Source organism: Leiobunum rupestre, chromosome 7 (genome assembly GCF_980474605.1).
Source record: "Leiobunum rupestre chromosome 7, qqLeiRupe1.1.hap1, whole genome shotgun sequence".
Taxonomy (NCBI): domain Eukaryota; kingdom Metazoa; phylum Arthropoda; class Arachnida; order Opiliones; family Sclerosomatidae; genus Leiobunum; species Leiobunum rupestre.
The window spans coordinates 41,077,933-41,150,021 of NC_143390.1; the positions used below are offsets into that span (position 1 = coordinate 41,077,933).

Here is a 72,089-nt window from a genome sequence, read left to right on the forward strand (position 1 = left end):
GCCGTTAAACCACTTCAGTCCGGTAAAGATTATGACCTATTAAAATATAATAAAATTGCTACTGATTTTCATTTAAACAGATTTTGAATGATCTTCCGTTATTTTATGAAAATAAGGTAATGCATTAAAACAAATTCCCGATTATTCTGATATTCACTAGTAATTAATTTTTTTAAATAAATTTGTATTATTTTTCTGTTCTGTAATTTATTATACTTTTATTTTTATTAAAAAAATATTTATAAAACGTAATAGTGATTTGGGGAAACCAAAAAATCAAATTATCATTCAATAAATGAAGTTTTTTTATTTTTTAATTATAAAGTTTGAAATTTAGTAGCAGCCAAGGAAACAAAGCGTTTGAATTTTTTTGAGAATATAATCGTTTCTATAATTATCCATCTGCAATATCTGAACGTTGTTGTTTTCAACACCAGAAACATCTGCCATTTCGCGCTCTTCAATTGCGCAGAGAATTTTTGATGAAGGACGTATTCATAGTTCGTTTTGGATAAATGTTCTCATATTTGACAATATCGGTGGAAGTATTTGCACATATTGATGGTAGTCTTTCAACCGTAAAAGAGCTTCAAAATGTAAGTCATTTTATAGATAACTATGAATAATACGATCATTAAGGTATCTTAATAATAATCAACAAGTTCAACGATTTCACGCACGAAGGAAATGAAATAAATTTTTAAATTAAAAAAAAATCATAATAGTTAATAATATTATGAAATTGTAAAAAATTCCCTCAAAACAATACTAAAAATTCATGAAAAACAAGGGATTTCGAATGTAAGGCCCCAAGACTTGAATTCGAAACCGACCGCCTTCAAAGATTGTCCATCAAAAGGCTCTCCTATTACGCCTTTGAAGCGGCTTCGTGGCATGACGAAGCCTAATTTTGAAATACGTCAGTGGCTGAATAACAACCTAGTGCTTCAAAAATTACACAGCAAAAAATTATTAAAAATATAAAACGCTTTTATAGTGGTCCTTATAACAAAATGGCTCCTACATATTAAATAGTTAAACCAAAATTCCAAATCAGTGCTTAAGCTGACAAATTAATGAGGCGTAAGCTATTACGGAGAGTTTATTACGCATTAATGTAATCTATTTTTACGTGTGGTATAATTGTCTGGGGAAGTGCGGGTATTAGTGTACTGGATCCGCTAATTAAAACAAAAAACAAATTTGTAAAATCCTGTATAAATAAGAACTGATACCGAGAGTTAAACTAAAACGCAGAAACGTATATCATATCTAAGACCATTTACACCTGGACTGTAGTAAAGATAGGCATTTCCGTTTTACTAGAGTCCCCGCTACCGAAGCGCCATCACTGGCCCTCTTATGAAACTTTCGCCCACAAAAAAGGGGCCTGGGAAAACACGTTTACTTCGTTCTTTCTCTCCGTAAAATGTTCCGTTCGCGCATCCCGCAGTTCCCGCTGCCTTCGAACCGGACTACGGAGCACGAAGCGTTCACCGCCTCGGAAAGGGGGATAAAAATAACGGGGGACTACGAGTTTGTGGACGAAATTCGCGGATTTTCTCCGCTTGGTGGTGTTTTGGCGGGGATAATTCAGAAAAAGCGAAATAGCAATTTACCTCTCCAGTCCAGGTGTAAATGGTCTTAGATCAAATATAGGCCCAAAGTTATTTAATTTGCTACCATACACAGCCAATTAAAAAATAAATAAATCATGGATAGTAGCGAGGATAATAGCTACCGATGTTATAATTAATAACTACCTCATGTAAACCGTAAACCTTGTATTGTTTGTCTTTACCAGAATAGCTTAATTAATGAATCCAATTAATACTTGTAAAGTAAACTTTGATGCCTATCTACAAGCTTTTGGTTATGTAGAGGTTCATCTTTATTTTGATAAATTAAATGTAATTGAATTTGAATTATTGGAAAAATAATAATTAAATAATTAAAAAGGAAATAAATAGAAAAACATGAGAGGAGGAACTATGGTTTCTAGATATTGTTGACGTCCCGTCACCCAAATGAAAATGAAGGTAACCAAACATTCTCAACTATGATTATAGTTGAGGGGGTGGGGGGAAACGAAATAAAATAGAAGTGGACATAACTAGAGAAATGTCGAAAGCTAGACGTTTTTGAATGACACTTATTGGAGCATTATTACTTCTGTACCGTGGTAAATTTACTCTAATGTTTAGTTTGATACAGCAGATGTTTTACGCCACTAGGTGAATGTTTTTCGCTTTCATCATTACGCGTGCTTATTATGATACTTCATCAGTGGACCGTTACCAGCGGAATACGCGGTGCTTTAAGGGCCGTCAAAATATCCCAACGGGACTCAATTTGCAAAATGAAGTATGTTTTCAACATTTTTATTCAATGAGGAAATGATAAGATTTCAAAAACTGTACTTGCAACTGTCTAAAGTAGCAGTGAATGTTGGAAATATCATCGCGGCGCAACTGTATTGAATTATCAAAACTATTTCACGGCAAAAAAACATCATTCGTAATTTCATAGATGTTGATAGGACTTTTGTTGTAAATTGCTCTTGAATTTTAAAATGTAAGTCGCTGATGTTAGTAGAAATAATTGCTCAACTCGAAATGCAAGTACAACTGATTACTTACAATTTATTTATTTTTGTTGAATGGACTCTTCAATTTGTAAGAAAATTTTTAATCTTTTTTCTAAATATTATTAATCGAAACTATCCCGAACCAAAAGATCTTTAAATGTTTTTCCCGCATACGATAACACTTATCCATGGAGATTTTCCGCGGATGAATACACCTAAAGGGGCCAGTTCGTTGCGGGACGGAAATGATTAAACTGTGTAAATTGACGCTCGGTGTATCGGCCGAGGGTTAAGGCTTAGTCGTTGCTTTCCATTTTTTTAACGCAAAAATGTATAATATTGATTGTTGTGTGCAAAATCTCCGTGTATAAATGTTTCATTATTCATTTTTATTATACTATACTTATATTATTAGGAATTTAAAGTTTAAAACTGTAATTGAATGAAAACCATGGCTTTAACGGGTCGAGTCTATCCTAACGGACAATCACCAGCCAGTGTGACGTATTTAATTCTAAAACGCAGTAGGCCTTAATTGAAAATATATATTAGTAGGCCAATAATAAATAACGTCACTATTTGATCTAGTCCCGGAGAGCTCGCTTAACTTCACTATTGGGCATGATTAATTTTAAAGGTGTCTAGTGGAAGTCTAAGTCTAAGTTTTAAATGTAAATACTAAATCAGAAGAGTACGGTTGAGAATTGCCAAATTATTTATTGAGAAGAAATATATCAATATTTTAAATTGAAGTTTTCCATAAATCTAAATTTTAAAAACATATTATCCAAAGGACACAAGAGTTATTATATACACGTCAGAAGTGATCGCCAGAAGGCAATAGTTATTTTAAAAACATACTTAAGTGTTACGAAGTCAAGAGTCCAGTAGTTCAACAATCAAATTGTTGGACGGTGAAGACGAAGTTTAAGTGCGACACAGTTGTTGAAAGATGAGGCAGAACGAGTGGATCATGCGGATCTCTTTTGATTTACATCTTTTTATTAGCTTTTTCGATCCGCGCACAATTTTAGACTAAGCCGCACATCTCTGTGTATGCAGAGCACTATTTTTTTGTGAGTTACTAACCCCAAGTGGGGCATGTGGGATCTCTCGGTGTCTTTTAGACGGAATCTTGGTTTTTAACCAAAGAGTTAGAGGAGGTTTTCTTAATCCGGGTCGCTGGTGATGTCCAGAGGATCCAATCACTTCTTGACGTCCCATTTAGTTAAGCCAATCGGCCACGATGGGTTGGACCTAGGGTTTATGGTCCAGGGGTACCAGTTATTGGTGACCCCCTTTCGGTCAAAGGTTAACTTCACAATATTTCAATAACACAGTCATAAATTATCTTAAACCCTTGGGTTAAAGATAGCGAAACTCCGAAGAGTAAAATACAATAAAAATAAGAAATATCAGAAAATATTATTTCTTAGAAGTTATACAAAACAAGCCATTACTGGCATTTTTGGCAATTCTCAATTCTCATCTTTAAAACGAAAGTATGGTAAAGAAAAGGGGTTGTAAATTAAAACTATTTTGGTATCTATGGTAAAGAAAAGGGGTTGTAAATTAAAACTATTTTGGGATGTATGCTAAAGAAAAGGGGTTGTAAATTAAAACTATTTTAGGATTTGAGAGTAGGTCCTAACAAAGACCAAAAGTGAAGCTTCGCGAGCACATACGGAACAAGGTCAAAAGTGACAATACGGGGAATAGGGGGCTATGGCCATTAGACCCTCTAAACCAATTTAAGAACGACCCTGCGAATATAGCTGGAAGAAATACTCGCAGAGCGTTTGAAGTAAAACCGTCAACCGACTAAAAGGGAAAGGACGGCCAGCGTCCATACCTGACGATTGATCGGTTTTAAACGAGCATGGGAAGAAAATGAATGTAAAAGTTACTGTATTCTATTTTGGAGAAAATTCTGTAGGTATTAAAGTTAGGAGTAGAATTATTTAAACTATAAATAAATAGGGATTATCTGTAAAGGGGAATCAAATAGGAATATTTATAAATTGGAATATTTATTGTTACACCAGATAATTTATTTAAGAACAACCTTTAACTAAAGTTCTTCTGAAATAACACAAGCCAAGGTTCCCCAAAGTGCAGTTATAGAAGGCAGCAGCCTTTCTCTGTATTAATGATAGAAGGTCAGCTCTTTACCCACCTGCAGAAATGAAGTGTTATAATTATGATTGAGAGTCCCCGCTTTTTCACCACCTGTATGAAGCGCTTACATTTCTCCGATACTATTGTACACGTTATACCGTACGAAGACCGTGTAAATTACGAGTTAAGAAATAAACAAGATTTTAATATACAAATTAGACTTAAATTTGAACCACTGATTTCCCCGGTATTATTAAAGTAGTGAATGGGGTGGTGAATGTTACAGAGCAGGAGCAGTGTGTTGCAAAAACCCTGTGTTTATCCAGATTGAACAAACAATGCTGTGGTTATGTAAAATACAATCATGTTCTTGTAAGGGTACTGTTGAGGGCATGATGTAACTGATCTGTCACCCAATGATACGTGAACTTCGCCAAAGAGACTGTGTAAAAACAAATTTTCTGGTCCAACTTTGTCCGCAGCAGTTGTTGTTTTAGAAATAGCGTCATGAATATTGGATTTTGTTAAATTCCCATCTAGTTTAACAATTTCAACTTGAACTTGAAGTAGGGTGTTTTTCAGATCAATGTACGTCTCTGAGTTTCCAGTGATATTAAAGATAATTGCTTGGTTTTCATTTTCGTTCGATGTTGGATTATATTCAACCCATTGACTTCCTATTATGCGAGTTTGAGTATAAAGTACGGGAAATAAATCAAGTTCCGAGCTAATGCTATTGTCCGAACTGGGGTGAGCTAGCAACATTGTTCAATGATAACTACGATAATATATCAGACTCTAGCTGATAATGTCTTTTCTTCTTCCTGGCTCGAACTAAACTGATGATGCGAGACGTTTTACGTTTCCTTTTACAATCATTTCCAGTCAGCTTAGTCACTGCATCAGCGGCTTAGCTTAAGGTTTCTTCCCCCGCTTCTTTCCCCCGAGATTTTAACGGGTCTTTTATGGACACACCACTCGAGACGTTGCGTCGGTAGCAATGTTAGCTCCGGTATTGAAAAATTTTCAGTAAAGGCATGACAGACCGAAATTCCGAGGCCAATATATTTCTTAGACCATATCCTTTTTGTACGGCTACTCAACGGTATACCGGAATTAATCGGCGTCGAATTTCATTTAAGTAATAGTTATTATAGTCGTTTACAGAAACGTGATCTAAATTACGCGGTGACATGTTTCTCCTTTGACTCGCTAGCCACAAATGTACAGAAGAAAGATTTTACACCTTTTTTATAGAGAATTCCATGTTTTTCGGGGTCTAAAATGAAGATTGACGTGAACCTTTCCTCCGAAATGTACAGGCTGATCCAATTCACTCATAATATTAATATCAATGGTTTGAAAATTGTTATTCGCAATAAGCATATAATGGGTCTAGAAAACTCCTTCTCATCAGTCTTTTCCTTGATTACTTATAATACGTAATAAGGCAGCATCTGAATCTCCAACCGATCGGCTTTGTATATCAGAGTATATGAACCGATAATGTAACCCAGCGCTCATATCACAGCTAAAAGGCGCTGTCATGGAAGTAACCACAGTTACATCTTTGCCTGGAATTCTCGTGAATCCTAATATAATCGCGATTTCATGCGGAATGTAAAATTGGTTCATTCCTTTAATTTCGACTATAACCCACCGAGTAGGATTGCTGTAATAAAATAATAATTATTTGACCATCATCATCGAGTGCCATTACCTCTAGTAACGTTTCGGTAGAGCCGTAACACACAGGAGGTAGAAGCAGTGTCGGCTCACATCACATAAATATTTCGATCGAAATTGTTTTTCGCATTTGGCATTTTGGCGCCCCTTGCCACCTGGCGCCTATAACGACCGCTCCACTCGCTCTACCCCAGAGCCGGCGCTGGGTGTAAGTATACTTATATCATGCATTTCATCTTCTAGATCTCTTTTAACAAAATTTTCGGGGCTCTTTTCCCGTTTCTCGTTTAAGTTCATTGTCGCCTTCTTGATTGTCTGTTTGGGTTTTTTCTTAGACTTCTTGGATATAGGTTCTTCCAAGGACACCTGAAAAGTATCTTCTACAAATGTAGTATCTTCTACTGGGTTCCAAATTCAAACTAAACATTCTTCATAAACTTTATTCCATGTACTAAGATAACTTTTTTCAGAAAGTCCAACTTCGTACGCTCCCTCGAGTTTAATTGGTTCCGGTAAATACGTCCTGACCTTGAACTTGTTTATAGTGTTGTTCTTGAAATAGCGTATAGACAAGTCCAAGGGTAACGTAATATAGAAACTCATAGTACTACGATTTCTTGCACACAATAATCAAAATCTGAACTGTAACCACGCCAACGTACGAGAAGCTCTTTCGTTCCGACGGGTTTAGTTTGCTTTCTCAAAACTTTATCTATTTTAAACAAACAGTTGTCGAGGTCTTTTCGGATTTTCTGTATTTCCTCCTTGTAGAACACACCCGAAATGAGCTCAGTCTTTAGATCCTCGAGCTTATATACTGGGGTCTCTCGGTAAGCGCTCCACTACTTTGAATATTTCCTCGGTATAATTAGCTTTGTAACCCTTTTCGAAAGTGATTTTATTCTAGCCCATACGAACCAAGTCGCGTATTTCAAAATGGAATGAGACTGGGATTGAAAAATTCACTTTCCCGTATAAATTCTGCGATACTTGCTTAGAATTTTCATTCGTTACTTCAACGGGTTTGCATTTAATAGATTTGTGGTAGTTGTTGTTATAACCGTCCAATAAATCTGGTAAAACGTTGATATATTTGTGCGTATCTTTCTCCTTAAAATATCTATACATTCGAGACTTCAATGTTCGATTGAATCGTTCAATAATATTGGATTTTACTTCAGAATGCGTTGTGAAAAACTTGATTCCTCCACGTTTTAATTCACCTTAAACTTCTTTGCATAGAAAATCTTTACCAAGATCAGTCTGTATAACCTTAGGCTGACGACCTGATTCTAAAATTGATTTGAATGACTTTATCATAGTTGATCCTTTCTTATCCATAGTAGCCCCAGCGAATGCCTATTTTCTAAATACATCGATACAACATGGGATATCGGTATCCACTATTGTGGTTTTTGATATCTTGCATGTCTGCCAGATCTAGTTGCCATTGTTCGTCTATCCCATAAACTATCGTCTTGTTTCTACGGAAATTGCTTCTCACTAGTCTGTGTAACCTCTTGTTGTTTTAAAAATTACCTCACGTCGTTTATGGTAACTTGAATACCGTTCTCCCGCAGGGGCGTAGGAACGTTTTAGAAGTTGGAGTGGGCAAAGAGAAACAGAAAGGGGTCTGGATAATGGCTTTGCATTTTTAATGGAGTGTAGCTTCTCCGAATGAATGCGCACATTTTACTTCTATGTAAATTTGCGGGAAAAGACTGAAATTTAAACACAGTTGAGGTTATATAAGCTTTATATGCTTCTAAAATGAGAATTTGAGCCTTTTGAAGATTTCAACTGACAATAACATTAGTTGCCCCTCCCAGCAAAATTCTAGGGAGGGGCACTGCCCCACTGCCTCCCCCGGGTTCCTACGCCCCTGTTCTCCCCGGCAGCCCAATAAAAACTACGAATGCCTCCTTAACTACCGGCATCCTTTACATTGAAGTAGAGTTATTCTAGCTTATCCATTTAGTTAATTTTCCGTTCGTGATACCAGTACGCGAAATCAAATAGTTCAAAAACAATAATAATAAATAAGAAGAAAAACGCCGTAATAACTTTGGGTGATTTTAAGTATGGTAACGATAAAGAGGTTAGCAACCCAGACTGAGTAGAACCGTTGCTTCCTTCCATGATGAGGTGTAATTCGCGAATGAAAGAACAGAAACCTGATATTCGATTATATTTTTTATTTCAAATTTATCCAATGCAATAATCCATTTCCATACATAGATTCGGAACTTGTGGAAAAATAATTTAAATTATCGTACACCTTATCTGGTGAATCGTTAGAAATAATAGGTACATTATCAATAAGGGTTTCAAAGGGGAATTTATTTTTCACAAATGATTTTGGTATATTTTCCTTTGTCAACAATTAATAAAAATTATCGTATCCAACAATTTCGTGTTTCGGTGTGGTTCTGAATCCTTTAACTGATTCGTGTAAAATATCCATGATATTAGATCGAACTATAGGGCGTGCTTTACAAATATGATCACCACTGGTAGATCATTCAATTTTACTATTTCTTTCAATCCACTTGTACAAAGCAATGACGGATTTAAAATGTGAATCTGGAATCGCGATAGCTATTTCGGAATACCAATCTTTCTTTCTTTTCGGTTCTTCAACGATTTGCGCCTTCTTAGTCCTTTTGTTACGTTGTAATTAATGGTTGTACAACTCCACTTTTTGTGACTAATTAACATTCTGATTATTTAAAACCGTTTTCCTATCGACGTTTTCGTCAAGTTTCGGTTATGAATTGAGTCGTTGATAAACGTCTTCGGGAACTAGGATCATCTTTCTATAGCCCGGGGAAACGGATAAATTAACCACCAAAATTTCAATTAATTATAAAAAATTCGATTAACTGTTTATTTATGGATATTATTCGCGACTATTATACGTTTTAAAATGCATCAAATAAGTTTTTATTCTTATAATTTTCGGATATGGATATAAAAGAAATGAACGGAAAATTTGTAATCCGAACGCCGAGCTCTACATCTTTCTAGCCCTTTTGGAAAGCTCTACTTATAGCCGTGCCTGCTGCACTCCCACAATTGAAAGAAGTGGTGCTAAGAGTAACATTAAAAACCCACGACGGAATTGGGTTAAAGGCTTTAAAAGTCGCTTGATGACTTAGGCCTAAGGTGGTGCCTTGGGTATTAGCCTAGCTGATTATTATTATTTATTTTTATTTTTATATCTTCCGCAAAATTTTACCATGTCGCTTCAATCCCTTCTTCTGATCATCTGACAGTTTTACATTGCCACACAGAACATTTATACATCATTCCACAATAGCTTTAATCTCGTCGTTATTAGCATATTTGATGGCGGAATTTCTCTGACACGAATTAAGCGTAGTTACATATTTTAAAAACTCCTTATGACTGTGAATTTTCTTCATTTTGGGATAAAAACGGCAACTTCTTCTCCAGGTATAAGTTCGGTCCGTAGTCTGTGATCATCTGACATAGTTTGTTTCAAATCCACCCTTAAATACCGAAAGTCTCTAGCAATTGCTAGATGAAAGGCGTCGATGACGTATTTATTGTTAGTTGGGGAAATCTGTCTAGCCAAATGAAATATCGCCGATTTGTCACGGGGCGTCTTGAAAATTATCAGATAGTGCACGTTTAAATTTAACGTTCTAATTTCCTTCCCAGGATAATACAAATTTTGCATAAGTTCAAAAACCGACGTGTTTTTATGATGGGAATTCACTTTGTAACCCTTTTCGAAAGTGATTTTATTCTTGCCCATACGAACCAAGTCGCCTATTTCAAAAGAGAATGAGACTGGGATTGAAAAATTCACTTTCCCGTATAAATTCTGCTATACTTGCTTAGAATTTTCATTCGAAACTTCAACGGGTTTGCATTTAATAGATTTGTGGTAGTTGTTATAACCTTCCAATAAATCTAGGTTTGAGTAAACGGAAGTTAATACCTAACAGATGACTTAAAACATAGTGTAACGCTTTTCTACTACTACTATAGGCCTATAGGTGCCTAGCGTTGACATATACTACCACTATGCTACTAGATTAAAATGGTTCGTAAGGACGCTAATGAATTATTAAATAAGGACAAGTTGTTTTGCCATACCCAGATTCTGATTTAATGATCAACTTCTAAAATTACTATTGACAAACATTTCGAATCGAACTACTAAATAAAAACCAAACAATACCGCTAACAAATAAAATACTACTAGATTAATTTACATGACCCCCAAAATAACTACATGCAGCATGCACTCGACCAATGCCAGACTACTAAAAATTCGCGGTTTACTATATACACTAATTGCGCCATATAAAAAGTACTGATCACTATTCTTGATTATCGTCGGTCTCGAGACTTGAAAATAAAATGAAAAAGGTAGAGGCGAGGAGAGAGTTCGTAGAGTTGAAGGCTTGAGACGTTGGAGATAAGGTGAGGCTACTACTATCGTCTACGATGTCGTGGTGGTGATCGGCAGAGGAAAACCATGGTCCGGCGATAACTGATCAATTGGCTGGAGACATCCATAGATTACGACCAGCGCGAAAACTATGTTCCTTCTATTAAGGTCATCCGGAGCGGGGTGTTTAAGATCATCCTTTCCTTTCGGTCCGGAGATACGGTTCCTCTTCTTTGATTCTTCTTCTTGTCTTCCAGTTTTGTTGTATAGGCCACGTGACTTTTTGGGTCCATCCTGGTTTTTTCGTTACCCAATCGAATTACTATGACGGGCTGTGACGTGGAGGGACACTATGATTTGACCAATCACCAAATTTCAACGTAGGGCTTTATTTCAAGCGCCCATGTGTTTCACATGTGTTTCAATTTCTTGAGATCACAAGACGCGCACACATTCGGTGACAATTACACCAAACAATAATATCGAGGCGCACTACTATAATTGTAAGCATTGGTCGAGAAAATCTGGCAAAGGTTCGAGTTCAATAATAAATACACGTGGCATGCACACTATACGCTATTCACCGTCGATTTTAAAGACGATCTTAAAACTATAAATCAGTATCAGTGCCTGGGTTGACACGAGGGCAATTTCGGGCATCTATAGAGATTCCTTTTAGCAGAGTAGTAATAATGGAAACACGTTGGATCCCTCTTTTGGCCTTTCGCTAACTACTTCCCATTCCTACAAACTATCCAACGCGACCATATGGGGATGCCGAGGTACGTAAAATAATTGTTTCCCTAAATCTAAAGGAGGGGTAACCTCGAGAGGCAGAAGAATCACCCCCAAAAAAAAATTAAATGGAAATAAAAACTGGCAAAATTTAATGAATAAAATATATACAGGGACTAATTGCGTGGCTTAGGGTAATCTGTGCTACGACGACATTTACAGTAACCGGGAGTGTACCTTTACCAGGACGTAAAGCGTACGAAATAAATTTATTTTTACACGGAGTCCCTTGACGCCGTAAATTATTTGCGGGAACGCAAATTCATATGGAAACTATTGTCGGCTGGAGGACGAACAATATTTGGTTTCACTTTCTGGAGTGATAATTGGGGCTCTGAAATAACTTGGTCACGCTCGGTGTAGAGCTTAAGTTCCCTTAAGTTAAATGTCCCCCTTAATTCCTTGCTACTATTTATCTCGCGTAGTTTGTACGTATAGGGAGATAGTTTAGGTCCTATAACAAAGGGACCTTCCCAAGCGGGAGCTAATTTTGCCGAAAATCTATTACCGGCCGACGATTGGTAGTGTGTTTTCTTTAAGACTAAATCTCCCTCCGTGAACTCAAACTGGCGCTTCTTTTTATCATAAAGAACCGCGTTCTTTCGCTGGGCTTCTACTAAATTTGCCTGGGCCTTCTTTATCGCTCTACTAATTAATACGGCTTTTGCTAGTGCGTCTATTTGCTGGCAGCCTTTCGATAACTGATTATGGTCAACATTCATTATGGGTGGTTCCCGTATTTCCCTGCCAAAATTTAGGAATGCGGGAGAAAATCCCGTAGACTCATTTTTTGAACTGCGTAAGGCCATAACGAACTGTTGCAACCCTTCGTCCCAATACTGGTGACTTTCTTTAACGTAACATTTTATCATCATTCCGAGGTTTTTATTAGGTCGTTCGGTTTGGTTACTTTGAGGACTATAGAATGATGTGAAGCGCTGTTTAATGGAAAATAGCCTACATACTTCTTTCATAAGATTGGATACGAATTGCGGCCCATTATCAATTTCTTGAGATCACAAGACGCGCACACATTCGGTGACAATTACACCAAACAATAATATCGAGGCGCACTACTATAATTGTAAGCATTGGTCGAGAAAATCTGGCAAAGGTTCGAGTTCAATAATAAATACACGTGGCATGCACACTATTCACCGTCGATTAGTTCGATTCGAAATGTTTGTCAATAGTAATTTTAGAAGTTGATCATTAAATCAGAATCTGGGTATGGCAAAACAACTTGTCCTTATTTAATAATTCATTAGCGTCTTTACGAACCATTTTAATCTAGTAGCATAGTGGTAGTATAATAGCGTCATTACTTCTACAACTGAGCGGGGCAACAGAAACAAATACCCTAATTGAGCGTATGAGAACCACTTATATCGAAATGAAAATCGATAAATTTATCAAAAATGGAAACTAGACTATAAGAAAACACTGTCCTTTTCAATGTAGAAATGACGTCTGACCCCCACTACGAAATTTTTCTTCACGAAAACGATGTTCTGGCTCATTGTTAATACAACCGGTTCCATTCCGATCTTCATTGGTTAAAGAGACAGAGAAGAATAGCCAAAAATTAAACAAATAACTTGATTAACGTCACTGACTGCTTTAATAGTTTAATGGCAATGCAAGATGGCTTTGACTCTTGTGGATCTTGTCAAATACTACATAATTATTTTGAGAATTCCAGTGGAAACTGCTATATCCGAAAGGAGTTTCAATTCTCTCAACAGAATTATAACACGTTCGCGGACAACAATGGGGGAGAAAAGACTATCAAATCTAGCCACTTTTTAGATTAAGCGTGACTATCAAACTACCTAGGAGACAAGCTTCTGCTAGCTGCCACTTCCTTGACTATTTACTCCGGTCTCTCATCGTTGTTTCGCACGTCAAAGAATTCAAAATCAACGACTATCGATTTCTTATACCTGTAATTTAAAAGTAAAATAAATTCATTGCCCCCAGAGAAAGAGGACTAAAATATTAATATTATACTTGCATAGTTATTCTCAGGTTATTCTTCTCAACTTGAAACCTGCTCGAATACGAACGGTTATCCACTCTAGGTGCTCGACATTACATACTAAGTTATTGCGCCATTGTATTTTACATCACAACAGCATTGTTCGATCAAACTGAATAAACAAATGGTTATTGCTACACCACTTTAATAATACCGGGGAAATCAGTGGTTAAAATTTAAGTTTAATTTGCATTTTAAAATGTTTTTTATTTCTTAATTGGTAATTTACACGGTCTTCGTACGGTATAACGTGTACTATAGTATCGGAGAAACGTAGGCTCTTCATACAGGTGGTGAAAAAGTGGGGACTGTCCATCAGGATGATAACTATTTAAAAGAGCTGACTTTCTATCATTAATATAGAAAAAGACTGCTGCCTTCTATAATGCTTTGATTTAAGCGGGGTACAGTCTGTACCTTTTCATATTCACAACTCACTATTGCTTTACACGTTCACCATCAATGAGGTCCTAACTTTACTAGTTCACCACCCAACGAAAAGCGGGGCCTGTCAATCAAGATTATTCTGCAGGTTAGTAAAGAGCTGACGGTAAAGAGAAAGGCTGCTGCCTTCAACAATTCACCACCAGTGGCAGACTACCTTTGCTAGTTCACCACTCTACGTTGACTACACAGTGGTGTATCATTGACAGTTCACCACTCGGGTGGCGGCTTTCCACTGCACGTTTTGGGAATGGTCACTATTCCAATTTTATTTTCATAGTTAAGATTTCGGAAAATGGTTGTTCTGGGTTCTATCGCCCAGCTATCCATCAAGGTGGCCATTTCAAAATGGCGGCGAAAGAGATATTTAAATCGGGTAAATATCCGCCGCTATGACTCGCATTGTCATCTTTTATACACAATATGAACGAGATTTGTGTTCCCTAAACAAAGTGTCTAATTTTGCTATGACATTGCATTTTTCTCAAAAACTATAATGGGTATGTTTTATTGAAATTTTATAAAGATTATCATGTTTTTCAAAATTGGTTTTTGACTGGTAATTGCTAGACGAAAACTTTCAATGAGAAAGTTGCAGAGCATACTTGAAAATGTACAAATAAAGTTAGTTTGGTCGAAATAGACCGATTTATCTTAAAGATATGAGGTCATTAAAAGTTACAAGTTCGTACTAAGGAACAATAGCTTTTTCTGGCACTGTAAGAAAACACATTTTAAGCATACCACAAATGTACTTTTTACTCAATCAAAACCAAAGAAAAGGCACAAAACAGCGAACGGAACGCTACAAGAGTAAGCTAGTTATTTAGTATTCGCTACCCGAAGAGAACACCAAGTCGTAACACCGTTCTCGGAGCTGTTCGAGATTCAAACCACCATATAGATGTCAATCTCATGTTCTGTGGAGTAGGTACTGCCTGGAAACCCGCATACCGATAACTTAGCAATGCCCACCCGCAATACGAAAATTCAATTCGAAACTACCCACTCGACCCGTCAATAAAAATACCCCACCCCAACCTGTGGCTATCCATGGTTACCTGCGAGGGCATACGAGCAAACGGTTTTACCCAATCTCGGTTTGAATGTTATCGCGGATACGAGTCTCATAGCCCTGTTTTATTTTTAGTCACGGAAAGCACAAAATAAAGGCACGTGTAATGCCCAAATAATAAAGTCTGGAAGATATTGCTCTTTTGTTAAAGGAAAAGTCCAGGTTGGGTAAAACTTGGGTCTATTTGAAAGATCATGTTTAAATATACTAAAAAATATCAGTCGCAAAATTGTACCTTTTTTAATGACGAGAAATTAATTTTTAAACGAGCGAAATTTACCGCTAAGCTAGCTGCCACAAACTATGGTGAACTGTGCGTCACGAATTTTCTTCAATTGGTACAAAGGTACCAAAAACTTTCAATGGCCTTCGGGCGTAGAACCTTGTTAATATTAATCTAGTAATTGACCCTTCTAGTCAACGTTTAAGCAAAAGGATTAATTACCTTTTCAATATGCGTCTGGCATTAAACCTCTGGTTTAGATTTGAAATAGACCTCAGGTCTCCCTTTTAATTTACTGGATTTAGAACCTTATTAAGGCCTTTGCGTCATTTCTTGTGTTGTATAAAATTACAGTTGAATTCAATATTAAATTTACCCCCATGTGGCAATTATCAATGAGTAAATAGTTCATTAACTTAGTACTTAATACGAAACACATCCCTAAACATTTATGAGTCAATTATCAGTGAATATCTCGCTAACCCCGATTGTGACAGATATGCGATTGTCCGGGACTTGTTAGTGAAATCTATGCAAATTCACATTAATTATCCTCCTCTTATCCAAAGGCATAGAAAACCCTGTTACACACGTTCAGATTGCCCCAAAAACATAAAACTTTCATATAGTCTGGAAATTACTATTCTGCCGATGCCGCTGAATATGAGTAGGTCTCAGAAACATTTATGATTGGACAGGTCGAAGCCAATCAATAATTTTAGAAACTGCTCGCCAATGCTATTGACTGAGCTTGCGGAGACCTATAATCTTCAAATTCAGGTCACACTAATTGAATAATTTAAAAAAGTTATGGGATTTTAATTGAATCCTCGAAATATTTCGGTGATTTCCACTGATTTTCTGAAGATTATCTACGATCTGTGCACTCTCGGGTTCATAAATCGAATAGTCTTAGACAGATGATTTTTCCGAGAATACATTCCGAGATACCGAACCACAAAACGAAGTTGAATCGAAAATTGTCAAATAAAAAGAAACGCTGCTACAAAGATGAAGGGTGATCGTACTGGCGTGGTGATGGTTCTTTGGAAAAATTATTTGGAAAAAAAGTGTATGGTATCGAGGTTAGTTGGGGAAAAATGAAAGGGGTGAGTGAAAAAACTACCGATGAGTTTCGTGACTCCGGTCGAAAAGCTATTGAGAAATTCTGGAAACTGTTCAGAGATCCTAAAGTATTCAACCATCATGTTGAACTAAGGGTACGCTGCTGGAACTTTAAGAAAAGATGTCTGCAGTATTATAAATACTGTGGAAAGTTACGTGTGTTCGGTTGAGAATTATCTGTTATCACGTCACAATGGCCCTCAATTTGTTGCCCTAAGGGGTATTTCTACTTTTGACGAAGTTAAAAATTTAATGACACCTTTTTTTATCAAAGATTTAAATTCGGCGATTAAAGGCTTGCCGCGAGGGAAGGCTGCTCTAGAAGATGAAATTACGAATGAGCTCATTTCGGCGCTTGGAAATCAAGCGCATGCAGCCCTCCTACACACCTTTAACGAAGTTTTAATGACGAATAATATTCTGGAGTCATGGAATAAAATGGAAGTTAAACTTTTTTATAAAGATCGTGGAAAAGACAGCTAGTTTGGACTCCTTCAGACCGATTGCCATCTTTCAATGTTTAGCTATGCATCGTGACAGACCGCCGAAATTTGTGGAAACCAGAGGAATCATAGATGAATTTCAAAATGGTTTCTAACGTGGCAGATGATGTTCCGACAATTTATTAATTTTGAATGAAATCATAGAAATAGCCAAAGTAGAAAAACGTACCATGTTCGTCTAATTTTTGGTTTTTAAGAAAGCCTATGATTCGGTTCGCCGGAAAAAATTATGAGAAACTTTGGTTTTACTTGGCGTGCCGTGAGATTTCGTTGTTCACCTTGATGCCTTAAATGAAAAAATCATGTACAGATATTCGTTTGGAAATACGAGATAAAACAGAAAATTACGGTGAATGGAGTAAAGTTGTTGATAAAGCTGTTTTGCAAAATGGGGAACCAATGTGGAAGGATGAAGTACTTAAACATGAGAGTTTGAGTCTCTTTCGTCTGAAAACCAAACCGTCGATCGAACTCGTGTATGACAACGACACCCAAAGTCACCTACTTTTCCAAGCTTGAACTGGTGCACCCCCGCCGGTGGCTCGAAAATCCAAAAATTTTGGGAGTGCCCCGGCGTGTCCGAAGTGTGGTATGATTGAAGATATCGAACACATGCGGTTTCTAGAAAAATTCCGGTTGATGGTTGCGATCTTGGTACTCTTTTGGGCTTCTCGGATTGCGGTGTGGAATGGCATCATGTAAATCAGACAAAATCAACTCTGCTGATGTGGCGTAAGAAGAATAAACATGAACTTTCTCTTTTTCGTGTGTTTCACATCTTGAAGAAAATTTTTTTTTGTCATGTTAATTAAAGTAAAATTTTGTATGATATTGTTAATATTTTATACATATATTATATTTAATCTCAGTTCGCGAATCTATTATAAAATAGTTTCCAAAAGGGATATCCTTGTAAATAGGAAAGTAATAATGTATTCATTCATTCATTTCAAGAGTTTCTCTGACTACAATCCACTTTAACAACATAAAATATACTTGAAAATGCAATGTCAATAATTTTATTACCATTGTGTGAAAGTTAAACGAAATATACTACAATCGCAAATATTATCTTACTGTATACGCGTCCGTAATATTGATTTCAACAAATTATACCTCAAACAATATCTATTTAATTTTCGATATATCAAGCAGGTGTTTCATTTATTCGGTAAACACAACGCGCACTCGTAATGTAGGAAAGTTTAAAAAATCTGTGAAATTTCAAATATTAGCAGAAAGCGTTGTTTGAACATTCGTTACGTCTACCCTTGTAGGGAATTGATAAAAATCATTCGTCCAACTGATATCTCATCAATATTTCAAATTCCAATAGAAAAGAAAATGCTATCGGCAATCACTGGACTGTTGTGGTTATACTTTGCCGGAATTCTTCGTGCTCAGGAAACGGAGGGCGATTTAACGACGTTGAAACAGCTTCAAATTGTAAGTTTCTTTTTGTTTATATTTGACGAATACTTAAAGCTTAATTGCTTCCGAGCAGAAGTGGCGTAGATTCAGACTTGGCCCCATCAGCAAGTAGATTCCATGAGCCCTTTTTTCAAATCTATCGTTTAGAAAAAACTAAGTAAGCGTTAAAGGGGCTCCAAAGTTCGGTGGCAAAATGTGTGTAAAGTCAGTAAAGTGCGAAATTTACGGTTGACTCTGCCCGTCTCTGCCATGGCCGAGTGAGGGGTTGGGGGGAATGAAAAGCATGCTCAATTTCTTTTTTTTCCACCGAACTTTGGAGCCCCTTTAATGAAATTATTTTAAAAAAATGGGTCCGTCCACCTGGCGGGCTCTCCGGACCTCTCGCTACGCCACTGCCGAGCAGTTAATATTGCCCGGAAAACTTATGGCAGGCAAGTTTCACCAATTCCTTAAGATTGTTAACATTATCTTTTACCGGTGGGATCGATTTTCAATTCAACTTACGTCAGCTGCACGGCTCTAAATAAAGTAACGAAAATTGCCAATTGAGATAGCTGACATATTACGTTACCTTAAAATTTACTTTGAATAATGATTTAGCTACTTTATGAACCATTCTTTTCTGATGAAATAGTATTAGAAATTAACCGTGTATCAGCCCTGCTTTCCGTACAGGTGGGGAATGGGTTTGGGTCCACTTGCGCAGTTTTCATTTGCGCAGTTTCCATTTGCGCACTTCCCACTTCCGCAGTTTTCGTTTGCGCAGTTTCCCGTTTGCGCAATTTTCCTGTTGCGCAGATTTGTTATTTGAACGGTTTTCCCATTTGCGGGGATTTTTATGACTTAAATATTCACTATTAATCCTTTTTCCTAGAAAAAGGGTTATTTCTGGCAGGTAAATTTTAACATTACCTTGTTTACCATCCAGCTGCGCTGCTAGTGTTTGTTTAATGTCCGGTTGGGCTGTAAATACCAAAAAAAAAATTAGGTTTTTCTTAGTTAAAATAGCATTCGTTGAATTAGTCTCTTGGGAAAATATATATAGTCCAACAGCGACTCGAAGCTTCTCGGCCTTTAGGCTAAGATCATAGTGTAGTAACTGTTTACTGACAGTTCCAGTTTTAAGGACGATTTTAATGATGGCCATACCTCTTAAACAATTGTAGGCGGCACAATAAAAACGATACAACAAAAAATGATAAAAAATAAAACGATGTTTAAAATCTAAAATAAACAGGAATTAAAAAATGTTTCAATTTCAGATAAAAATGCTGCTAATACCTTAGCACCACTTTTAAAATGGCTTCTGTCGTAGGACAATATAAGTCCTCTGTAGTAGAACACCTATATGAAAACGGTGCCTACGCGCCTGCGGCGCGCCCTGCTCACCTAACCGTTACGCGCTAGCCTTGATATAACTACCTCTATATAAAAACTATTTCGTTGAAATGGCCCCCAATATAGGACAGTAAGCGTCCTGTATTTCGTAAGAATGGCCTCTGTCATAGGACAGTTACGTCCTATGTGAGAGGCCAATACCAAGATATTTCGTTAGAATGGCCTCTGTCGTAGAACACCTCCTATATGAAAACGGTGCCTACGCGCCTGCGGCGCGCCCGGCTACCCTAACCATTAGAAAATATTCTTTCTGACCCCTAGGAAACATGCAGTGCAATTAAAAAGGTGCATTTTTGGTGGAAGGCACTAATTTTAAATAGCAGCCAATATACTGTCCTCAGTGTTACAGATATTACATTTTCTTTTAGCCTTAAGGCTGAGAAACTACGATTTGCTTGTCAACCGAAGATTTATTCCCAACAAAATAATTCAACAACCGATATGTCAACTTCAAACAACTTTAAATTATTGGTATGGACAGCGCGACCGGTAATTAAAAATACACCAGCAGCACAGTTGGATGGTAAACAAGGTTACGTTAAAAATAAACTACCTGAAAAAAGCTTATTTCAAGGAAAATTGCTTAATATAGAATATTCAGGTCGTGAGAAGCCGCGGAATAGAAAAACCTGCGCAAATGGAAAACAGCCCCATTGGGAAACCGCGCAAATGGAAAATCCGCGCAAGTGGAAAACCACGCAAATGACAAACCTGCGCAAATGAAAAACCGCGCAAATGAAAAACCTGCGCAAATGATAAACCGCGCAAATGGAAAATATCTGCGCAAGTGGAAAACTGCGCTTACGGAAAAAGCGCAAATGAAAAACGCGCTAATGGAAAACTGCGGAAATGGGATACTGCGCAAATGAAAACTGCGCAAATGGAAAACCGCGAAATTGCATTTGCGGAAATGGGAACTGCGCAATTGGCCCATTACCGGGGAATGTAGTAGATAAATTAAGCAAAATTACCTAGAAGTTTGAACGACAACGTCGGGATTACCTAGACGTTCGAAAAATTAAGTTATTTAAAATCGGTACTTGGAACTGGTTTAGTTTTCATTTCAATGTAGTTCTACAATTTATGTTATTTATTTTTCTAAGATGCCGCCATCCATTGTGCGAAGTTGAAAGTATTTATAATGACCACTTTCACAAATAACAAATTTTCCCAATTTCTAACTACTAAATATACTTTTAGGGAATATTATAACGAGAGTGTTAAATCTAAAATGAGTACTTTTTAAACTAATAATTATTAAGAATTAAAGTTAAATTATATATAAAAAGCACAAAATTCTTGGAATTTAATAAAAATAATATATTTATAATACTAAATTAATATAATAGTGTTTTGTACACCTTTCAAAAGACCTTGTATCCAGAGGAAGCTTTAGTATAACAGCGTAACACTGGAGGTCTAAACCGCAATCCCAAGTTCTTCCTTGCGTAGAAGTGAAGAGAAGCACATTGTGAAAAACTAAATGAAAAGAGACTTAAAACGGTTTTAAAATTCACAATTTATTTATTTAGAAAATCCAACGTTTCGGAGGAACTGTTCCTCCAACTTATAAGTGAGTAAGTTTAAATATAGCAAAACTAGGTTAGCAGGTTTTCCAGATATGTGTAACCTCTTCTTTCCTGTTAACATTATCGTCCTTTCGTACCTAAAATTGGGATAGCACTCGCGGAGGAATTTATAGATCTATAAATTCCTAATACTATCAGTTGGTTTATAAAATGTATCTTGGGTAACATTAAAATGGGCCAATTTTCTGAAATAAAAAGTATGACGAATAGTTCGTAAGCTAGTTCTTGGTTTTATCGTGCATGACGCAAGAAAAAGAACAACACAGCATTATTATATCTCGATTTATTCCGCTTAGAAATGGAAATATTCATTATTTTAATTTAAACATTAGACAGAAGCTCGATATAAATTAGTTATAATGTATTCGCCTCCAAAATATAAACGAGAAAAGAAAACACTGAAATATGATCACGCGACTCCTGCCCGACATTGTCGCCCAATTTCTGGAGCTCAATCTCTTTATTATTTAAGAGCGAAGGGGAGAATCAGGTTGCGCGACGATTATTCATCCCCACACACAACTGTTTATATTCAATTAAACTTTTCAGCTTCGTGTTTCGTGGAAACAAAGATAATATACAGGGTGTTACGCGTAAGAGTACCGAAACTTTTATATTGTACTCTATGGTTCCCTACGAGTATAAAATGGGTCATTCCACGGAGGTTCGAACACAGAGGGAACCATGGGTCGTCCGATTTTAATGCAATTTTACACACGCTAAATTGTGGCTAATAGAGGGCCAATTGTGAAATTTTAGCCTAATATAATGAATGGTTCCGAAATTATAGGCTTTTGAAAATACCCCACGTTTTTAAGGTTTCGTTTGCGCAAAAGTCGTACCCCTAAGCGTTATGGTGAATAACATTTTGCGATTAAGGCTAATATCATGCGAATCTCGTCTCTAGGACAATTCATAGCGTTGATTTCTAAAATGCTAACAAAAATATTGTATCTGTAACGATTGTTTAAAAAATCGAACGTTTTTCAAAATATTTAGTGCATGGGGGGTCAACTTTGAAGCCAAGTACCGAAAAAGGGCATACTCCGATTTTAATGTTTCCTCTATATATTGATAGCCATAAGCCTAAGCTTTTATATGATGTGCAATATGTTTGTGATATCGGGGCGTTAAGATCCCAAAACCAAACAAACATTATTTTCATGAAAAACACGTTTTTAAGAAAAAAACACCATATTTTTATTCAGCTCTGATAAATTTTATTTAGATTGAAATATAATCTGTGCATTCGCTATGCAAATTTTAGGAATTTTCAACTTGGTTGACTTCCGTTGAGATGAAGACAAATTAAAAACCATTTATATCCAACTTAACGAAGATAGATGGTGACCTTTTTTATCCCGTATTATATCGGTCGTTCTCTTCACTAAAATATTACTACTTATTTCTTGACCGTTTTTATCTTTATTTCGTCTGCTCTAGATTCTGCTAGTTATGTTACTTGTTCATACGGATTCGAGTTTTATCACGTGTTTTTTAGTACATCTATTTCTAAATTGTTAATAGTATGGAAGTAGAAAACCCATTAGAAATGTGTTCCGTTGGAAAATTTATTCAAGAAGAATGCCACAAACAAAGCCATTGTAAAACCCAAGGAATAACAGATCTGAGCACCTTTGTCGATGACCTCAGTCATTAATTGTGGCTCGATCTGGTATTACGGTCGCGACGATGAGCGTCAACTTTAAAATCCCCGTTAGGCCTATTACAATTTTTTGACGGTCACGCCCACCGTCGCGACGGTTTTGTCTTAGTGAAAACCAGCCTTTAGTCGGTCGGTCCGTCTATATCGTAACGTCGTCTGCTCCGCCGTCTTTATGGAAGACCCCTTTAATTTTTCAAAGGTTATATTCCCTTTAAGGTAAGGAAACTTTTACCTACTGACATTTCACATCGACCTATTAGCTAGAACCGAGCTAGAACTCACTTGTGATATTTCTTTTGTGCATATCAAATGGATCGCAGCATTTTCGTTGGTAATGAGCATATTTGGAAATTAGAGTTGCAAAGTGATGGTTACATAAATTATGCACAGCTCCTTCATCGGTAACACCAGATAGAGCCACAATTAATGACTGAGTTTCATCGTCAATGGTGCTTAGTTTGTGGCATTCTTGTTGAATAAATTTTCCAACGGAACACATTTCTAATGGGTTTTCTACTTCCATACTATTAACAATTTAGAAAATAGATGTAGTAAACAACACGTGATGAAACTCGAATCCGTATGAACAACTTGAGTTTCCAGAATATTTTTTTGGGTCTCGCACAAACCACCTAGAAAACGAGCCCAAACTCCCAAAATAGCCCAAATTCCCGCCCAAGAATGGGTTTTGGGGAGAAAAAAAAATTAAACGGTAGAGCTACGTTGAAACGTGTAGCACGGCTATGGAAGCCGCCGAATTTTTGAAACTAGCCCAATAAACCGCCTCCAGCCCAAAGGTTTCTTTCCCGCAATAGCATCCTCAAAGCAGCCCAATTTGGGCGGAAAACCGCCCATCTGGCAACTCTGTGAACAAGTAACATAGCTAGCAGAATCTGGAGCAGGCGAAATAAAGATAAAAGAGGTCAAGAAATAAGTAGTAATATTTTAGTGAAGAGAACGACCGATATAATACGGGATAAAAAAGGTTACCATCTATCTTCGTTAAGTTGAATATAATTGGTTTTTAATTTGTCTTCATCTCAACGGAAGTCAACCAAGTTGAAAATTCCTAAAATTTGCATAGCGAATGCACAGATTATATTTCAATTTAAATAAAATTTATCAGAGCTGAATAAAAATATGGTGTTTTTTCTTAAAAACGTGTTTTTCATGAAAATAATGTTTGTTTGGTTTTGGGATCTTAACGCCCCGATATCACAAACATATTGCACATCATATAAAAGCTTAGGCTTATGGCTATCAATATATAGAAGAAACATTAAAATCGGAGTATGCGCTTTTTCAGTACTTGGCTTCAAAGTTGACCCCCCATGCACTAAATATTTTGAAAAACGTTCGATTTTTTAAAATCGGACGACCCATGGTTCCCTCTGTGTTCGAACCTCCGTGGAATGACCCAAATGTCAAATGAACCATAGTCTTAAAAAGCCCCGTTTCAGAGTTACGAGCTCTCAAAAATCAGCCTATAAAACATCGAAATCAGCCTCGTCAATAGCGTTTACCCACTTCTTGCCGGAACTCCGAAACAATTAGCTACATGGTTACCATGGTAACCAACTATAGTTGGCGCCTGATGGAGGTCGATTATTCGGAGGTCACGTGCCGGAAGTTGATAATTGCTACGTGACAAAACAGTTAATCGGAAAGTTCTCTGAATTCTAATCTAAACATTGAACACCGTAGCACCCGTATCAGTATAGTAAGGTCACTCTGACGGCTTTGGCCCCGCCTACGAGATAAAAAATCGTCAGCCACGATAAGCATTCCAAGTAGAGGTATGGATTCCTGTTTAAACTAATTTAAACTATTTTAAGCACTAGAAAAAGTGTTATCTACCCATTAAAATTAGTATTACTATTGTTATTAAAAAAGCGTTCTATTTGAACTAGAAATAAAGAAATCAAGGCCACAGAAATCTGCCCCTTAAAACCATTCGTGTATTGAAATTGACTGCCATTCTCTCGAAGAGATTCGTTTTAGAGAGTAAACTCTCATTTGAAGTACCAATTCAGTTGCTATTAACTATTCGTCATACTTTTCATTTCAGAAAATTGGCCCATTTTAATGTTACCCAAGATACATTTTATAAACCAACTGATAGTATTAGGAATTTATAGATCTATAAATTCCTCCGCGAATGCTATCATAATTTTAGGTATGAAGGGATGATAATTTTAACAGGAAAGAAGAGTTAACACATATCTGGAAAACCTGCTAACCTAGTTTTGCGATATTTAAACTTACTCACTTATAAGTTAATTTTTTTACAAACAATTGTAATAAAATCACAATGTTTTATTGATTATGTCAATTTTCCTTTTATCAAATTGTTATGTTTTGAAATATACTCTCCTCGCGTAGGCTACCTTAGTTATTTACAGTAAATCATTTGGGTTTCCAAACGCTCTAAATAAACAAACAAACCTGTCTAGCAATATAGTATGGCACGGCGTTCGGATTATAAATTTTGGCGGTTAATTTATCAAGTTTGGGCAGTTTAGTTTGAAATTTATAAAATGTTCTATGGCGTGTCATAATTAACTTTGTTTTGAAATTTCAATTCAGATTTCCAGGCATGGAGCTAGAACCCCATACTCCAATTCCTATGCTGGAGACGTTAACACGGATTTCTTGGCCATAGGGCTAGGACAGCTCACCAAAGTACGTCACGTCGAAATCACGCAATTTAATTTTTTTTAATAATTTCCTATATTACGCAAACGTAACAATGTCACCCATAAGTATGTCATAAGGGAATTTTTTTAATGAAACCTTGTTCACGGTATATGACGTAAATTACGTCACTACCAAATCCGTAACAAAATACTCGCCCTCAACTAATAATAATTCGCTAAGCTAATACCCAATGAACCACATAGGTCTAAGTCAACTAGTGACTTGTGAAGCCAATTACCGGTGGCCGCGTAGGAGATTGGAATCGGATCTTACAATGTTAGTGAAGCGGATTTTGAAAAAGCTCAAAATTTGTAGTTTAGCTAGTGCCTCGCGATCGGGATATTTTGTTTACATGGTAACCCATCCAATTCGTAGTTTGATCGTGGGTGTGGCTTGTGTTCGTTGCCATGGTAACGCGTATAGGTCGGCCATGACGTAATTATTTCGCAAAATCGTGTGTGAAATTATTGTAATGGCGGCCGTTTCAACCCGGGACTTAGTTATGACGTATGCTTACGACGCTACGAGCAATCACAAAATAGTGTAAGGAATAGCAGAATTTTCTATTTAGCTTCCTTTATTTTTATGATCCGTGTAAAACAAGATCTCATTGAAAATTTTCTTTGGAAATGTTATAAAGATTCGTACCGAAGGAGTAACCGCATTTGAAAAATCTGGAGTAAAAACAGTGAGAAAGCGAAATAATTATTTCCGGAAATCTGGAAATCCACAGGAATTATAGGAAATATTGGAAATCCAGGATAAATATTGGAAATCCAGGATAAATATTGAAAATCTAGGATAAATATTGGAAATCTTGAGAAATAGGCGATATTATAAAGTCAGATATGCTTGCTCAACTTGTTAAAATGGGATAACGAAATAGTACAGTTAAAGCCTAAGGATGAATTCATAGGCTCTTTGGTGGGAAAGCTAATGGAAGCATAGTGGAAGGTGGCCTTTCCCATCAAAACAAGAAGGCCACGTTACTTTATTATATCGCCTAATGCGAGGGGCTGACCATTGTCCGTATTCGGGGTAACAACCCGTAGCTTTGACGGTACTAAAGTGATTACGTAATCGATTTCCGATTTAGCACAACCAAAGGCTGCACTCACTGTAATCGATGTACATAATTTAAGGAAGTGGTTAGCCACTCGAGAAATTGAAAGAAATATTGGAAATTTAGAGAAATAAACGGAAATATTTTTGATATTTTTGGAAATATAGAAACATCAGGATTATTTGGAAGTTTAAAAAAACTATCGGAAATATTTGGAAATCAGAAATCTGGCGGTACAATTTTTTCGAAGTGGCTACCCCGTCGATTCGTACTTATGTTACATAAGATACGAGACTTAACAATTTTTTTTAAAGCTTTGTTGGATTAATTTTTAGAAAGGTTCAGATGAGATGTACGAGTACGGTTTAATGCTGAAGAAAAGATATGGAAAGTTTCTAATTAATGATTACAGAACGGTACGTTGTTTTACATTCTAATTTCAACGATTAAGTGGTCGATGAGAAGCTATTTTGCACACAAAGTGCAATAACACCAATGAAGTAGAATATAAACTAGAGATCGAAACTTAAATTCGGGGCTACCCCTAATCAAAGGATAGATGACCCTTATATTTATTTAATTTAATTAAATTAAAGGAAAATGGAAGCACTGGTTGTAGAATTGGTCTAGAATTTTGCTAGTTTTTTTTCGATTTTGAGATTCTCAAGGTGGAGGGTAGCTGGTATTAATTTCAAAATTGGAACGTTAAGAAATGTTATGTTTTTAAAAATATAAAATGTTACGATGGACTAAGTCATAAATTACAGTGCGCATTCTTTGGGTCCTACTGAATTGAAAATATCTAATTAACATGGGTTCTAAAGCGTTCCATTTCCAAGTTATGGGCCCTCGAAACTCTGCCCTTAAAACACCAAAACAACCTTAAAAGTGAAGTTCTGTATTCTGCCTTGATCCCAATTGTTTTCAGTTATTACCCATCTGTTTTTATGATATTATATCAATTAGTATCAACAGTGCATTATTTAATCAGAAGTAGGCTACGTGTACTAGTTAATTTTCATACTTGTACCTTGAATGTCAAATTATTAAAAAGATTTAATTTCAATTAACATCTGTATATATAACTGCGTTGACATTTTCAAAGATCTTAATTAAAATTAAATTAAATAGTACATATAGCCTACTTTTGATACAATTTTATCTAATCTCATAAAAAACAAATGGGTAATAACTGAAAACGATTGGGATCAAGGCAGAATACAGGACTTCACTTTTAAGGGTATTTTTATGTTTTGACGGCAGATTTTCGAGGGCCCATAACTTTGAAACGAAACGTTTTAGGACCAATGTTCATTAGATATTTTCAGTTCAGTAGGACCCAAAGAATACGCCCTGTAATTTATAACATAGTCCCCCGTAACACCATGTATAATAAGAAATTTAAAATTGGGCTAATGTTAATTATTAATAGGTATACGAATAAAACCGAGCGCTGCGGGGAAAGGAGAAAACGGATAACCATTTTAGAGGGGCGATGGGCTCGACCAGTCAGCGAGCGTTATGCCGTCACGTAAGCCTACTTTTAAAGACTTTCAAAATCGCTCGTTATATCACGTGACAGCGAAACGCTCGTTGATTAGTCGAACTCAAAGAGCTTCTAAAACCGGGAAAATAAAGATATTTCAACATTTTTTTCTCGGTTTTCTCGTTTACCGGCAGCGCTGACGGCGGAAAAATCCGTTAAATTTTGTCCGTGTGTACAGTCGTTTTCCCGTACGCCAGAAAAACGGGAAAAGGTGGTAAAACGAGAAAATAGAGAAAATCAGGAAAACACTGCCCGTGTGAACCAGCCTTAAGTATTTTGCGTAACTAATTAAAAAGCGTTTTCAACCATACAGGTATTTAAGTTTTCGTTGTTTTTCAGGTTCTAGCTCGCTCTTCGTACATAACTCGATGTCTTCAAAGCGGAGAGGCGACGCTAGCGGCAATTTACCCGAGAACGTACACTCCACCTGACGGTGAAGGAACCAATTACGATACTTTACAATCGGGCCAAGCGATTCCCATTTATACGGCATGTGACGGGGTCAGTTTTTCCCAAAGACTATATAACGCTACGCTATACTAGACAGGCGTCCTAAGGTAAAATAAAACTGTTACACCTCTGTAGCACCGTAAAAGCTGGGGTAATATTTGAACCCACGGCTAGAGGCGCCACTAGTAAAACAGCTGAAGCGCGGGAAAAATTTGGACCAGCGTCGAGATGGAGCCACAATCGGTATACAAGTTGAGACATAGAACACGCCTGTCTAGTAAGCGAAGTGTATCTAGTCTTTGGATTTTCCCTTTGTCAAATTTGTACTTGCAATACCATAAGCTTATGATACCTCTAAGTAGTCAAATAAGCCCTTTCAAGGTGGAATCTATGTCTAGAAATCTTAATATTAAAACTTGTCTCTTCGCTTCCCGCAAAAATGAAAAATTTTGAAAAAACCTCGGAGCCAGCGCCGTCTTTTCTCTAGCGGGCAAGATTGGAATGAGGAAGTTATATTGAAAGGGAATTAGCGAGCCAAAATTATGGATTAAACACCGCATTTAATTGATGAGGGATTAAAGAAACTTTTAAATTCTATATATCTTTATGGAAAGTTTACTTACCAGTTATAAGACTTGGTTCTAAAAACTTTACCGCTAGCGTTTGAGTGCCTTTCTTTAAAGTTTTACTTTCAAATCGACTTGGGATGGTTTTTCCCAACGCTTCCCGCTTAATACAGGGTCTTTTAAATTGATCGATCGAAGCGTTTTTCTCAAAAACGGCGTGGCGGAAAATCGCGATCAATTGTATTGGTAAATTTCCGAAAAATCAAAGCATTTTTGTGCGTTTTAGGGGAACGAATTTCCCGAGGTAATATCGAAATTTCTCTCTTTTGTAGGGCTCGTCGTTCGGATAAGAAATTTTTCGTTCATTTCTTTTATATCCATATCCGAAAATTATCCGAATAATAACTTATTTGTTGCAGATTAAATCTTATAATAGTCGCGATTAATATCCATAAATAAACAGTTATTCGAATTTGATACGATTAATTGAAATTATGTCGGTTAATTTATTCATTTCCCCGAGCTCTACCCATTTGAGGAAGTTCAAGCTAGCCTTGCACGAAACGGGATTGGAGAAAGGTCGGTGGCAAAACGTATAAAACTAAAAGGACTGATTTTACAGATGCTTTCTGCTGGAAATTTCACCGGATTGGATGATGTGGAAAGTATCATGAACCGCATGTGTTCTAAGCCGTTTCTTGATGTAAGTTATAATCGTATCGAGTTGGCGCCCGGGGCAAAATATTGAATAGCGCACCAAAGAGCTATAGGCACATGACTTATACTCTGATAAAAAGTCAAATTTCATTTATTTTTGTTTAATTCAATTAGTAGGAAATTAAATTACGATTTAATTCAATTAGTAGGAAATTAAATTGCTAGTTAATTCAATTAGTAGGAAATTAAATTACTATTTAATTCAATTAGTAGGAAATTATATTACTATTTAATTCAATTAGTAGGAAATTAAATTACTATTTAATTCAATTAGTATGAAATTTAATTACTTCAATTCAATTAGTATGATATAAAATTACTTATCAAATAATAGTACTGTGGATATCTATAAAAATGTTCGGTTTCACGAAAGTAGCGCTGGACTATATTATTCTTTTTCGCAGTTAAAAGTCTCAAATACCATTTGTTCGTCGACAACATTTCCTTTGCCCCCTCATTTCCCACTCTACTTTCTGCAGTGTTGCCAGAGAGATAATGCTGATATAATTATAATAAAGCAAAATATTTCTAGAAACTATTGAACGATGCCAAGATTTCAACTGGAACCGATACTTTGACATTATTGAACCTGTTAATGATTTACGATGCAATCGTTTCAGAGGTATCCATTTTTATTTAATTAAATAATTTATAATTAAATATTGGGATATTAATAATGATAATAAGAAGACAAAATAATTATATTGCTACTCTAAAATAACTAAAATTTCTTATATATAGTTTTGGGACTACCAGTAAAATGTAGTATTTATAGGAAAATTGTTGCTGGACCTAAACTGGCGAACGAGTTTCGCAAAAAATAATATTTAAATGAACTGACCTCTCCATAAATAGATCCTGTCCAAACTTATACATCTTCGTCTATTTTCTAGGCTTGTAGCTATTCAAATTCGAATAATTAATGGTAGTATCGATGAGAAGTGATACCTTATCCCGCAAAAGATATACGCGTATATTTTGATACAATTTATAGAAAAGGAAGTATTTTTCTACTTCTGGAAAATCACTGGCTGGGGTTAACGGTAATAGTAAGTGAATGGAGCTTTTAGCTCGTAAGGCTTGACTCCACCGTTCTACGCAACTAAATCCCGGCCACAAAATTATTCGCACAAAAGCATTTAATGCTTTTGTGCGAATAATTTAAGTAATATGACATTACCTTTAAATAATTGGCGCAAAAGTATTAAGGCCTTTGTGAATATTTAAAACCCAAAAACTACCATAATCATAAGCTTAAAATATTACAAATAATTATAATGTTCACAAACGCATTTATTATACTACAATTACACGTAAAACCTCGACTTTCAGGTTTTTATGTAATACAATTTATTTTGTTTATATGGTTGAAAACTAAATGTTTGTACTATGAGCAGTTAGTGAATATTAGAGGCACTTTTTATCTTGGAGATTATATTGATATCACATTTTTTATAACATTAGATAGGACGGTAAACATCTTTTACCATTATTTTTTCGAGATTCAAAGAATATATCACAGTTTTCAGTAGTCAAACCTTTTGACTACAATTATCAATATCATAGCCAAACTATATCAAAGTTATAAATAGTTAAACCTATTGTCAATTAAAAATGATAAAATATTTATCTTATATTAATGCCACACAAACATCTTAAAATAGTATGCTTAAAAAACTAAGCTTTAAAATCCACCACTTTTTAAAAGATCTTCAGAAGTTTCCTTTTCTGGAAGATCAACCCAAAAAAGTCTTTTATTTTGAGGAATCTTAGAAATTAATTCTTTAATTAGTTTCTCTTTTTTTGAGGTTGAAATACCTTTACTAAAATCATTTGGCTTTGGGAGATGTTGAACTTTAGTTTTACAAGTCTTGGTTAAAAAGTTACATTCACGTTCTTCATTGTCAAAACTTGTTCGATAGTAGAAAGAATTTGAGCCTTTTCTGAAATTTCAAGAAACAACATCTTTGAGAAGTGGTAATTTCAATGTTTCAGGTGCGGCAGCTGCAGGAGCTACTAATCTGTAATTTTTTCTGGTTGATGAAGACTCTGATACTCTGGCGCGTGCAAAGCTTTTCCATTCCCGGAAATGTCTTGGTTCTAAAGAGAGTGTTGATATATTTTTTGCTGCTTCTTTTATTGTTGCATTGAGCTCCACGAAATCATATATATTTCCTTTTTTACGCATACGTTGCTCAATTAGTCCGTGAATGCCATCTGCAGCCATAAATGTGTGGCCTGAAACCAAGTATTTGAGCATTACATTTTCAGGACCAAATCCGCTGTTCACAAGAGTTACCAACATTGTATACATTGTCCAATTTTTATTCTGCCCCGAACAGTTATCCATCCAAAGAATCAGGGTCTTTTTATTTCTTATTGGTTCTGAAGTTAAAAAACTATAAAATGATGATGCAATATCAGTTGCTTTTCTACCGCTGATGGCTTCATGCCATACCACACAGTAGTGGGTTTTTACAGAATTTTCTGTCATTGCTGCAAAGGTTTCATTAAAACAAACGAGCCTGCTACAAAAGAAAGCGGCCTTTCGTAGAGCTGGAACTCGAGGAAGAAGTAAAACTTTCTGTAGGTCAACTGCAAATACCAAAGTATTTTCATCTGTGTTTTTACTGTCTTTTTTATATTCTCCTCTGGCCAGTTTGAAGCTCTCATTATGTTTTTCTTTGGCTTGATGACTGATATTGGGATTCTCTTCAAAAAAGGCACAATCTGAACACTTATCGGCTTTGTCATTCGCAAAACTTATATTTAGTTTACGCACTTCTTTTCGGTAACAATCATAGTTGCATAAATTGGGGTAATTTTCAACGGCATTAAAATCCTCCAACATATAATGTATTGTCAATTCAGATGCTAGGTAAAGACGATTGGGACTGTGTTCTCGTCTGTAGTGCGATACTGATGGATTAAAAGACAAAATATGTTTTCTGATGGTCTCTTTGTCAACTTTATTATGCCAACCAGAAAATTTTCTCATGTCTTCTTTAGGTATACCCGTTTCCTTGTTCGTTGCCTCTATTAGTTTGACAATCACTTTATTACTGGTATATCCAAGGGTAGCTAAACAAACTTCTGACAAACAATGATGTCTGTTTTTGATTCAGTTGTAGGGTCAGTAAGTGGGCTATGGTAAGTATACACTAGCGTTTTCGACTTTGTTTCTAAAGAACTGTTAAATTCTTCGTTTTCTGAATCATGGCCCCCATGCCCCCCCCCCCCCTGGAGCCGCCCCTGGTATTAGTCTCACGTACAGTGTAGCCGTTGCCGCCGATGCCGATGGCGCCGTGTCGCGCATATCTCTTCAACGGTTAGGGCTAGAAGAGTAAATGATACCTCGTTCGAATGTACATACATCGCCATTGATAGCCTTTCATAAAGTTTTCAGAGCCCAAGAAGTTGGGCATTTGCCCAATTTACTATTTTCGGTGGTTTCGCTTTCTGTGGTAGATATTTTATTTAAAATTAAGTCCGATAACGTAAAACATTTATTTTGGATAAGCAGGTTATATCAGTAATTTGTATTAAATTTAAGTATAGTTTTCAGGGTAATTTACGGGACCCCAATTTTAATGTTTTTGTATTTTCGCCTAAAAATCTACATACAGTTCCTTAATTTAAGTCCGATTTTCATGAAAGTTATATTTTTGAATAGCTGTGGTTTATTTCAATTCTAAGTAAGGTCTTTTGGGCAGCGTATACGGAGCCCCGCATTTTCCAACATTGTAAATCCGCGTGTTTATAGATTTCTACGCGCCCGTTTCCCTCTGGCGTTTTTCAAGGCCCTTCAGAGTTGGCCGCGCTTTCAACGTATGACCAGAAGTAACAATTAAGTATGACACTGATCGACCTACTCTTCGGCGTATGACCAGAAGTAATAAGTGTGACACTCAACGTAACAAATAAGTGTGATTAGAAGTAGCAAATAAGTATGAAACTGATCAAATTAATTAGTCTTTGTCGTATAACCAGAAGATATAAGTGTGACCCTCAACGGCTGAATAGTAGTAACAAATAAGTGTGATCAGAAGTAAAAAATAAGAGTAACACTGATCGAAGGAATCTTCGATGCTTTCAAAGTATGACTAGAAGTAACAAATAAGTGTAAAAACAATTAAGTGTTTAAATTTGAGGGGTGAAATCATTTTGGTTGCCATGGAAAAACGAATGGCCATTGAAACCTTGAAAGCTTCTATAGGAGATTTCAAGGTACATGAAGGTCTACTTAACCCCAGAGTTTGAAAAATACCGGGGATATACACCTGGGGATGTCCCCTTGCTTCGGCCTATTTGGTTCCTTATTATTATTTGTATTTGTATTTTTCGTTTTTGTTTTATTATTATTATTACAATTATTATTTAATATTAATGGGGAAGAATACAGTAAAAGCCTTTTTTTCTCGTTCAAGCTGAACGTTTCTGTTTAACAATAATAAATTTGAATTAAATTTTTCTTATTAGGCTGAACATTCCTCTAGTGCTTAAAATAATGTTGATAATTCTAATAGTTAACGAGATATAAGGTTCTAACTAAAGGGTCGTTTGGGCGCTTGCCCAACTTGTTTAGCTCCGGGAGTCCGAATTGAAACGTAATAACTTAATTACTTTTAAATTTAAAATTGTCAAAATTATTTTAAGCACTAAACAAGAGGCTGTTCTACACTTAAATATTAATTTTACAAGTTAAACTCAAAATTAAAGTTAAAACTCAAAATTAAAAGAGTTCAGCTTGAAATAGCGCGAAAGTTGTCCGGCGTCCGCCGCCGCCGTAGGCATGACACGGCACGGTATAAATCATACTAAACTTAGAAGAATCCTCGCACGCGATTGCGAATAACAGCCACGCGATGAAATCAGCCTCTAGAAGTAACAATCAAAAGCTAGAAGAATCTTCCTACAACTCTTAGAGAAAGAGACACGGGAGAGTCACGTGACACACAAGAGAGGACCCGGGAATCGTCACTACGTCTAGACTGGCGCTGGGGTAGAGCTGTACCGCGAAATGGCTGGGGAGAGGACGCGGGAATCGTCACTACGTCTAGACGGGCGCTGGGGTAGAGCTGTACCGCGAAATGGCTGGGGAGAGGACGCGGGAATCGTCACTACGTCTAGACTGGCGCTGGGGTAGAGCTGTACCGCGAAATGGCTGGGGAGAGGACGCGGGAATCGTCACTACGTTTAGACTGGCGCTGCGGAATAGTAGTTTAATAAATATATGTACACTCAAATAAATCGTCGTGCTTATTTATTTTTGGCTTAGTTTAACTCACAAACTCGATACAGTAAGCTCGTGTAAGACTATTATTTGGGTCACGTGACCCACTTGTTTCATCCCCCTTTCGTGCCGTGGCGTAATGGGTGATTCTCAAATGTAATTTCGACAAATACATTTATAACAGAGTAAATTTTTTAGGCGCGCGCTCTTGATATATTAGTAGATTGAGGCTCGCGCGATTTTGAGCACATTGAAATTGAAAAAAGAAGCGCGCGCTCAAATAATTTAACCACGGCCAACTTTGAGTAACGCGCTGTTCGCGCTATAGCATCCAACCCATTCGTTAACCTACGAACCAAAGATATCTGTATGAGTTGAGCGACCCTAGCGAAATATTTTTTTTATACAGACCAAACTTATTCATACTAAAATTATATTATGGTCATTTTTACGCAATTACCTTGGACAAAACTTGTAATTATTAATAAATTAACATGTATTATTACCTTTAATTGCAAAAGTTGACGATATATATGTGACATTTTAAATTAAGCGTAAAAGACGCGTTAATAACACCCGTTTTGCACTGAAGCCAATATAATAAATCTGTGAGGTTGGAGCGCCAAAATTCACCTAGCGGGAAAAACCTTGATCATGGAAATAAGGTGATTGCGTTGGCCGCTGTAGCGTGATCAAAGTTGACCGTGCTTTAGCCATACAAACAGAAAGTAACCAAATCAGGTGACCACCGATCTTTTTCATAATCACGGATTGTCCTCAAGTAGTCATCCTCCTTAAGTATAAATTAATAAATACATACTTGACGTACTTATTGTTTTGTGATATTTTTCTGGTCTAAAAATGGACTGCAATTAAATGAATTTGTCATTATTTAGAAATACCACAATCTGACAATTCCGCCGTGGTACGATGCGCTATATCCGAGGCTGCAACGCTTCGAGGAAGGCCTCATAAGGGAATGGGCCACTAACACGTCTTACTCCATTCCGGTTGTAGGTAAGAATATATTAACTCTCCATTGTATAGTACTTTTAATTTAATATGGACATTTCATTTACTTGTGAACTTGGGAGTCAGTTTGGTTATAAGTAAGATTTTTGAAAGGAACTATTTGCTAGGGTGACTTGGGATTTTTAACCTGCAAATCTATAAAATTAAATACATAATTAATGAAATTTAAACTCGTGACGCAAAAAATTATACTTAAATAACCTTAATAACAATAATAAGCTATGCCATAATTAAATAATATTAACAATATAAGAAACTTATATGTAACAAGCTCGAGGCCCTTTTAACAGCGATACCGTGAAAATTAAACCACGTGGAAGGGTGATAACCACTAGCGTCCTTACACTAATTATTGCTTTAAAACCTGAAAAATTTTATGAAAAGAAGAAACTAAAGTTCTCAGAGGAAAACCGCTTGAACAGACAGGAAAAGAACTTGCAAACCCAACGCGAAAGGAGTTGTTTCAAGTTTTCCCCCATTGCCATAAGCTGGGACCGAGCTCGGGTTCTTCTTGCTGCGAGGCTAAAGTGCTAACCACTTTTCCATCCTGGTGACACCTACTGTAAATCATAACAGTAATTGATTACCACTTAAGGTGAAACACTGCGAATGATTTGCACCGCCATCTATCAATAAATGGGCTAAGAACTCCTTCAGCTTCGCTCTCTATTGATGAACTTACGGCTAAAAATAGAGTGAAATAGTGTATTAAAATTTATTTGGCAATATAAGTACAGAAGTGTTCAAGGGGTCTTACAGTAAATTCGTTTGCATAAACCATCGTTGGCTTGATTTGGATTTTCAGTACGAATACGGACCTCGAAAGTAGGTCGTATCGATTCTTTTGTATTATGCGAATTCTTAAAATAACGCTAATGCAGCGCCAGCTGTTAATCCATAATACTATCAACAGCCCCCTAAGTTTGAATTGGACATAAAGGCACATTTATTAAGCACTAGACAGGCGCAGGATAAACAAAAAAATAAAATCTACGCCACCTGGCGAAGAAAAATAGCAAATCCTCCCAACTACCCTCACCCCTGCTACCTATACTACCTCTTGCCATCTGGTAGAATGCATTGGGGGATTAGTTTCAGTTTTTCACCACCAGATGGATTCATGTAGCCAGTTGGGCCAGTCATTGGCCTAACGTTAAAATCCCATTCGTTTCAAACTTAGGGGGGCCTTGATAGTCTTATGGTTAAACCAAAGATCGTACCCTAGATTCGAATACTGAGAGCTTTCCCATTGACGGTTTTGTTACGAAGCGTTTACCCTTTTCCGGCACGTGACCTCAGCAAAATCGGGCTCCATCGGTTGCGTTAAGGAGCAAACCATGGAGCAAATTTTTTCCAAGTTCCAGCGGGAAGTGGGTAAACGCTATCGGCAACGCGCGAGAGAGTGATTTAGAATCTAGGGTACGAGTTTAAATTATCTTTGGTTAAACATTTTGTCAGGAGTCTGTCGCAGGGTCAGAACTTTACGCCCAACCTCACGGCAATAATGGTAACTCGCTCAAACTGTGTCTTTCTCACCGAGTCTTCATTGAGCATAAGTAAAATAATATTCATAAGGATGGCACAGAACGAATTCGGTTAATGATAGTCTGTCGTGGAGTGATTGCGAAATAGGAAACTCGTCCCTGACCTTTGGATTGAGGGTCGAAATGTCCTAGGGGTAAAAGGGTCGGACGACTACAAAACGTCGACTCTTTACCGCCTTTTAATAGACATAAGAACCGACTCCGAAACGACGTTATCCCGACTTAGCATGTACTGTAAAATTACGTCGAAACGACTTACTTTTTGACATTTTAAGTGACTGAAAATGACCACATAAAACCGTAAATATAGCTTTATACATGTATGCAGTTGGTCAAGTCCCATGAACGGGAGTGAAACAATGAGTTAATTTCCGTCAATCGGAAAGCTCTTGAATCTAGAGTACAGAGTTCTAAAGATTCTTAGGACTTAGTAAAAGTAACGAATAAATCTTCATTAATAATATCTTAGCCTAACATATTTAGCTATACGAATGTAACCTACTTGAGCTGAGATATTTTTAATAAGAAAGCATTCTCAGATTGAATATATAATCTTTTTCGAAAATGTATAATACAGAAAGGAAGTTATTTTAAAAATATTTCAATTTGTTTTATTAAATCGTCAAAGTTTCACAGTTTTGAGCGATTAATTGGTAAAGCACGAACTTAAATCGACTCTTTGTGCTACAGGGGTAATAAATAAATGTAAGGTCTATTTTAAGTCGGATAATGGTCGGCATACCGACCATAAATAGTCCCAAAAAAGGATTTACGGTTTTGGTGTCGAAAAAGGTTTTAGGTCGGCATTTGGTCGTCGACTATAAAGCGACTTTTCGACCGTACCCAGACCCTAAAACGACTTCATGTGCCACAGGGGTAGGTTTGAAATTCGAAAATAACTAACTTCAGAAATGGAGTTAACTGACTGAGTCAAGACGCTTGACAAGGGGTCTCGCACCCGAAAGATTGCGACGTAAATAAAAAGAAAAATGTTTTTTTTTTATAAAACAATTCTTTTAAATTTATTTTAACCAGCCATGAAGTATCCGTAGTTATATATATATATATATATATATATATATATATATATATATATATATATATATATATACAGGGTCTTTTTTTTGCTCGGAAAAGTGTTTTTTTTTCAAAAACTATTTATAGTACCGATTTCAAATTTGGAAGGTCAATTCTCTATACCGGGGGACATCAGTTTGAGAAATTTGAGCGTTTTCGGTAATGTTTTTCACCAATTTTGAAAAATTATTTTTCGACCACTAGGTGCGAGATAAAAAATTTCTATTATAAAGTTGTAGGCCGTCATCGAAAACCCTTAAAAATTGTCCACTCGACGAAAAACAATTTATTTATCAGTGAAAATTCGAGCTTGAAAAATTTACAAGTTGGTGAAGCCAAATTACGATTGTTTGAAACGATAATTGAAACCGAATTACCTAATCCAGTTGAAACTTTGGTTAAAAAAACGACCGGATTTAAAAAACACGAGGCTATAGGTCAATCCTAAACATGCATTGGGTATTTAAAGGAAAACTTTGGGAGATTATTATCAGTGTTTGATAATATTTCGAACAATGCCTCGTTATTCAGTAGCTGAGCGTACCGAGATAGTTGCCATTTACTATGGAGAAGCAGCGCAAAACCTTAGAAGAGTGACTGAAATCTTCGCAGAAAGACATCCAAATGGAGCACCATCTGTAAATACAGTAAGACGAGCAATTCACGATTTCAATCAATTTGGTCACTTGCAACCTAGGTTTCGCGGATTGGGTCAACCGGATTTAGACTTCGAGAACAATGTACTCGCGTACTTTGTGGCATATCCTCGTCACAGTTGCGCTAACGCCGCTGCTGATTTGGGTTGTTCTGCAAATCGTGTGTGGAAAATTCTTCGTAAGAATCGCTATCACCCATACAGAGCTACGCTCCACCAAGGACTAATTGACGGAGACCATCAAAGACGTTATGAATTTAGCAACTGGTTACTAAATGCTGTCCAAGAAGATAGACAATTTTTGCGCCATGTTTTGTTCTCCGACGAAGCGTCATTTTCTAGAGATGGGCCCTTTAATCATCAAAACAGCCATCTTTGGTCTGACATCAACCCACATTGGGGTTTTGAATATCATCACCAGGTTCAATTTGAACGGGTCAATGTTTGGGTTGGACTTGTTGGAAACCGTTTGATTGGTCCCTTTTTCCTGCCGACGAACCTCAACGGCCAAAGGTATTTACATTTTCTACAGAACGAACTGAGTGACGCAATCGATGACCTTCCATTGGCTGAAAGACGTCAGTTGTGGTTTCAGCAAGATGGCGCCCCTCCGCATTTTTCCCGGCAAGTAACTGAGCACCTCAACAACGAGTTTCCTGAAAGGTGGATAGGGAGAAATGGTCCAGTGCATTGGCCAGCAAGGTCACCTGACCTAACACCGCTGGATTATTTTCTCTGGGGATTCGTTAAAGCAAAGGTATACGCCACGCCCATTGAAACTAGGGAGGAACTCATTAGACGAATAATCAGTGCTTGCCGAGACGTCACACCAGAAATGGTAGAGAAAGCGTTTGAGAACTTAATTGTCCGCGCACAAACCTGTGTTGCAGCCAATGGTGATATTATTGAAAATGTTTTGTAAAAATTTATGTGAATAAAATATCTGCATTTAAAAACCAAACGTGTACATTTTTTCAAGTGTGAAAACTCTACTACGTTTGTATTAGACTTGTTCCCTTTTCAATTATCGTTTCAAACAATCGTAATTTGGCTTCACCAACTTGTAAATTTTTCAAGCTCGAATTTTCACTGATAAATAAGTTGTTTTTCGTCGAGTGAACAATTTTTAAGGGTTTTCGATGACGGCCTACAACTTTATAATAGAAAGTTTTTATCTCGCACCTAGTGGTCGAAAAATAATTTTTCAAAATTGGTGAAAAACATTACCGAAAACGCTCAAATTTCTCAAACTGATGTCCCCCGGTATAGAGAATTGACCTTCCAAATTTGAAATCGGTACTATAAATAGTTTTTGAAAAAAAACACTTTTCCGAGCAAAAAAAAAGACCCTGTATATATATTTCCAGTTAGTGATGATAATAGTTATTTTTATTTTCCGATTCAATAATTCATCATTATTTTCCAAAAGTAAGCGTTATTTACACTCAGTGGTATAGCCAGGGGGGGGGGGCACAGGGGGCACATGCCCCCCGAAACGTATGGTCGTACGTACAAATATTTTTATATTTTTATTTTTTTCAATGGCGTGCCCCCCCGAAACAAAATTCTGTTTACACTTTTAAAGGCTGCGGACCGTCGGCTATTTTCAGGGCATCCACCAAATACTAGGAGCAGTTCGCTGAGAGTTGTCAGTACGCAATCGTCTACGTTGTCATTGGCGAAACAGACTATCATTAAAATTATTTGCATTGGGTGAATAGGAAGTGTCATTCTTATGGTTTTGTTTATGTTACTTATGATTGCGCCCATCGGAACGACATTTAGAGCGTCATTGAAATCGTTAAGCTAAGACTGTACAAGGGGTAAGTACCGCGAAACAAAATCAGTTCAATAAAGGGTCCGCGAACTTCAAGGGCTAAAGGCTTGTCCACCCCAGAAGGTAACTGGCGAAAAAGGCGCTAAACCCGGCCTTAAGTGAGCTCTCAAGTGTAGTTTGAGAACATTCTTAGACCAATATCCGGTCAAAGCTTGACCCTCACTGAAAATTCCAGCCATCAAAGATGCACCTATACCATTGGGAAACCGGCGCTCTGACCGGCATAAGCCTTGACCGATAATTACAAAAAAATTAGTACAAAATTACATAAGTAAAACCGAATAGTTTAAAATATAATTTTGTTAATTTATACTAAAGTGAAACCTATATAAAATAATGGAATAATACGAATATTATTCTACACAGCTAAATCATATTATTGAGGAAGAACCTAGCCGGGCATACTCGGGCCCTAACCTCCGCTTTCAGGTCCTATAAATTAGGGACTCCAAAGGTTTCTTAGTACAGGTCCTCCGGTGATTTAAATCCGCCGTTGACGAACTTCACTAATTGTATTCTTAATCGCATTTGTAGGTGCTCTTTTCAAAGAGGTCGTGACAAATTGGGTAACGCCTAGAACGTCGGCCGACACCAACGTATCGATTTCAGTCTTCTACTATTTCACGGTACGTATTTACAATAATGTAGTAGCTCGTAAGACTGCTGTATTCGGCATTTCAAGTAAATCAAGAATGAATACATCGATTCGATTTCTATCGTATCGTTGTTTATTTTAATTTTTTTTTAAGTATTCCAAATTGTAATTTGCCTCAGATACAGATACACTAATTGTATGTAGGTTTAAAGTGCACTGTTTTTAGAAAATGAACGGTTGGAAGTAGAGTATGAAAAACTAGGCACCGATAGGTCCTGCAACGATACGTCCTTAACTGATATGTCCTGCACCGAAATTTTGCAGACACTAAAACATACCCTACCAAAACTACCGCCTCAATAATTTTGACACCGAGCATCATCCTTACTATCAATTATTTACTTATTTATACTAAGGGTCTAGTGCGTGGCGTAATGTTTATCGTGTGCACGTAAATGGAAGAATATAGTGGCGGGTACCAAAATTAGCAGAAAAATTAAGAGAACCCGAATTTCGATGGTACGAGGAGCGCGTTTGATGGGAGATAGCTCACATAATGTAAAAATTTCGAAATGGTTCAGAGCAGACGTCCATGAAGTATTTAACACCTCGGGTAATTAAATCGTAAAATATGTAAACTGCTACAGATAGAGGTGCCCTATACCTTGCTCATTCGCATTTTAATCTTATAGAGCGCTTTGGAAAATTAGTATACAATGTGGAGTATCAAAATAAAACTTATTTTTCCAGAAATACTATTATACAGTAAACTAAATTCATGCTAGTTTTCCAGTGAAAATGTTTTAAGCGGAGAAATGTTGTTCTAAAAATGATCGATCATAATTCTACGAACAATTTTAATATTTAATTAACAAAATATGTTTGTCTTGATGTAAAAATAATAAACGCTGTCATCATTACCACTACATTCTTTGACAGCCGGGAGTAGTGGCGTACTCCTGTAATCCCAAGCGTTTGGGAGGCAGAGTTTGTGGATGGCCGATTAAGGAAGACCACCAATCTCCCAACGGGTGGTCGGAATACTTCCGCCACGGGTGTCCCCACCCCTGTCCCCACGTATCCCCCCGTTGGCGTGGCCGTTACACATATCTCGCCCTGATGAATCAAATGGACGAGAGGACTGAATTGTCCCACACGTCACAATCGACTAAAAAACACACACACATTCTTCGACATTATCATTTTTAAAATGAGCATTATCTCAGATTTGTCGACAGTTACGTTTTACAAAATCCAGAAAGTACTCTAGTGCACGTTGAAAGTCCAACCGTATTTTGCAGCAGGATGTAATTGTTAATGTGAATTTCTAATTGCGTTAACGCGTGTAAAATGTTATCATGCACTTCTAGAAATATTTTACAAATTGACACTTTTCCCGCGAACCAACCAGGTATAGCGTAAAAATCTGGAGTTACTGAAGATATTAATGGTCCCAATGCATTGTAAAATGTTTTCAGTTTTATTACATACTTCTTCAAAACAGTTCGAACAAATGTTGATTGTATACACAGTAACGGGTAGCGTCGTATTTGCCATTTCGAAGAATTTATAGAGTAAATAATTACTTTAGTATCCACTCCTTCAAACGGAGACATCAATGTTAGTGCACTTGACTTCCTCTCTGTACACCATGATAACATTTTTCTTAAAATTTGTACCCTCTTGTATCAAGTCATCTCCAAGCGAAGCGGTAATTTCGTCTTTGGTTTTTAAGTGTGATAAAAGTTGTCGAATTTAGTGATTGTTTATCGACCATACCATCGTTTATTGCGACTTCTTGGAGTGTGGAGCTTCGATTCGACTAACGATTAGAGAGAAACGTAGAAGCTTGAACTTAATGTCTCTGTGGTTTAATGAGCCATCTGCTTCAAAAACGGTCAACTCAAAAGTGCTTACAAGTTTGAGGTTGATATAACGTCAAGGGTCCCAAAGATGAGGCTATGCGTTCCTTTACAAATTTTTGGTATTCCTTGAAACCCGTGAATGTGTTTATGGTAGAGATAAGCTTTTTGACGTGTTTTAGTTTTCTGGACGATACCGATTCGTTATCTTCATGATGTTTTTTGGGTTTTTGACTAGTAACACATGAGTGATACTTATGACTCTGATTAACTGCGAACCCTATCCTCTTTGGTCTTTTAGATGATTATAATAACCATGGACCATATTCTACACTATCATTCGTATTTTTCGAAACTTTCATACATATTGTTTACTTTTTCATAAAAACATCTTTCATCACGTTCCCGAAAATTTCATATTATTTACACAACAGTTTTATTTATATAATGTACAAAATGTTATTCTCGATGATATGAGCTATAATTTGATACCCCATATTGTATACTTATTTTCAAAAGCGCAAAATTTAATAAAATTGTGAGTGGGCAAGGTATAATGCGCCCCCTATCTGCAATAGCTTACAAACTTAAGGGTTTGACTACCAAGAGTTTAAAAACTTCTGAACCATTTACAAAATCTTAAATTAAACTAATAATTAATATTACATTAAAAAACCTTTAAATGATTTTACGTGGGCTAGCTCTACCCAAACTCGTACCATTATATTTTGGGTTTTCCTTATTTTTCTGAAAATTTTGGTCCCAGCCACCATATTATACCTTTTACGCACTAGTCTGCCACCATAGTCTACCATTCACGCACCAGTCTGCCACCATAGTCTACCATTTACGCACTAGTCTTCCACCATAGTCTACTATTTACGCACCAGTCTGCCACCATATTCTACCATTTACGGACTAGTCTTCCACCATAGTCTACCATTTACGCACCAGTATGCCACCGTATTCAACCATTTACGCACTAGCCTGCCACTATTTTCTATTATTTACGCACTAGTCTGACCACGTATTCTACCCTTTACGCACTAGTCTGACAAGGTATTCTTCCATTTACGCACTAATCTGCCACCATATTCTACCATTTACGCACTAGTCTTCCACCATAGTCTACCATTTACGCACTAGTCTGTCACCATATTCAACCATTTACGCACTAGTCTGACAACGTATTCCACCATTTACGCACTAGTCTGACAACGTATTCTACCATTTACGCACTAGTCTGACAACGTATTCTACCATTTACGCACTAGTCTGTCACCATATTCAACCATTTACGCACTAGTCTGACAACGTATTCCACCATTTACGCACTAGTCTGACAACGTATTCTACCATTTACGCACTAGTCTGACAACGTATTCTACCATTTACGCTCTAATTTGCACCATAGTCTAATATTTACGCACCAGTCTGCCACTTTATTCTACCATTTACGCACCAGTCGGCCACCATATTCTACCATTTACGCACTAGGCTGCCACCATATTCTACCATTTACGCATTAGTCTGCCACCATATTCTACCATTTACGCACTAGTCGGAAACCATTTTCTAGCATTTACGCAATAGTCTGCCACCATATTCTACCATTTAAGCACCAGTCTGCCACCATATTCTTCCATTTACGGACTACTCTGCCACCATATTCTACCATTTACGCGCTAGTTTTCCACCATATTCTACCATTTACGCACTAGTCTGCCACCATATTCTACCATTTACGCACTAGTCTGCCACCAAATTCGCCCATTTACGAACTAATTTGCCACCATATTCTACCATATACGCGCCAGTCTGCCACCATATTCTACCCTTTACGGACTAGTATGCCAACATATTCTACCATTTACGAACTAGTCTGCAACCATTTTCTACCATTTACGCACTAGTCTGCCAACATGTTCTACCATATATGCACCAGCCTGCCACCATATTCTACCATTTACGCACTAGTTTTCTACCATATTCTACCATTTACACACTAGTCTGCCACCATATTCTACCATTTACGTACCAGTCTGCCACCATAGTCAACCATTTACGCACTAGTCTGACAACATATTCTACCATTTACGCACCAGTCTGCCACCATATTCTTCCATTTATGGACTACTCTGCCACCATATTCTACCATTTACGCACTAGTCGGAAACCATTTTACTACCTTTTACGCACTAGTCTTCCACCATATTCTACCATTTACGCACCAGTCTGCCACCATATTCTTCCATTTACGGACTACTCTGCCACCATATTCTACCATTTACGCGCTATTTTTCCACCATATTCTACCATTTACGCACTAGTCTGCCACCATATTCTACCATTTACGCACTAATATGCCACCAAATTCACCCATTTACGAACTAATTTGCCACCATATTCTACCATATACGCACCAGTCTGACAACGTATTCCACCATTTACGCACTAGTCTGACAACGTATTCTACCATTTACGCACTAGTCTGACAACGTATTCTACCATTTACGCACTAGTCTGTCACCATATTCAACCATTTACGCACTAGTCTGACAACGTATTCCACCATTTACGCACTAGTCTGACAACGTATTCTACCATTTACGCACTAGTCTGACAACGTATTCTACCATTTACGCTCTAATTTGCACCATAGTCTAATATTTACGCACCAGTCTGCCACTTTATTCTACCATTTACGCACCAGTCGGCCACCATATTCTACCATTTACGCACTAGGCTGCCACCATATTCTACCATTTACGCATTAGTCTGCCACCATATTCTACCATTTACGCACTAGTCGGAAACCATTTTCTAGCATTTACGCAATAGTCTGCCACCATATTCTACCATTTAAGCACCAGTCTGCCACCATATTCTTCCATTTACGGACTACTCTGCCACCATATTCTACCATTTACGCGCTAGTTTTCCACCATATTCTACCATTTACGCACTAGTCTGCCACCATATTCTACCATTTACGCACTAGTCTGCCACCAAATTCGCCCATTTACGAACTAATTTGCCACCATATTCTACCATATACGCGCCAGTCTGCCACCATATTCTACCCTTTACGGACTAGTATGCCAACATATTCTACCATTTACGAACTAGTCTGCAACCATTTTCTACCATTTACGCACTAGTCTGCCAACATGTTCTACCATATATGCACCAGCCTGCCACCATATTCTACCATTTACGCACTAGTTTTCTACCATATTCTACCATTTACACACTAGTCTGCCACCATATTCTACCATTTACGTACCAGTCTGCCACCATAGTCAACCATTTACGCACTAGTCTGACAACATATTCTACCATTTACGCACCAGTCTGCCACCATATTCTTCCATTTATGGACTACTCTGCCACCATATTCTACCATTTACGCACTAGTCGGAAACCATTTTACTACCTTTTACGCACTAGTCTTCCACCATATTCTACCATTTACGCACCAGTCTGCCACCATATTCTTCCATTTACGGACTACTCTGCCACCATATTCTACCATTTACGCGCTATTTTTCCACCATATTCTACCATTTACGCACTAGTCTGCCACCATATTCTACCATTTACGCACTAATATGCCACCAAATTCACCCATTTACGAACTAATTTGCCACCATATTCTACCATATACGCACCAGTCTGCCACCATATTCTACCATTTACGGACAAGTATGCCAACATATTCTACCATTTGCGCACTAGTCTGCCAACATATCCTACCATTTACGTTCTAGTCTGCCAACATATTCTACCATTTACGCACTTGTCTACTAACATATTCTACCATTTACGTACTAGTCTGCCAACATATTCTACCATTTACGTACTAGTCTGCCAAAATATTATACCATTAAAGTAATAGCCTGCTAATACGCTCCTCCACTTAAATGCCAATCAAATCAAGATCTTATTGGTTACCTAAATCTGACGTCATCCAACGAGATTCAATCACGCGCCGGTGACATTTTCCTTTCCCTAAATGTGAATAAATACATTTTTGATCTCGCAATTTTATCAAAAATAAATAGAAATAGCAGGGTTGTTCAAACTGCTTTTTCAATAAGTTTTTACTCTGGTACCATCATCGCAGCTCTTGTAGAGAAAGTTCGTCTGCTATTTACTCTAAAGTAATCATAGACGGTGATAGCGAGGATAGTTTTTAAATCTCTACGTAATTATTATTAAATACTAATTAATAGTAATTAATTGGTAAATAATTAATAATTAGTTACCATAACTAGTTTGTAGATAACTAGATAACAAATTAACAAAATAAATAATAAAAAATGAACATACTGCATTTGTAAAAACATTTTGCATTTTGAAAAACCATTTTCAAAATGCATATTGTATTCAGGGACATACCTTTGGGGGGGAGGCTCCCTCCCAAAGCTTTGGAGAGTTGGTAAATCGAGGTGGACTTGGCAAAATGAAAATTATGAGACATGTTTGTTAATTAAGAAACTACTAAATCGATTGTAAACGATGTTGCAACAAATAATTTAGAATTTCCCAGCAATTTACTTCCCTAAAGTCATTAACTATGTTTGAGATTTCTATGTAATCGCTTCTCCTTATGTATAACTTACAAGACCTGATTTCTATGCTAGGCAGCTAGTGTTTCGGAACTTTAGTTCAGCCTTGTGGTAAAAGCTTTTAAATAGTCATTTTTCCTAAAGCACCTTATAAAATTCAAAGGCAGATGGACGCGTGATAGAGAATACCGTTTGTTCGTTATTATTTCAGTGTTAATTTTCTACGTTAAATTTGGCAATCTGCATAAAATTAATAAAAATACCTAGTTTTAATTTCTATAGGAGATGTTACAGTTTTTTTTTACTTAGGGTAAATTAGGTAAGTCGTGAATATTATAGTGATATTCTTTAGGAAAGTGAAAATTTTACAAGCCAATATTCCTAAAGTTGCGTAGGGTTAAGATAACGTGTGATACAGTGTCGGTTGTTCTTACGTTAATATTTCAGTAATATGCGAGGGGCTAACCACTTCCTAAAAATCTGTACACCGATTACAGGAGTACAAAAATGAGTACAGCCTTTGGTAGTGCTAAATCTGTACTCATTTACGTAATCATTTTAGTACAGTCAAAGCTACAGGCTTGTACACCGATTACGCCAAGTGATCAGCCCCTCGGTAATATGTGTTTGAATTGTTTATGTTATATTTGGGTATGAAAACTATGAATAATTCCAGTTATTCAAAGCAGTTCAGTTAAACAAAGTATTCGTCATGATGAAATGTAACTATTTTTTACTACAGCGGGATACACGACGAGAAAATAGTAAGCGGGCTTGATGGGATTTTTAAATTGCTGTAGCACCGTTCAATCTCTTTTTTCTTCATCGTGTATCTCGCTTTATATACTAGGGCGTAACAAAACCCCAACGGGTATTTTTGACAAAAACCTGAGCGGAACGAGCTAGCGACAATGTAAATAATTTAAATATTGAACACACATTTAAAGAAATTAAGGTAATAACTTTTATTTTTATGACATACATATCATAGTAGTTTCAGCCTTTCCAGTTCTTTTTTTTTAAAGCTAGCCCGGTCTTACTATTGACTTTCAAAAGTCGTTCTACGTTAAATTCGGGGATCCTGAGTATATTGGAAAATTAACAAGCACACAAAATGGCAACTCGTTTAAATACTCACGAGTATCGGTGGAAATATAGATAATGTCAATGACTTTGCTTATAGTACCATTGCCAGTTTCCCTATCTCTCAATAAAAAAATCCTCGAAGGGATTCCCTTCATCAATTACTGTTTTCGAGATATTGCGAAATTTCTGCGAATTATCAGAGCCCCCATCCCCCTCCACGTCTCTACAAAACGTTCCCGTACAACTCGCACCTATCGTCACCGAGCGCCCCCCCTCTACCCTCTCGCTTTCTTTCTCTCTCGCAACCCGTGGCTCATACCATTCCTCTTTCTCTTCCGCCCCCCCTCCTTTGAAACTTACTAACGGACGACCGTTCCTATCCCCGTCTAGCACCCCCTACCCTCTCGCTTTCTCTCTCTCTCGCAACCCGTGGCTCATACCATGCCTCTTTACCTTGCGCCCCCCCTCCTTTGCAACTTACTAACGGACGGACGGACGGACAACACTTTCCCATAGAACTCGCTGCTAAGAGAGCTACGCTCGCGGTTAAATTCGGGGATCCTGAGTATATTGGAAAATTAACAGGCACACAAAATGGCAACTCATTTAAATACTCACGAGTATCGGTGGAAATATAGATAATGTCAATGACTTTGCCTATAGTACCATTGCCAGTTTCCTTATCTCTCAATAAAAAAATCCTCGAAGGGATACCCCTCATCAATTACTATTTCGAGATATTGCGAAATTTCTGCGAATTATCAGAGCCCCCATCCCCCTCCACGTCTCTACAAAACGTTCCCGTACAACTCGCACCTATCCCCGCCGAGCGCCCCCCCTCTACCCTCTCGCTTTCTCTCTCTATCGCAACCCGTGGCTCATACCATTCCTCTTTCTCTTCCGCCCCCCTCCTTTGAAACTTACTAACGGACGACCGTTCCTATCCCCGTCTAGCACCCCCTACCCTCTCGCTTTCTCTCTCTCTCGCAACCCGTGGCTCATACCATGCCTCTTTACCTTGCGCCCCCCCTCCTTTGCAACTTACTAACGGACGGACGGACGGACAACACTTTCCCATAGAACTCGCTGCTAAGAGAGCTACGCTCGCGGTTAAATTCGGGGATCCTGAGTATATTGGAAAATTAACAGGCACACAAAATGGCAACTCATTTAAATACTCACGAGTATCGGTGGAAATATAGATAATGTCAATGACTTTGCCTATAGTACCATTGCCAGTTTCCTTATCTCTCAATAAAAAAATCCTCGAAGGGATACCCCTCATCAATTACTATTTCGAGATATTGCGAAATTTCTGCGAATTATCAGAGCCCCCATCCCCCTCCACGTCTCTACAAAACGTTCCCGTACAACTCGCACCTATCCCCGCCGAGCGCCCCCCCTCTACCCTCTCGCTTTCTCTCTCTATCGCAACCCGTGGCTCATACCATTCCTCTTTCTCTTCCGCCCCCCTCCTTTGAAACTTACTAACGGACGACCGTTCCTATCCCCGTCTAGCACCCCCTACCCTCTCGCTTTCTCTCTCTCTCGCAACCCGTGGCTCATACCATGCCTCTTTACCTTGCGCCCCCCCTCCTTTGCAACTTACTAACGGACGGACGGACGGACAACACTTTCCCATAGAACTCGCTGCTAAGAGAGCTACGCTCGCGGTTAAATTCGGGGATCCTGAGTATATTGGAAAATTAACAGGCACACAAAATGGCAACTCATTTAAATACTCACGAGTATCGGTGGAAATATAGATAATGTCAATGACTTTGCCTATAGTACCATTGCCAGTTTCCTTATCTCTCAATAAAAAAATCCTCGAAGGGATACCCCTCATCAATTACTATTTCGAGATATTGCGAAATTTCTGCGAATTATCAGAGCCCCCATCCCCCTCCACGTCTCTACAAAATGTTCCCGTACAACTCGCACCTATCCCCGCCGAGCGCCCCCCCTCTACCCTCTCGCTTTCTCTCTCTATCGCAACCCGTGGCTCATACCATTCCTCTTTCTCTTCCGCCCCCCTCCTTTGAAACTTACTAACGGACGACCGTTCCTATCCCCGTCTAGCACCCCCTACCCTCTCGCTTTATCTCTCTCTCGCAACCCGTGGCTCATACCATGCCTCTTTACCTTGCGCCCCCCCCCTCCTTTGAAACTTACTAACGGCCGGACGGACAAAACTTTCCCATAGAACTCGCTGCTAAGAGAGCTACGCTCGCGGTTAAATTCGGGGATCCTGAGTATATTGGAAAATTAACAAGCACACAAAATGGCAACTCATTTAAATACTCACGAGTATCGGTGGAAATATAGATAATGTCAATGACTTTGCCTATAGTACCATTGCCAGTTTCCCTATCTCTCAATAAAAAAATCCTCGAAGGGATACCCCTCATCAATTACTGTTTTCGAGATATTGCGAAATTTCTGCGAATTATCAGAGCCCCCCATCCCCCTCCACGTCTCTACAAAACGTTCCCGTACAACTCGCTCCTATCCCCGCCGAGCGCACCCCCCTACCCTCTCGCTTTCTCTCTCTCTCTCGCAACCCGTGGCTCATACCATTCCTCTTTCTCTTCCGCCCCCCCTCCTTTGAAACTTACTAACGGACGACCGTTCCTATCCCCGTCTAGCACCCCCTACCCTCTCGCTTTATCTCTCTCTCGTAACCCGTGGCTCATACCATGCCTCTTTATCTTGCGCCCCCCCCTCCTTTGAAACTTACTAACGGCCGGACGGCAAAACTTTCCCATAGAACTCGCTGCTAAGAGAGCTACGCTCGCGGTTAAATTCGGGGATCCTGAGTATATTGGAAAATTAACAGGCACACAAAATGGCAACTCATTTAAATACTCACGAGTATCGGTGGAAATATAGATAATGTCAATGACTTTGCCTATAGTACCATTGCCAGTTTCCCTATCTCTCAATAAAAAAAATCCTCGAAGGGATTCCCTTCATCAATTACTGTTTTCGAGATATTGCGAAATTTCTGCGAATTATCAGAGCCCCCCATCCCCCTCCACGTCTCTACAAAACGTTCCCGTACAACTCGCTCCTATCCCCGCCGAGCGCCCCCCCCTACCCTCTCGCTTTCTCTCTCTCTCGCAACCCGTGGCTCATACCATTCCTCTTTCTCTTCCGCCCCCCCTCCTTTGAAACTTACTAACGGACCACCGTTCCTATCCCCGTCTAGCACCCCCTACCCTCTCACTTTCTCTCTCTCTCGCAACCCGTGGCTCATACCATGCCTCTTTACCTTGCGCCCCCCCCCTCCTTTGAAACTTACTAACGGCCGGACGGACAAAACTTTCCCATAGACCTCGCTGCTAAGAGAGCTACGCTCGCGGTTAAATTCGGGGATCCTGAGTATATTGGAAAATTAACAAGCACACAAAATGGCAACTCATTTAAATACTCACGAGTATCGGTGGAAATATAGATAATGTCAATGACTTTGCCTATAGTACCATTGCCAGTTTCCCTATCTCTCATTAAAAAAATCCTCGAAGGGATTCCCTTCATCAATTACTGTTTTCGAGATATTGCGAAATTTCTGCGAATTATCAGAGCCCCCCATCCCCCTCCACGTCTCTACAAAACGTTCCCGTACAACTCGCTCCTATCCCCGCCGAGCGCCCCCCCCCTACCCTCTCGCTTTCTCTCTCTCTCGCAACCCGTGGCTCATACCATGCCTCTTTACCATGCGCCCCCCCCCCCTCCTTTGAAACTTACTAACGGCCGGACGGACAAAACTTTCCCATAGAACTCGCTGCTAAGAGAGCTTGATGACTTAGGCCTAAGGTGGTGCCTTGGGTATTAGCATAGCTGATTATTATTATTATTATTATTGTATTTGGCATTTTTCCTTTTGAGTTATGGAAAAGCTATTTTGCATTTTGAAAAAAAAAAAGCATTTTGAACAACCCCGAGAAATAGCATAATGTCCGTTTCTTCGACATTTTAGAATCTGCAATTCTGCTAATTGTTCATTCGATTCCGAGTTCTCATTCGGTGTTTAAATTATTAGCCTGGTGGTCAAATTAGATGTTGTTTAAGTTAGTTAGTGCTTGCAGTTTTATTTTGTTCTTAATTGTAATAATATGATGACAGAACTTGTTTACTCAGTATTTAGACATAACGTTTTCCAATTGCATTTGAATAGCACGACGTGGTGGTTGCATCGCTGCTCAGTTTGCTGAAGTGTCCGTTGAAGAAAGCGCCACCTTTCGGAGCGACGCTCATAATCGAGAAACACGCTTTACTCGATAATTCTACGTTGATTCGTTTCTTGTATCAAAACACGTCAAACTCCGAACCCGTTTTACTCAACAACAAACACTGCGATTCTTCGCTGACTGACTTTTCAGTCGACAATTTACTGAAAATGTACAACGGTACTTTATCTAAAGTGTAAAAACTATCGATATTTGAAAATAAAATGAGTACATCTCTATTATTATTTATGATAATTTTTAAAAGGATTTAAATCCTTTTAATTTGAACCTTTATTCGTAACAGTAAAACATAATGCGTAGTGAAATGGATTTCTTGATAAAAGATCCTGCACTATAAGTCCTCCATTAAGGGCTGTGTTTATAAAATTTCATAAGACACATTAAAATAAGGTTGGTTTGCCAAACTAGGGTCTTTATTAAAATATCCAAAGTTATTATGGGCAAATTAAAGTCTGATTTGCAGACTTTCATTTCCGAATCAAAATTTTAATATACTTAAGAAATGGAAGTCTGTAAAACAATTCTCGGCAATATTAGTTCTGTTTTTCAAAACGCGATCTAAATTTTGAAAATGGAAAATCTGGGAAAAGTTACCAAAAGCAGTATACCTAGGCAATCTGTTTTGAGCGGGAGAGTCTTAAGTACCCTTTGACTTTGCTCCGCTAGAGGGGTCCTTTATTTCTATTCAACTCTCAGTTAAAAAAATTCCAAAGGACCACACTTTTTGAACAAAAACATATCCATCGAAAACGGTTATAACAGTGATGAAAGAGAAACAATACTAAAAGTAGGAAAATTTCACCCCAACTTAAAATAAAATCCACTGACATTGCTAACCAATCTTTTAAATTAACGCGTGAAAAACCCGTAAAAGTAAAGTGAGTCTTAACGATCATAACCAAAAATATAGCGTGACGGTGGTATTTTTAATGGCACTGGTCTGTTCCAGAGTTTGGAACCGACTACAGTTTTCCTATATACGGAATTCGCTAATCGAGTTGCAAAGGCCAGGTATTGCTATATTTATTCGAATGCTTAGAGAAACTTTAAACGTGAAAAAAGATTTGAAAGAAATATTATTCTTCCTTGAGAGAGGTTCCGGGAATTATTTTTTCCGCAATCATCCCTCATATATTTCGGAGTGTGCCTCGCTAAACGACTCGGCCCTTTTTCTGAAGATCATGAAAAAATAATACCTCTCACGCTTCGTTAAGCGGAATATCCGAAAACGATTACGCAAGCAGAAAATAAACTAGGCATAGAACAATGATGGCAATAAAGATCAATTTTCAGAAGCGTACAATTCAAATATACACCAGTGAGACATTCTTCGATAAATCAGAAATTAACAAATATAGTGCTCTATATCACAGGTAAATTTACAAAAAAAAAGACTACTCTAAATAATTTCTAAGAATAATAAAATAAAGAGTCTAGATACTTCATCTAACGCCATGACTCGTAAAATATTTCAAATAAAAGATTACTAGCTATTGTTTTACCCGAAGTGCGATTTGTACCCGCGATAGAAAATAACTATATTCCTCTGGCAACTGTAGCGCGCGCTCGTAGACTTGTAAAAGTGAGAGACTTGAAACATGAAAACAATAAGGCCACGTTACTTTACTGAAAGAACTATTTGACAGTCTGTGTAAGTTACTCCGCGAAATTAGCCTGAAAAATTAGTTTACTTAAATAAAAAAAATTCCGGTTATGGTTTTGGGTATGTATAGATCCCCTGTTGTAAACAGTGGCGTTGCCATAAATAAATGCACCATTATTACATTTAAATATAAATGACTGTACACTCTGTTTGAAAAGTCTTCGACAGCTGAAAGTTTTGCCCTCTTTTTAATTCTGCTAGAAAACTATAATAGATAGCTCGATGAAACTAATTGCAACTTTTATTTATTTTCCAATATCTTTCGTTATTTATCGGTTTCGTCCGCCAAAAATTAATAGTTCGGCGGGAACCGTCAAAACACATTTTTGACAACTTTTTAAATATTGGTTCTACGGCACTGACTCGCGCGTTTTTTAATTCACAATGGTCGGTTCATATTTAGAAAGTGGAAATATTATCCCTCTACAACCAACGGTTGAGAAGTTATCGCGTTTCCAAATTTTCGTCGAAACTAGGAAACACCTAAAATGCATCAAGTGATTATGAATAACGCAACTTCGACAGCGACCCAACAACATATATTTAATTAAAGGCTGGTTTAAAATTGTGGTAACAATTATTATAAACAAATTATAACGCAAATAGCTTTTAAAAGCTTTAGCGTATAAAAAAGGATATTCTGTAAACCACTTGGGTCATTCCATGTGAACTCACCCAGTGATGTCACCATGGCTAATGCGATTTTATTCAAATTTTATACACGTTTTATCCAATATTCAAAACTACTAATTATCAATTTTGAGAGCAAAATCATAAGTAGTTTTCAAAATACGACCATATAGTCACTACCCCCCGTTTTTTGGTTTACGCGTTCAACGAAATCGCCCCCCTTGACAAAATGTTGAATAACTTTCTATTAAATCATTATATTTAGATGAAATTTTGGATATTAGGGTATATTTAGGTGCGGGATCGAATAGTTTTGCTCAAAGGTTTGTAGACTCTCTAGGTTATATTTTAATGACCCATAAATTGAAAAATTTTGCTTTTTGGGGGGTAGCGTTCGCTGCGCTATATAGTGACGTCTATGTTTCTAGTTTGTTACGATCCGACAAGGTGGTATTAAAATTCAAAAACAGAAAAAGCTTTTGCTATCCAACATACGCGAGATCTACTTACAGTTTAAAACAATTCACCCGGACTTAAAAATTGGGTTTTCCAAGTTTTGTAGACTACGACCAAAGTGGTGCGTAACTGCTTCGTCCAATGGAATTCATAACGTGTGCGTCTGCGAAATTCACCAAAACATAAAGTTGATGACACTCGCTCTACCAGTTAAAATGGATTACAAAGCTCTTATACAGGGCCGGCGTGATGCGGGTGCAAAGGGTGCGGTCGCACCCGGCCCCGCGCTTGCTAGAATTTAAGGGGCCCCGCAAATTTCCTTTTATATTAGAAAATAAATGATTTTGACAACCATTTTTTTTCATATTCAAATAAATTGTGGGATCATTTCGTTATTTTATTATACATCTAAAATTTCTAAGAAATCATTAAACGAAGCGGGTGACTATTTTTGTAATAAACCGGCCCCGCAGCGTAGTGGGTTAGCGGGGCCCCGCTGGTTTCTCGGTATTTCACACGTTCGAGCATTTAACGGGAAATTCCTGGAAAATCCAGTTGTGGATAAAGTAACAAAAATGCAGGTGTCCAATGTTCATTTCCAATATGGCAATATCCAATATATGGGAAGAAAGTATACGAGTGGCGCAGAAAAGAAAGCATGAAGAACTTGCCGATAAAGAGAAGGATGCGCCTTCAAAATTGTTCGAAAAAAGGAATTGTACTGGCACACTTATAAGAAACGAAAACTGTAGGGTTAACGAAGTCATCGGGTGTCGAAGAAGATAAAATTGTGTGCGCGATTGAATCATCGTTCGAACGCGTAACTTTGTCACCAATCAATAATAATAATAATCAGCTAGGCTAATACCCAAGTCACCACCTTAGGCCTAAGTCATCAAGCGACGTTTAAAGCCATTTATCCAGGTGGCTGAGTTACAATGCGTAGGAGGGTGGTGGCCAGGTTAGAGCTGTTAGATTTGAAATTCCGGCCTTTTTAAAAGCCCTAAGCATTATGTCTTGATTTCATCGTTAGTTTGATTATTTGGTACGAAATGTTGACCAAAGTTAATATAGTCCAAAAAGTGACAACATTTTAGCAGAAATTGTTTTTTTTTTTTTCAAAATTATCGTTGAATTGGTTATTCAAGTTAGGACACGAAAAAAAAAATTTTAGTTAAGAAGGTCCCGATGAAACAGTTTACAATGGTGAGGTTCAATTTAAAACGAATTATTTTTTAAAGATAGTTGATAACGCGTTATCCGCCATGGAAAGTAGATTTAAATTGTACAGAGAGCACAAAGATGTATTTGGCTTCTTATATGGGGGGGGGGGGGGGGGTGCAATAAAAAACATTTCGGAAGAAGATCTACAAAGTTCTTGTAAAAATCTTGAAACGACGTTAATTGACGATGAAATTATTTCAAGAGTTTCAGTTGTTTAAAGATGTTATTCCTGTAACAGTCTGGACAGCTATTGATACTTTAAAATATATAACTAAAAATAACATGGTTGTACCCTAATATCATAGTTTAAAGAATATCCTTTTTTATACGCTAAAGCTTTTAAAAGCTATTTGCGTTATAATTTGTTTATAATAATTGTTACCACAATTTTAAACCAGCCTTTAATTAAATATATGTTGTTGGATCGCTGTCGAAGTTGCGTTATTCATAATCACTTGATGCATTTTAGGTGTTTCCTAGTTTCGACGAAAATTTGGAAACGCGATAACTTCTCAACCGTTGGTTGTAGAGGGATAATATTTCCACTTTCTAAATATGAACCGACCATTGTGAATTAAAAAACGCGCGAGTCAGTGCCGTAGAACCAATATTTAAAAAGTTGTCAAAAATGAGTTTTGACGGTTCCCGCCGAACTATTAATTTTTGGTGGACGAAACCGATAAATAACGAAAGATATTAGAAAATAAATAAAAGTTGCAATTGGTTTCATCGAGCTATCTATTATAGTTTTCTAGCAGAATTAAAAAGAGGGCAAAACTTTCAGCTGTCGAAGACTTTTCAAACAGAGTGTACAGTCATTTATATTTAAATGTAATAATGGTGCATTTATTTATGGCAACGCCACTGTTTACAACAGGGGATCTATACATACCCAAAACCATAATCGGAATTTTTTTTATTTAAGTGAACTAATTTTTCAGGCTAATTTCGCGGAGTAACTTACACAGACTGTCAAATAGTTCTTTCAGTAAAGTAACGTGGCCTTATTGTTTTCATGTTTCAAGTCTCTAACTTTTACAAGTCTACGAGCGCGCGCTACAGTTGCCAGAGGAATATAGCTATTTTCTATCGCGGGTACAAATCGCACTTCGGGTAAAACAATAGCTAGTAATCTTTTATTTGAAATATTTTACGAGTCATGGCGTTAGATGAAGTATCTAGACTCTTTATTTTATTATTTTATCTAAATAGTTAGTAATATTTCCATGTGGAGCTAAAAACCTTTAAGTATTCAAGGTTCCGTTGGCCTAGCACGCACTCTTCATTGCGCCATTTTAGTGACTAGATATTGGTCGTAATGGTTTTTTAATTCGACCCACTAAAGGGCTCGCGAGAAAGCACTTAGGGTTCTTAAGTCATTTTCTGGTTCGCTTCTAAAGTTAAATCGATTCGAAGTTTTGACTTATGTCTTTCAATCAAGTAGGCTGCTTTCTACGCAAAAGATACGAAATAAGCAAGAAGGATATTGAAACTTTACCAACAAAAGGTACTTCATCAAAACTCGTTTCTTAGATCTGTTTGGTTGAATTGCAAACGTAAAGTTGAAGTCTAAATTCAGGCCCGGGTGGCTAACCGGCGATTGCCGGTCAGATCGGGGCCAACTCAAATTGGGGGCCAAAGAGGAAGGATTTGGCATTAATGGGAAATGCGGCCAACACGATTGCATAGCCGGTGGGGCCAACTACTATCCAGTCCGACCCTGTCTAAATTATAAAGCGATAAACAAAATTCGGAACGCATCAATGACTCTCTCAAATTGATTTTTCTCTATCCCTGCAATCAGGAAAGATCAGAACCGTTCAATATGACTAAAACACTTCTAGCACTAATTAGCAATGTATGTATTTAAATGCTTTTGTTGATACGGTTCTAACAGGAATATTTGACATAAAAATTCTTATTTAAATTCACAATTTAGTGTCATTTGATTATGTTTTCAAAGCATTTATTCTCCGTTGCACTATCACGGTTAACTTTGAGCTTCATCGCGGGGCACAAGTAAAGAGTCGATGATGATAGTTGAAATTGTATTTCACATTTATGTTTTACTAGAAACCAACTAATTTGACATATGCGAGCTCTTCAATGCAGTATTTAGTGTAATCCACTTACTTGCTCGGGCGTTCGTCAAAATCCGACAATTCAAATTGAAAAAAAAAGCATAAAGATCATTCGAGAGCATATTTTGTGAACTGAATATAATATGAATGCGCTGCAGTGTTATGTTAAATATCTTGTTCCGAGTCTGAGGTGATCTAATTATTCTTAAGGTTAGATTATAGTGCCGGATTTAGACTACGGGAGGCCCTGTGCTTAACATACTTATAGGGGCCCCCATGGAGGTACTTGGACACAGGTTCCCAGCTAACAGGCTTCGAGCATGGCGCCTAGCACAGCTGCACAATCTGGACTGGCTCTTGCACTCCTCCAGGAGTCACCTACCCATTACATACTCCCCGCCATGGGTGCCACCAGAGGCCATGATCATTCTGCGCTGGCTATCTACTCCCAAGGAGGAATTAAATTCTGTACAGTTACGTCAACTATTCTTTGAAGCCTTAGATCCTCACCTCACAGACGCAATGGTGATATATATGGACAGCTCAACGGCTCCTGATTCAGGTGTCGCGGGTGCGGCATTCTCGATTCCCTCTCTCAAGGTGGGTGCGACTTCGCTGGTTGACTCGGTTCATCCTATTTGTTGGAACTTAGGTGTTTCAAAATGTGTCGAAACAAAAAAGGGAAAATATATTTTTGTAACAAGTGCTTTTTTGTTTTTTGTAACCGTGTCGAATTTGGTTCGGAAGCAAGCGTTTGTGTAAAAACCCCAAAAACGAGTTGAAGGAAGGCATAGTTTTCTAGCAGAGCCCCGATTCCAAGAAAAGCTTATTACCCGGACCCGAACAATAAGAGTGGAAAATTTGGGAAGTAGGCCTGGAGGGTAAAAATACAGGTGCGCCTGAGAAGACGCTCGAAATTGAAGAAGGAGATTTTTGGAGAACAATTGTAGTAGTAAGACTTCGTAGAGAACCAAGTTCGACAAAATATGCGCTCCCATAAAATCAACCATTAAACTTTCATTATTTTTTAAGAACGACTTTTTATTTAACCTTCCAAACCAGAGTTAAGTTAAAATAACCTCAGTCATAGTTCCCGAGTTATTTTACTATTAATAGGATAGAACTCTTCGCGATCCAAATGGCCCTCTCATACGCGTTCACGCATCTTAAAGGAGCTGTAGTGATTTGTTCAGACTCACAAAGCGCTCTCACGCAACTATGTCAGCGATCTCTTGACCCGGTGGTTACGCTTATTCATAATTTACGCGATCGGTACACTAGCCCAATTACCTTCTTGCGGTGTCCGGCTCACGTTGGAGTTCCTGGTAATGAGTCCGCCGATCGGCTCGCGTCTGTTACTCGGTTGATTCGTCCTTCGAAGGTAGACTTCCTTCTACCTTCTACTCTGGCGGAATTAAAGGGTGCCTGTGCGTGGTCGGTCCTCTCCGCGTGGACACAGCGCTGGCAGTCTATTCCGGGCTCCTGGCCCCTACACGAAGCGAAGCCATTCCCCAGTTCTATATTCTAATATTTTAGATAGGGAACTTGAAACTGCCCATTTACTTTTTCCAACCATTTTCAAAGAAAGTTTGAACTCTTGGTTTGCATTCAAAGTACGTTAATATTTTGTTATATTTATGTAATTCATTATCCAAGATTAACCATGCTCTTCGGCCCTTTAATTCAATTATGGTGTATGCGTTTCGAGGGAAAACACCAGTATTTAAAAAATACCGCAATGATATCTCGCAATTGTAAAAATATTTGTTCTACGTTAACCAAGCGGCACCAGTATTTTCAATGCTGGGAGAAAAGGGGCGATTTTGGTTTGGAAACCGGGGATTATGTAAAACAATCAAAATTGTCCTTCAGTAAACTCCCAGAAGGATTAAAAAAAAATATTAAGAACTGTTTTTTCAGTGATGGTGAAGTAGGACCAATTGCGTCAGTTTTATGTAACTTACAAAGAGGGTTATTGTTTTGTTATATCAATATCCGACGGCATTCCAACTTTCTTAAAAATCTTATTCATTATTGAAATAAATGAAAAATGCCTTATTTGTGGCCGAGTTCTTTATGTATCTAAGTTTTCAAAGTCGCGCAATAGTTATGTGGTTAATGAAATATGCCTGGTGAAGAAATAGACAGTTGACCCTTACAGACGTATTCTCTCAATGGAGACAGTGTGATAATAGACGGTAAAATAAATTCCAACGGCTTCCCAGCCTCGGAAGGGTTTTTGAATTTGGGGGTAGGAAAAAAAGGGAATCGTTTCGTGACAGCATGGCTGCCAGCCTCCCCGCTTCGCGACTTTAATTGTCACTGAAGTCATTTCAATCGTTTTTCTCGTCTATTACGATTGATCTCAATTAATAATTTGTATTTTAATTTAAAGAATTCAAGTTATAGGTAAATTTACAGTTAAACAACCATTTGGTCTAGCTTTTATTCCCGAAATATAATGGTCAGTTTACTTAGATGGCGCCACGTGTTCTACGAAGAATCATGATTTAGATATTTGTTACTCGGCGACAGTTAAAAATTGGTCTCTGCGCATGCTCCAATACCAACCAATCCGGTGTTCCCTCCCTGGCTAGTGTCCAGTTTTTAAGTGGCAATGACGGTTTAAAATTCCACCCCCATTTATTTTACCGTCTATACTAAATCACAAAATATGTAACAAACAATAAATTAGATTTGTTTTTCGTTTAGATGTCAGCGCTTTTGTACCATGTTACTTGTAAAGAAAAAAAATTGCGATGATGCTTGTACAACTGAAGAATTCTTTAAAAAGTTAGAGAACACCTTCAATTGCACCATTAAAGCATTACAAGTTTTTGATAAGGATTTTGAAGACTGGGTGGACATAGATTTAAAAAGTACTTGTCTCCCAGAAAATAAGTCGAGGCTCAATTTAATTATTGAAGAAATAAAAACGAAGTAAGTAATTAGAAATTATTATCCTAAAGGCCGATTACCTAAATCTTCAGTTTATTCTGACTTTTAAAGTTTATATATACCCTGGTTAGGCCCATTGGTACCCGCGACGTCTTGTTTAAAAATAAAGGGTTAATCAAAAATCGACTTTCTCGGAACAACTATAAGATAGTTAAAATTAATCGTTTTGTTTTACCTCCAAACGCCCGTAAAACCGACTACAAAATGCTAATAAAATGCAATATTCACAATGTTTCCCTTAATTTTGAAAATATTGTACTGAAACCTTTTTTAGAAACGTTGATGAATCCAGCGAAAAAAGTAAAAAAAAAAAAGTGATACTTCAGCCATAGAATTATCGAAGTATGTTTCCTCGGAAGAAGTTGATTTAAGCAGCTCCAACTCGATCTCTAATTTCACTCATCAGAGGAGATTACCAACTTTTTATAAAATTCCCAACCTTTTGCCATCGTCGTTGGAAATGATTAAAATAAAAGATCCTAGGATATTCAACCAGACATATTCTGCAAAGATTATTGACGTTTTGTTTGAGGATACCAACCGCTACTTGTGGTACGTTATTGCAATTTTTGCCTGATTCCCTCTGATGTTGGTGGTGGTAGTGTAGTAGTATACACGGTGTTTTTTTTATTTTTTGGCTCGAAAAAGTGATTTTTTCAAAAACTATGTTTTCTAGAAAGTTGAAATTTGTTCTGGACACTTTCTACCAAAATTGCATCGAAATCGAAAAATATTTTAACGTTTTTTGAAAATTTTAATTTTAACCGCTAGGTGCTATAAGAAAATTGTCAATGAGAAAATTGTATAGCGTCACCGAAAACGTACAAATAGCGTTTCACTGAAAAAATACGACTTGAAAAAGTGACAAGTTGGGCAAGCTAATATAACTTTTTTGAATTCCATTGGGAGAGTAGTATAACTTTATCCAAGTAGCGGGACTGAAACTTTAGATAAGGCAGCGCAATCTGTTGTTAACAATCAGGAGAGGCTCAACGATATTTTATCATCAATCCTTAGTGAAATGGGCAATCAACTAGAGCAGATGGTCAATCAACAAGAGCAGACCATAAAAATTTTGAAAGAATTCCCAAATCATTTGTACAACACTAACCTGATTCTCATTGGTATTCATAATGCTGTAGTGCCTGATGAGTTCAAAATTAACCCCTCCTCAAATTCAAACATATAATTTGCTATCATTAAAAATATTATTAATACCCTATATAAACCCTCACTCTTAAACATAATGTTATTTTGAATAATTAATTAATTACTTTGTTCCATTGTATTCTGATATCCCATTTCACTATATTCATTGTTCACTATCAGCGGTTGTACGTTACTACGTTTCTTCTAGATATTTCTGTCAGCTGATGTTTTCTTTATCAAAAAGCTGTCTCCATCTATTATTTTTTTTCCGTAAATAAATTAGTCAATTTCGCGGTAAATTTGAATTCTGATTATATGTTTTATTCCTTTACAATAATATTTTGGGAATATTTATCAATTGAGCCAGGGAAATATATATAATCTATCACTAAAGCCTATACAGGGCTCCCACCAAAATCTGAAAAAAAATTAGGGAAATAGGGGATTTTTCTGGCTAGAAATCGGTTGAAATAGGAACCAAATATTTTAAAGTAGGAACCAAATAGGGACCATTTTAATAAACAAAAATAAGATCTTTATTCTTTTAAAAGCAGCAAATTTTTAAAACTGACTTAGTTTTAATTTTTTTTAATATTTTATCACTAAAATTACTTAGTTTTAATTTCTAAAAAACTTTTATCGATCACAAAAATAACTATACATTTTTTGTAATAATTCTATCACATTAAATCGAGTTTTTTTCGCTTTTCTACGAAATATTTTAAGCCGACGATACTTTTCACCAAATGTATTAGAAATAGGGTGATTTAGTGACCAAATCCCGCTTTTATGGTGGTTTAGGGACCTCGAAAAAAAGTAGGGGCTTTTAGGCATTATACCAAAGCGACTTCAATAAATAAATGCGTGTTGGTTAGAAATTGTAAAATATTTTATTACAAGGAGGCAAATGTAATAAAAATCAAGGGGTAATACAAAAATAATTTGACTGTTGATATTTATATGATTCGACAAACACTCTACTTAACAATTCTGTGTCAATAATAATTCGCCGTCTTTCCAAAACAAATACGGCATATGATTAAGTGGTAAAGGAATTTTTAGCTGCGTAGCAAAATCTATGGGGCATCTTCAATTCGGGCCTTGGCCATTCCCATTTGTAGCTCAATAAACGCGGTTTCAGGTAAATGTTTGATTGCTAGTGCCAAAAATCCTTTTTTTTTTATATTCAATTCATAGTATTGGGTCACTCGCGATACATTATTTTCAGCGGGACCTCTGTTTCGATATTGTTTACACCTTGTTTTATCACGTTAGCTCGAAGAAACTCCGCCGCCATTTTTTTACTATTTTCGCCTCCGAACGCGTTAACGAGAGCTCCGGAGCTCTAGTCTAGCTCTCGTTAAAAAACAATACTTTTTGTCTCGTCAAAATGTCTCTGGAACGCGTTTTTGAAAAAGTATCGTTAATTAACAAGACACGCCCCCTTTTTCGTTATTTAACGAGACTTTTTCGTCTCTGGAACGGGCCCTAAGTCGTGCACGACAACGAGTGGCTTAATCAAAGTAAAGTATAGGGCCAATAAAAAAGTTGAGTATTCTAGATTTACTGCGTGTTACTGATAAAAGTACCTAATAATTTATTCTATCGGTCCCTACGAGTTTAAAATGTCAAATGAAAAAATGCGTCTGATAAACATTCAACGCTAATGTGAAATCTTTATTCTTCCTTCATCCCAATGGTTTTCATAAATTAATCGGTTGTTTTTTAGCGAAAAAGTGATAAACAGATTGTCGAATATCAAAAGATCATTAAGAGATCGTTCAGGAGTATGCACCGCCAGTTTTTGAAATTAATAATTAGTAAATTTGTCCAGCTTAAATTTAGTAAATCTTTCAAGTTATTGATAAAATCAGCTAATTCCTTGTATGGAGTGGTAAGCAAAAACTAAGGAAACATAATGAAATTGTTATCATTTAAAAAAAAATTACCACCACTATTCTAAATGCCCACACAAACAACAACGCCGTTCGAATGATTGACGGACGTTTGCAAAGATTAAAATCGTATAGGTTCAAATCGGTAGGCCGGTGGAGCTCCGTCGTGCGAGAACCACATTCGCTGTCTAGTCGCTAACGGTACGTCCTCCAGTAGCTCTGGTAAGGCTCGTTGAAGAAATTTATTTATTCTAGGTGGTAGGAAGTAGGGTTCCTCTAAATTGTCTCCAACAATGCCGTACCAGATGTTGATATTTTTTCTTGGCGCGATGCAACAACAGCTCTGTCTTGGTTGTTTTGGCTATACTGGTGGTTTTTGTGCAAATTGAGAATACAATCTCGGGAGAAATTGGCCTCTTCGCGTACTAGGATGATACTTGGGAACTGCGGATCATCCTGTGCATTGTCCACAAACCCCGGGCAGAAGTTGGTACAGTGAGCCAAAACAATCTTCACGGAACTGGAAAAATTTACTAATTATAAATTTCAAAAACTGGCGGAGCATACTCCTGAACGATCTCTTAATGATCTTTTGATATTTGACAATCTGTTTATCACCTTTTCGCTAAAAACAACCGATTCATTTATGAAAACCATTGGGATCACGGAAGAATATCGATTTCACTTTAGCGTTGAATGTATTTCAGACCCATTTTTGAGAGCTCTGAAACAGGGCTTTTTAGGACCATACATGTATAGTTCATTTGACATTTTAGACTCATATGGACCGATAGAATAAATTATTAGGTACTCTTATCCGTAACACGCTGTAAATCTAGAATACACAACTTGATTATTGGCCCTATACTTTACTTTGACTTAGCCTTAAGCCACTCATTGTCGGGCACGACTAAGAAGCTAAGCTTGATCTTCATTTTTCCATTACACAGTTTCAGCAGCTTATAAGACCGTAATCCCTATCATCTACGACTTCCCTGTTCCAACGTTGGGGAAAATCGTAGACGTTCGCGTTTACGCATGTTTTAAAAGCTGCTAAAAATATCGACTATCTTACAGTTGAGAAGATCATTAGTTGGCGCTGTCGTTTACTTGAGCGCCCCGAACGCTTGATACTGAATATACGCCATATCTCCAAAAGGAGTGTGGTGCAATGACAACTAACTGCGGTGCATAGTACAACATTGAAGGTGCATTCGATAAGGCACGATAAAAGTATCGATATCGAGAGGGGGGTTAACTTAGCACCCCCTCGGGCTAAAGTTAATAATTTAGATTTTACAGAAACATTTTGTATTTAAAAATTAACACGGTGCAATGAAACATCTCTGTGGTACACTATAGTGCATAGCGGGTGCAATCTATTGGGCACGTTAAAAGTATCGATATCGAGAGTGGTGGTGCTACCGTTAACTAAGCACAACCGATATGCAGGGCCGGCGTTAGGGGGGGGGGGTAAGCGGTGCATCATGGGTGCAGTTGAATGGAACCAATTTCGCGATTTGTGAAATGGGGGTGCCTTAACTCTGTCCTTGTGAAAAAGTGAAACGTGAGACCCCAAATTTCAAAATTATTTTTTTTCGCTAACTATTATGGTGCATTATAAATCGACTGCGGTGCATAATGGTGCGTAATGGGTGCGTTTGATTGGTTAACAAGTTTTAGGGAACAGTGGAAGTGGGGGGGCTCTGATAAAGTCCCCCCCCTTTGAAATTGTAATTTCTTACTGAACACCATGGGTGCGTAATGGCTAACTGATGGTGCAAAATGGTGCATAATGGGTGCCTTACAATCAACTTGTTAGTTTTTGAAAACAGCGTTTGGGGGGGGGGGGGGCAAGTTAACTTAGCCCATTTGGCTATCATCTAAGTGTTGTAAAATGGTTGACAAATATTATCAAACAAAAAAATAATACCGCCAACTTTCAAAATTAAAGAAGCTATTCGAAAATTAAGTAAAATTTTCCGGTCCAGAAATTCAGCACTTCAGCAAATTAGTCAATTTGGTCCACACGTTTTGAAAATTCAAGAAACTATAAGTAAGAATATTCGGTCCAGAAATTCAGCACTTCAGCAAACAAGTCAATTATGTCCAGACAGTTTCAAAATTAAAGAAAGTATTCGAAAATGAAGTAAAAATATTCGGTCCAGAAATTCAGCACTTCAGCAAATTAGTCTATTTTGTCCAGACGGTTTATAAGATAGTAGCTTCTATGTAGGAGGAATACTTCAAAATTCAGCGGTCCAGACCAAGGGGAGCGCATTCGCGTATTTGCCCGGCGTTCCTTTTGAGAAAATTCGCTAGCTCTCTTTCTACCGCGCGAGTGACGTAGCTGGTTGACGGTTTTCCCGTAGACACGGAGAGTAGGGTGTCTTATAAGTACCGTGTAGTTTGTCTGTCATGAGTAAAAAAATCTTGGCAAAAATGTGGTGAAATTGCATAATCTTGGGAGTATGTGAAAGAATATAAATACGTTGAAATTATTTTTGAGATTTTCAATTATTAAGGTTTTTTTATTTTTAAAACTAACTACTTAATTTTTTAGTTTTATTATCTTTTTTCCTGTCTTGGGCCTCAGTAATAGTTTTTGAATTTCAATATTTAATTCTAGTTCTCATTTTTAAATAACAAAAAACAATCTCTCTTGGATATTTTTAAAATAATGGCATAAGTTCATTAGTTAGGTTATAGATAAAAATTTAAATCTTAATTTCCTTTCCAACTTTACCTTAAAACTATAACTTTTACAATTTAACTATTAATTTATAAAAATATTAGGCATAGGCCCTATGCTAAGGCTTATGGAATCGAACTTATTAAATAAGCTTATAAAAGTTCTGGGTTTAATGTCAGCTAATACTGGAAGTTTTAATAATTTAGAGAATATAATACTTACTTAAAATTGAAGCGAAAACGACCGCACGTATTTATTTTCTATACCGCATTTTTTCTGGTTTCTTTTATTAGGAATTTGACTGATTTCTCTAGTCTCTCCTCTCTTCGCGCTCTACTACCCTCCCCGCGGCTTGTTTCTGGTTTCCTGTCAACCAGCGACGTCACTGAAGGTGGGCCGGTAGTTGCCTAGCCCCCCAACGTACCCGCTGAAGCGCTTCTCTATAGACCCCGTCGAAAGAGCTAACCTTATTATACGCAGTATTTTACCAACCTTGGGTCCAGACGTCCAGAAATTCAGCAAATTAGACAATCCCCGCTATCACCCCGCCCCGCGACAGACTATCATTAACCGACATAATTCAATGAAATACTTATGGTTATTACGTTACTTATGACTATACATATAATTATCTCGCGCACCCTTCGTTTACACAAGATACAACCTATATATTTATTAGAGTTCGGCGTTTGGATAAAAATTAACCAATTATTTTATTTTTATCCATAACCTACAATTATCCGAAAATATAAATTATTTTTTGCGTGTTAAATCGTTGTTTATCCATGGATAATATCCATAAATAAACACTTAACCAAAATATTTACGATTAATCGAAATTGTGTCAGTTGCGCAGAGCTCTAATATTTATTATAGATGTTTCTATAAAATAACGTGGCTTTCTCGTTTGAATGTAGCTACTACGTCACCGCTTTAACTTTGGTAAAATTACGAGCGCGCGCTTGAGGCGAGAGAAACATCGTATTTTCACGTGCGCGTGCAAACCGCGCGTTTCAAAGCTATTCTAATAAAGCTATGAATTCGTGACGTAAGAGCAACGTAAAAACAAGTTCGGCGTAGATGAAATTATAGAAAGACCTATTCTTGTTTTGTATACGCTTTAATATGGAGGTGTTGTTTTTTTTTAATTAGACAATAATGAAATAAACTCACTTCATACGTTCCTCATCAAAGATTGCTCTATTGCCTCGATAGAAACTTCGAGTTTCGGCCCTTGATCTCAACGCACTTTTGAAGCCCATCTTTTGAATAGTTTCTGTTTGTAGTGGGTGGTTGTGGTTTAACAAATTCACCTCCAGTCAATTACGTCCTAGTCTCAAAATCGCTCTAGCGCGGCATCCATGCTGTTTATTATAACACCTCAAATATATCGCGTTATTTGGGGCCACTTTCTCTTTTTCATATAAGTAATTGTAACATATTTCTTAAATATAATTAATTTTCCTTAAATTCGAATTTTATATTATTCATAATATTACTTTAAATTTCATTTATGGTCAATCAATCTTTAAATTTAGGTCTAGTTTAAGTAGTCATATTTTTGTTATTGTATGAAACGGATATTGGCTGGTTTTTCCCCAAACGCTGGTTCCCGCCAAAATTATTCCTAAGCCCTTCTGTGGAAACAACCCGTACAATGCTATACGTAGCTCAGAGTGTCCAGGAAATTTTCCATCGCTTTTTCAACCGGGTATACCAACATGGTGCAATCGCTTGCTCCCCGCGTTCGAACTTAACAGAGAGAGAGACGCTCGTACTCCGACTTAAGGGAGTCAGTCCTTTTTCGGGGTCCAGAAAACTACGCGCTAAAAAGGCCCTCGTGGTCAAGAATGTTTTTATCGCGAGCTAAACAGTGGCCGTGAGTTCGTTGTCTTCCCGGCTAGAGGTAGAGCTACGTCGCCTAGCCGTCGGTTCTAGTAGTGGACTCTCCATTAAGATGTTCCGTCCAGCGCGATTCCATCTGGAGTCACACCGAGCCTAGGAGCTGCACATTTTCAAGGACACGTCGTCGGAGCAACAAATTGGGAATGTGTACGGTACCGTATAAACAATTATTAAGTCTGGATTGGGAACCAGCCAAAGTTAGATAAATCTATTTGTGCTAGTTTTTAAGTTAGTTTTAAAAACAATGATGTTAGGTTTTAGTTTTAAGGTAGTGTTGCCAATTCTGAGTTGCAAATAAAATATTGTTTGACCATTGCCACTTCTGTCTCTTTGTTATCTGTTTAATGCTGACACTTGATATTTAATTGTATTCCAAATTCATCCCCTAGACAACTAATTGACTTTAAACTACCTCCCCTGATTTTTAAACTCAAATTCAATTCCAATCTATAATTATGTATATTAATTTTCAAAAGTGTCGCATAATCATCCTGTTTAAAAATGCTGGAGTTACTCTTTTCTCCCGAAATCCGCTGCATTTCTGAGGTAATAAGAAATAAAAAACCAAAGTTCTGGCCCAACGCCCCAACATTCCTAAAAATTTAGACTAATGGTGGTTATGGTGCTGACCGTTTCCACAGGAGTGCTCTTTTTTACATCTGACTGACACCCCGGGAAGATCCTCCCCTATATCGCGCTATACATAGTTTTCACTAAAGGGGGTAACGTCCTTTCCCCCTCGAATTCATCCCCTGTGCTTCTCCCCGTACAGTACTGCCAGTAATTTGTGAGCGCGCTTTAGCAGTCGACGGTCTGACTCGCCATTGAAATTTCAATACAAGTCCTAGGCTTAGCTTCATAGATAGTTTAAAAATGAGTTCTATTAAATCAAAAGAATTTTATAAGGGCTATTTTGAGTGTTTAGGGAAAGAAGATAGAATATTATATAAAAAAAAGTATTTAAAATTTGTTGGATTTGATCCATATGAAGAAAATGTAGACAATTATACATCTGATGCTTCACAATGGCCTAAGGTGCAATTTCCTGATATCTCAATGTACTTGTTGCATACTTCAAATTCTGTTACGTTAGAGGAAATGAAGAACCATAAAAGTATGGAATCACATACTTTCTTAACAAGCGGACATATTAAAAAAAAATGTAGTAAAAAAACTAGATGGAAACTTAGTCCTCGTATTGGGAATGGTAAGTTGTTATTATCTTAAATATTTAACTCTAAAAGTAACATTGCTAAAAAAATGCATTACATTTTTAGGTAAAGCACTCTCAGAGAGCTAATGAAGAGTATTTACATAATTGGATCTTAGTGAGAAGCTGCGGTGAAATCTTAACTGCTCATTGTACCTGTTTGGCTGGACTGGGGGAGTCATGTTCCCATGTTGGAGCTATCTTATTCTTAATTGAAGCTGGCGTTTCAGTTTTAAAAAATCAATCTTGTACTGAGAAACTTAAGCAATGGCTAGTCCCACACGTTAAGCAAGTTCCTTTTAAGCACGCACGTGATATTGATTTTTCTTCATCTAAACAAA

The 72,089-nt window shown here is 37.3% G+C and overlaps 2 protein-coding genes across 2 annotated transcripts; one reads left to right on the forward strand and one right to left on the reverse strand.

Moving 5' to 3' along the window:
* Window positions 1–497: 497 nt before the first annotated feature.
* Window positions 498–54,064, forward strand: LOC149936321 (putative acid phosphatase 5). The gene is made up of 10 exons (XM_090153660.1): window positions 498–596; window positions 18,354–18,463; window positions 25,688–25,783; window positions 27,197–27,277; window positions 28,747–28,908; window positions 30,046–30,126; window positions 30,673–30,762; window positions 36,270–36,390; window positions 42,053–42,144; window positions 53,813–54,064. Exons 2-10 carry the CDS (start codon window positions 18,362–18,364, stop codon window positions 54,062–54,064), a joined length of 1,077 nt encoding a protein of 358 aa, XP_090009786.1. The 5' UTR covers window positions 498–596; window positions 18,354–18,361.
* On the reverse strand, window positions 11,852–12,481 carry LOC149936322 (uncharacterized). Its single transcript, XM_090153659.1, has one exon. The coding sequence runs from the start codon at window positions 12,479–12,481 to the stop codon at window positions 11,852–11,854; it is 630 nt and encodes a 209-aa protein (XP_090009785.1).
* Window positions 54,065–72,089: the final 18,025 nt, after the last annotated feature.

Excerpts from the sequence above, each read along its gene's own strand:
- LOC149936321 (XM_090153660.1), top strand. The coding sequence starts at position 18,362 with ATGCTATCGGCAATCACTGGACTGTTGTGGTTATACTTTGCCGGAATT. Across the intron at positions 27,278-28,746 it reads TAATTAATGATTACAGAACG|GTTCTAGCTCGCTCTTCGTA; the intron begins GTACGTTGTTTT and ends GTTGTTTTTCAG. Across the intron at positions 30,763-36,269 it reads ACGATGCAATCGTTTCAGAG|AAATACCACAATCTGACAAT; the intron begins GTATCCATTTTT and ends GTCATTATTTAG.
- LOC149936322 (XM_090153659.1), bottom strand. The coding sequence starts at position 12,481 with ATGATAAAATGTTACGTTAAAGAAAGTCACCAGTATTGGGACGAAGGG.